The sequence below is a fragment of the Cetorhinus maximus genome, chromosome 9 (assembly GCF_964194155.1).
Source record: "Cetorhinus maximus chromosome 9, sCetMax3.hap1.1, whole genome shotgun sequence".
Lineage (NCBI taxonomy): Eukaryota > Metazoa > Chordata > Chondrichthyes > Lamniformes > Cetorhinidae > Cetorhinus > Cetorhinus maximus.
The window spans coordinates 131,455,780-131,527,868 of NC_135887.1; positions in this window are offsets into that span (position 1 = coordinate 131,455,780).

Below are 72,089 nucleotides of genomic sequence, written 5' to 3' on the forward strand. Positions count from 1 at the left end.
AATTTAACCCACCATGACAGTTTTTTAAACTGCCCCTGCAAAGGGCATTCTGCCCCTCAAATAGTGAATGCTGTTATTCATGGCAGCAACTCAATGCGATCATTTAAATTGGTCTGAACCTCAAAAGCTGCAGTCCAGTAGGTAAAAACCCTAACACTATCCAAACACACCGACTCTACAAACACTATGGAGGAGTCACCCTTACAAACTAGGATTCACTGAAAATGTTATCGCATAGCTTAATGTGTTTGCATTACATTTATTTGTGTTATTTAACAGCCTTTAACTTATCTATATTAGATGAGCACCTGCACATTAGAGTACAGAACAAGGACATTTTAGAGTAATGCATTAAGCAGTGTAGTATAGCAGGAATGAAACTCCCTCAAGGCATAAGATGAGCACCATTGAGATCTAAGCTAAGCTATATTGTATATTTCAGTGTCTTCCTTACAGCATATGTCACATTTATACATCAAAAATGATCCACCCTACTTTTAGGATTGGCTTAAATGATATTTCTTTGGGTTCATTCTGAGTTACTCCAATATCCAATGGTTATGAAAAGCTGCCACTACCAATCAAGAAGGAGAAGCTCCCACAACCCAAATATATCATTCGTTCCAAGTTTCTTTCAAAACTCCTAAACATGAACTAGCAAGGAACACAAAAATAAGCCAATAAAATATTTCACAAGACAATTTTTGAGGCTTATTTCGCCACCATTAACCCTGGCTCAACTCAGCAGACACAGCTAAAAATGACATCTATAATTTACATAGAATCACAGAGAATGTACAGCACAGAAATGGGACATTCGGCTCGAAGTGTCCATGCTGGTGTTTCTACTCCACACGAGCCACTTCCTATCCTTCCTTATCAAACTCTATTAGCCTCGCCCTTTATTCCCTTCTCCCTCATATGCTCATCTAGCCTCTCCTTAAATGCACTGATGAGATTTGCCTCAACCAGTCCATGTCGTAGTGAGTTCCACATTCTCGCCACTCTCTGGGTAAAAAGAATTCCTCTGAATTCTCTATTGGACTTCGTGGTAATTGTTTAACATTAATGGTCTTTAATTTTGCCCTTACCAAGATGGGGAAACATTAGTTCCATGTTCACTCTTTCAAAACCTTTCATAATTTTAAAGGCCTCTATTAGGTCCTCAACCTTCCTTCATCAAAAGAGAAGGGACCTAGCCTGTCCATCTTTTGCTGATAGGTATAATCTCAGATTTCTGGTATCATTCTTATGAACCTGTTTTGCACCCTCTCCAGTGCCTCTGTATCCTTTTAGTTTTATTGTGTCAGGGACTGCACAGAGTACTCCAGATGTAGCCTAAAGCAAGTTTAGCATAACTTCTGTACATTTCAAGCCTATTCCTCTAGAAGTGAACCCGACTAAGATCATAATATCATAAGAAGTAGGAGCAGGAGTACACCATTTTTCCCATCAAGCCTGCTACTAGCAACTACAGGAGATAAAGATGCTTTTCCTTTTTCTCCTGAAGTATAAATTGTGACTGTTTGAAATTTGGTCTCCTTGAATTTGGCCTAGTGAGTGCAAGGTGAAAAGCTTCGCCAACATGTCTCTTTTTTTCAGCAATACTCAAGTTCTGTGCGACCGAGTGACTAAATCTTGAATACACGGGTGTTGAAAACAATATTCGTTAAGTCGCACAATGGACTCTACTGACACAATATTAGAAATTCCCACAAGAAGTTTCACCAGCTCAGGTCTGTCCCTCTTCCACAGCCTGGGGGATTGAGTTCTGATACAGTGTCAGAGTTGGAAATCTCACCCGGGTCTCAGAAGGTGGGGATTTCAAACTGCTATCAACATGTTTTGTTTGTGTGCCTGTCTGTTTGTGAGACAGACAGAGAGATGAATAGATATCTGGGAGTAGCTATCCTCCGGAACGATAGCACCCGGAGAATACCTTGACAACCTTTTGTGCTGTAACATTCAAACTGAAAATGTGCAATAAGAACATGGAGGAGCAAGCGAACACCAGGGAAATATCAAAGCTATAGAGTGGGATAACCTGCAAAATGGGCATGTGGTTCGCGAATGGGAGGTTAACTCACTCCTTTTCCTTCTGATGCAACTTTGTGCTGCATATTCATTTATGATTGCTGTAGGCAGCCCAGTGCTAATGCACTGTTACGTGGCAACATACTTCAGCTGGGGGTGGGGAGGGGGGTCCAAGTTCCTGAGAGGCTGGCACCACTTAAAGGTGGCATGCATTATTTAAAGCCATTCTGCGCCACTCAAAGGGGAGGTGCCATCTGGCTGCAGCTGGTGCTGGAAGTGGCTGAGGAAGACTGGAAGAAGGGGCCCAGTGCCGACCGTTCACCATTGCCGCCAGCAAACCACCACTGGCTGCCACTTTGCCGACTACCCTGTCATCTCTGGCCTGGGTATTGAGACGAGCTTGGAGCCAGACGAGGTCTCGGAATTAAAAACTCTGCCAACAGTGCTCGCAGCCTGGGGACAGTGGCCTGCCGGCAGCAGATGTGGAGAGAGCAGCCTGGGAAGAGCTCGAACCCCAGCCTCGGCAATAGGTACAGGGACACGTGGAGGCAGAGCTAGATATGGGGCCTCAGGAATCCAGCAGCTGAAACAAGGTGAGGATTGGTTTGTGGTTTGGTTTTCCACTTTGAATAGTATTTGGATCTCTCTCCAGCTAACTCGTGGCCTGCTCTGGATTGGGAAGGTTTCCCTCTACCGATGAGTCATTAAGGTCTAACTCAGGTAGGTTCCTTCAAAGCTCCTTTATTTGATTTATAAAGCAAGGGAATACACAAAAAATGGGAGGATATTAGGAGGGGTTGAGGAAGTTAGAGGCCTTGGAGTGCATGTCCACAGGTCCCTGAAGGTGGCAGGACTGGTGGATAAGGTGGTAAAGAAAACATATGGGATGTTTTCCTTTATTGGATGAGGTGTAGAATACAAAAGCAGGGATGTAATGATGGAACTGCAAAAAATGCTGGTTAGGCCACAGCTGGAACTTTGTGTTCATTTCTGATCACCACATTACAGGAAGGACAACATTGCCCTGCAGAGAGTACAGAGGAGATTTACAAGAATGTTGCCAGGGCTTGAAAATTGCAGCTATAGGACAGAGTGGATAGGCTGGGGTTGGAATTGAGGAGGCTGAAGGGTGACATGATTGATGTGTACAAGATTATGAGGGGCCTAGTTAGGGTAGATGGGGATGTCCTGTTCCCCCTGGCAGAGAGGTCAATTACCAGGGGCACAGATTTAAGGTGATTGGTAGAAGGATTAGAGGAGACATGAGGAAAAACTTCTTCACCCAGAGGGTGGTGGGTGTTTGGGATTTGCTGCCTGGTTTGGTGGTGAGGGCAGAAACCCTCAACTCATTTAAAAGGCACCTGAAATGCTGTAACCTGCAAGGCTATGGACCCGGTGCTGGAAAGTGGGATTAAAATGGGCAACTAGTATTTTTTATTTTTTGGCCGTGTTGGGCGGAATGGCCTCTTTCTGTACCGTAACTTTGGTTCCATGGTTCTAAGTACATGTCCGGACTATTCTATCTTTCTTCTTAGTCTCTTGCACATGACTGCTGATGTCACTGTTACATTATGATATACATCTCCCACTCATTGCTACAACTATTAACCCATTATTCTACAATGATGACTGCTTGGAACAGGTTTGTTGGCTGCTCACCTCCTGAAGGGACCAGGGGAGGGGGAACCTCCCTGCTGGGCCAACCTGGAGCTTCAGCATCGAGTGTGAACCTGCCGTGTGTTCAAAATGGGGACCCGCCGTATGTTTAACGTCGTGAATCTGATGCATGTTTAACCTGGTGGATCTGCTGTACGTTTAACCTGTTTCTATGTCTTAAATGTAGACTTACGGCATGTTTAAAATGTCAACTTGCCGCACATCGAACGCTGTTTGATCAGGATGGTGCTGCACCGCGGTGACCCCAGGATTTTACATTGCTCATTGCTTCAGTTTACTTACTTCAGTTTTTTTCATCCGTTTTTAATGTTTCCTGTGTGAGATAGTGATATCAGCGCTTCCGTGAAGATGGTTGCGAAATGTGTGACTGTCATTTTGGTTTGTTTGGTGACGATGTAATTTTTCTTTATCATTGTCATTTGTTGATTTGTGTGTGATTTTTAGTTAATGGGTGAAGCACCTATAACGAATTTCCAAATGGACAATAAATTTGAATTGAATTGAATGCTCATAAATCACACAAAAAGGCAGAGAGTGGGTGTCAAGGTTCTAAGATGCAGCATTGGTGCAGGGAGTGGGCAGGGGGAGAGATGTCCTCTATCTCACACCCTCCTGACAAGCACACAGAAGACAATGAGAGCAGATAGCGTAGGCTGTGTAGACCCAAGGAGCTGGACGGTATGCCTCAAGAAGTTTACAGGCCTCACACGAGTGGTGACGGTCAATGAATTTATCTCCAAATGCCATATCCTCACAACCGAGCCACTAGCCTCACATACTGCTCATCTCACCACCCTGTCCTGTGAGGGACTCACCAACAATCTCTACCAATCACAGCTCAAAACTCACAGTCGTACCCCAGCTCATCCTCACACTCAGCCCTGCTGCTAGCCTCGCGCATACACACTCACACACACACACACACACACCTTGCACACACTGACAGCTGCACAAAATCCAAACAGATTGCACCACACACTTGCCTCTCGATCTCATACTGGAGAAGGTGACGCAGAACCGATGGCAGCAACAGCGAACTGATGGGGGGCAGTTCCAGCCACCTGTCTTCACTCTGAGAGGAGACAGTTCTCGCCATCATTTGAGTGGCCACAACTCAGTCAGTGGTGGGGCTTAAGCCGTAGAAGATGAAAGTATGTCCAGACCTAATCCTCTTTCTCATATCCCACCCCCTCCACCCTGCCCCTTATCAAACTCTCTCCTGATTGACAAGGTGCAGGTGGTGTAATCATGCTCCTCTTGCTTTCCCCCATCCTCTTAGCACAGGCCTAGCCTTATGCCTTTCTCCCTTCAGTTATCGATGAATTCCCACCTGGCCAGGCCATGGTGCAGCAACAGAAAGTGGTAGAGGAAGAAGGCATTAAGGATGAAGAACCACTCTGCCTCACTTTGATAACCACAGCCACCAGCTCAGGCACTGACACTGGGCATACTGTAGAGGATACATTAGACGTAGGATGGCACGTGGTGAGAGACTGGGGGGCAGTGGTCTGCAGCAGGATAAGGGGAATGGGTATCACAGGTGTCAGCTCGCCCGAGGCCAAGTTCACACACAAGTTCTGCTGCAGAGGACTCAGGTGAGGACTTTGATGACACAGTGTGTAGAAAAGGGCATTGGCAAAGCATAATAATGCTTAGTGCATTGGCAGACCTGCCAGAAAGATAGCAGCCACTGTCAATGAACATGGGGAAGACTGGCACAAACCTTGCACAGGTCTACGCACAGAGCTTGGTGCTCATCCTTTCCAACCTGGAAGTGGTGGATCCATGAGAACACTTGTGGTCCCCAGCACAGTGCATGTCTGATGGCTGATGTCTCAACTTCCATTGCAGCACAGGAGGAAAGCTCGCAATGTCTGAGTGCCGCAGTGGAGGCTCAGGGTGAAACTATACAAGCCCTGCTTACTGTCATTCACACCCAAACTACTATTGCGATCATGGCTGCAGATACCAGTGCTCAAAGGAGCTTCCAGGGTCTCTCAGCAGTTCAGCATTCTGTCCCCAGCAGATTGTTAGGATTACGGAACTGCTGCCTTGGGCTTGTGGCAGTAGCTCAATGGAGCATGAACCTCTGCTCTCCCTTAGGATGACAGCATTCGACCTCTGTTGGATCCTGTACTCTGGTTTGTTGGGACTTAAGGATCCAGGTTGCACACTTGTTTCAGGGTGACCGAGCTGCTACCAAAGACAGAGAAGACCAGTAGACCGTTCTTAGAAGAAACACATTTTGTTTATTTACAAAAGGAACCCAGCAGCTACACTTGTGTGCTCACAACTCAAAACTCTGTATTTACACTTCAGGTTCTAACTCTAGACTACTGGCTACAGAGGAAGCCCGCACTACTCTGCTGTTGGATACCAAGATCATGTGATCTTTCATTACACATTTGTCTTAAAGGTATATTACACATTGGATTACTACATCCCTCCCATTTATTCAGAAATACATTTACAATTTTTCAAAATGTCAAATTATTCACACAGATAAATAATTTACAAAGTCAGTCTTTCTGGGAGTTTCCTTATGCATGTAGAATGTATCAGGTCTACAGCTTCTGATGTTTGATCTGGAATCTCCTTCACTGTAGTCATCTGAACATCAGGCTCTTTGGTAGGTACCTGCAAATCTGTTTCCTCGACTCTTTCAGGTACAGTCGAACCTTCAGACACGTCTGTACTCGGCTGAGTTCTTTCAACAGGAGACGTTGACTCAGTTATGAACACTGGTGGAATCATTTCTGAGCATTTTGTTTCTCCTCTTCTTACGCGATCCACATGTCTTCTTATCATTCGATCTTCCACTTCCACATGGCAGGAAAGAGGTCCAGTTATTGCGCTTATTTCACCAAAAAACCATGTTGGCCCTTGTCTAAAATTCTTCACGTATACCTTCTCTGCTACATTAAACATCCTGTCACGACTGTGACAGTCATGTCCAGCTTCCTGATTTCCCCGACTCCTTTCCACCTTCACCCTCCCCCGCACCGAGTTTGGCATAATTAGGCTCAATCTTGATCGGAGACGGTGCTTCCACAACAGTTCCGCTGATGTGACACCTGTCATTGTATGGGGGGTGGTTCTATAATGGAAAAGAATATGTGCTAGTTTAGTTGCTATAGAATACCCAGGCAATTTCTTCATACCAGACTTGAAGGTCTGAACTGCACTCTTGGCCAGTCCATTTGAAGGATGGTGGTACGGTGAAGTTTTTACATGAGTAATGCCATTGAGGCCGACAAATCAGTGAAACTCAGCACTCGTAAATGCCCTTCCATTGTCTGATACGAGCACTTCTCGTAGATTGCAAAACTTTGTCATAGCTTGTCAATCATAGCAGAAGATGTCGGCAACTTCACTTCATATATGTCCATCCATTTTAAGTGAGGTTGATGATAAGTAGAAACATTGTTCCCGTAAAAAGCCCCACATAGCCGATGTGACTCGTACCCATGTCCTTCCTGGCCAATCCCAAGGGTGTAATGGAGCTGCTGAAGGTAACTTCTGCACTTGCTGACACTGCATACAACCTCACTAAGTTGTCTATTTCTCCATCTAGACCACCATGAGTGCTATTGCCAACATTCAGGAAATTCCTGGATGTGCACTGTGAAGTTCAGATAATAATGGCTGCTCCCCACAATAAGATACCTTCCTGGCTGGTTATTTTGTATTATCTCTGAAAATATGGTTTCATTTCGTCAGATTCCTGTTCTTGTGACCAACCATGAAGAATTTGTTCTTGTTTTTTGGAAAAAACTGGGTCTCGATTTGTCCAGGCTCTAATCTGTCTAGCGCATATCGGTGATGAATCCAGGAAGTTCAATAATAAAACAAATTCTTGAGGAATTGGAACACCCTCATTGTTTACTTGCATGGGCAAATGACTAAGTGCATCAGTGTTTGCAATTTGACTTCCGAGTCTATGAATTAAAGTGTACCCATACGCTGCCAAGATCAATGTCCATCTTTGTATTCTTGCTGAGGCTATAGGGGGTATAGCCTTGTCTTCGCTGAACAATCCCAACAAGGGCTTGTGGTCCGATATGATAGTAAAATGACAATCGTGTACATACTGGTGAAACTTCTTAACATCAAAGATGATCGACAGGCCCTCTTTTTCTATTTGTGAGTACCTTTTTTCTGCTGTGTTGAGTGTTCTCAATACATATTCTATAGGCCGTTCTGATCCATCGTCCAATTGATGGGAGGGCACTGCTTCCACTCCATAGGGAGATGCATCGCATGTCAACACCAACTATTTTTTTGGGTCAAAATGTACTAGTCGGGTAGATGATTGCAACAACTGTTTCACTTTTGTGAAAGCTTCTTCCTGTGGATCTTCTTGTGCAAGTAATACAGGGGTGCCAGTTCTGTCAACAAATTAGGCAAGAAACGTCCATAGTAATTGATCACCCCCAAGAATGATTCCAGTTCAGATGTATTCTTTGGCGCTGGTGCCCCTATAATGGCTTACACTTTTTCCTCAACTGGATGTAGGCCTTGTGAATCTACCTTGTCACCTAGGTAGGTTACCTCTTTCGCTTGGAATGTGCACTTTTCTTTCTTCAAACATACTCCCACCTGCGAAAAACGTTTCAAAACTTCTTCCAAGTTTACCAAATGTTCCTTTTCAGTGAGTCCACTCAGTGGAACATTATCTAAATAAACTACAACATGGGGCAGTCCCTGTAGTAAACTTTCCATGGTTGTTTGGAATATGGAGCAAGCTGAAGATGCACCCAAAGGTAAGTGGGTATTTTGGTACAAGCCTTTATGTGTATTAATGGTCTTCCGGGAGGCCTTCTCTAATTCTAATTGTTGATAACCATGGCTCATATCAAGCTTTGTGTAGGCGGTTCCACCAGACAGTTTAGCGTACAAGTGTCCAATTTTTGATATGAGGTGTCTGTCCAACTTGGCCACTTTATTATCTCCAAAAATTCAAACACTTTGGTAAAGTTTGAGAACAAGTACAATTGGTGCTGCCCATTCTGAAAACCACACTGGTTGTATCATTCCCAGTTTTTATAATCTGCCCAGTTCAGAATCTACCTTATCCCGCATTGCTTAAGGTACTGGTCTTGGCTTCCTGAGTCTGGGTGTTGCCTCTGGATCAACATGAGTTTTTGCTTGTAGCCCATCAATCTTTCCAAGCTCACCCTTGAAGGTCGAAGCATATTTTTGTAGTAGCTCTGATAGCCCATTAGCTCTCAGTTGGAATATTTCAGTCCATTACAATTTAATTTATTTCAGCCAGTTTTAGTAGGTCCCTGGCCTACTACCATCATTAAGGGTAATTTCACTGTTTGACCTCCATAGTGTACTGTGACTTTACACGTGCCCTTGACTTATATGTCTTCTCCCGTGTAAGTTTTCAATTTGGCATCTGTTTCTTCCAAATTTAGTTTACATTCCCCATGATTCAGTTATTTAAAAGTATGCTCACCTATCACTGTAGTGGCTGCTCCAGTATCCATCTCCATTCTAATAGGCCTCTCATTCACTCTCATGGTTACATAAATAGGTTCTGTTCTTCCTACCTTTAAATTATACAACAAATAAATATCTGAATCTATTACTTCAGGATTTTCAACACTCTATATCTCATTGGGTTTTTGCTTTTGTTTTAAAGTCTGCCTGATTCTGTCTTTACAATGTCTCATGAGGTGTCCATTCCGATGACAGAAAAAACATTCGATTTTTAAATTTTATTTATTTTGTGATTCATTACAAGGTTGTCTGCTTCCACCTCTGTTACCATTATGCCACGTTTTCACTGCTAAGTTATCCCTTTTAATTTATCTGCTAGTGGTGCCTGCTTCCCGCTTCTGAATTAAGCTTTGCACTTTCGCTCTCTGTTTGGCTGAGGCTCCCAGCCCAACTTGGAGGACAGCGCTATTTTGCGCTCCCTGTATGACTTTTGAGTCTCGCACTGCACCTTCCATTTCCGGAACGATTTCCAATACCTTCTGGAAATTTGAATTAGTTTCAGACAGTAATCTCTTCTGAATCGCACCTTCGTTTATACCGCACACCGAACGATCTCTCAGCATATCATTGATAGATGTACCAAACTCCCAATATTCTGTTAATTGTTTCAGACTCACCACATAACAAGCAACTGTCTCCCCCCCCGTGGCTCTGTTCCTTGAGTTAAATTTGAACCGTTGCATTGTCACCAGCTTTAGCTGGGAATGGTTCTTTACAAGGTCCACTAAGTCATCAAAACTTTTCGAATCTGGGGCACTGGGCACCAGCAAATTTTGAATTCATCCATAGGTCTTACTCCCACACTTTGATAAAAGGATCGCGCGCTTCTTCTCCTCCCCCACAATGTCACTCACCTGGAAGGAGAACATGAGGCGTTCAACATAATGAGACCAATCGGCCGAGTCTGGATCAAAAGGTTCAACTCTTCCAAATTGCGACATCCTCTGAGGGGATTGATTCGACGATCAGGAAGGAAATTTTTCTTTACTTACAATTACCGTACGGCCCGATTTTGCTTCTCTCAATTTCCTTCACTCTTTCCTGCTTTTTCTCGTCCTTTTGTGTCTTTTCTTGCTTTTCACTCTTGTCGCCAGTTTGTTGGATCCTGTACCCTGGTTTGTCGGGACTTAAGGATCTGGGCTGCATGCTTGTTTTGGAGTGACCGAGTTGGTACCAAGACAGAGAAGATCAGTAGACCGTTCTTAGAAGAAACACATTCTGTTTATTTACAAAAGAAACACAGTGTGCTCACAACTCAAAACTCTGTCTTTACACTTCGGACTCACTTCACATTGATCCATGTTACACTGCATCTGCCATTCATATGCCCACTCACTCAACCTGTCTAAATCGCCTTGAAGCCTCTTAACAGCCTCCTCATTGCTTGTATTCCCACTGAGCTTTGTGTCATCAGCAAACCTGGGAATATTACATTTGGTTCCCTCATCCAAATCATTGATATATACTGTGAATAGCTGGTGCCCAAGCACTGATCCCTGCGGTACCCCACTTGTCACTGCCTGCCACTCCGAAAAAGACCCATTTATTCCTACTCTTTGGGAGGATTTCTCCCTCGTCGGGCGGGCTCAGCAGGGGCGGCTGGGGGTGGTTGGGAGGCCAGTTACCACCCTTGATTGGGCCCGGACCGCGATTTCACGTTGGTGGGCCAATTAAGGCCCGCCAAGCGTGAGTCGCACGTGGTGTAGCTCAACGTTGCCTGTGTGGGGGCTGGGGGAGGAAGGCAAGTACATGTGCACGGGTGTGTGCTGGAAAAGCTCCCTGAGGCACAGAGCTGCCTCAGGGAGATGAACAGTTTAAAGCATTAAAAATAACGATTTTAAATATGTTATAAAACAAGTCCCCTCATGTGACTCTGTCACCTGAGCAGGAATATGTTACAAATGAAATGTTAAAATTTTTATTTTATAATGCCTGTGGATGAGGTTTCCTATAAAATGCAAAGGCCGCTTGGCCTTTTCACCTGCCCGCCAACCAAAAGGTTGGACGGGCAGCGAAAAATTTCCTTCAATTATAACTTTAATGGCCTTAATAGACCTTTTAATTGTCGGCGGGCGCGCAGCCAACTCTGGCACACGTCCGCCGAATGAAATATCATGCGTGTGCGCAATGGCATCGGGACACTCGCCCGATGTCAACGCGCCCCATTTTACACTTGGTCGGGTTGGGCACGTGCTCTACCGGAGAGCTAAAAATTCTGGCCTCCTGTTCCCTGTCTGCTAACCAATTCTCAATCCATGCCAATATATTATCCCCAATCCCATGTGCTTTAATTTTACACATATAACCTCTTATGTGGGTCTTTATCAAAAGCTTTCTGAAAATCCAAATACACCACATCCACAGGTTCTCCCTTATCTATTCTGATAGTTACTTTCTCAAAAAACTCCAGTAAGTTTATCAAACATGATCTCCCTTTCATAAATGCATGTTGACTTTGTCTAATCCTGTTGATATTTCTAAGTGTCCTGTTATCACATCCTTTATAACAGACTCTAGAATTTTCCCTACTGCTGATGTTAGGCTAACCGGCCTGTAATTCCTTGTTTTTTCCCTCCCTCATTTTTTAAATGGTAGGGTTACATTTGTCACCCTCCAGTCTGCTGGGACTGTTCCAAAATCCGCCGAATTTTGGAAGATGACAACCAACGTATCCGCCATTTCCATGGCCACATCCTTTAGTACCGTGGGATGTAAATTATAAGGCCCTGGGGATCTATCGACTTTCAGTCCCATTAGTCTCTCCAGCACTCTTGTAATACGCATTTCCTTCAATTCCTCTTTCTCGCTGGACCCGCAATCAAATGAGCCAATCATGGGCAGACTGATGGAAATGGAACGTGTTGGTTTTCTCCTCCCTTCCTTCCTCTCCCCAACCTTCCTTCTCCTCATCCTCAGCTACATACTGTATACCTGGTGACAAGAACTATGTCCTCATGATGGTGAGGTTTTGTAGGATGCAGCAGGCTATGCTAAGCACTCAGCAGAGTCTCCTCCAAAGGAGTGCAGGCAGTTGAAGCACTGCTTAAGCAGCCCAATGGTCTGTTCGATGACATTCCAAGTGGCAGCATGGCTCCTGTTATATGCATGCTGTCCGCATGGATAAGTTGCGCGCCAAATCATAAGCCTAAGATAGCCCTTGTCAGTAGCCTTCTTCCTTTATTCTTTCACGGACCATCACCGGCAAGGCCAGCATTTGTTCCTATCCCTAATTGCCCTAGAACTACTGTGTGGCTTGTTAGGCCATTTCAGAGGGCAGTTAGGAGTCAACCACATTGGTCTGGAATCACATGTGAGGATGGCAGTTTCCTTCCCTTTACCTTAATGAACCAGATAAGTTTTTACGACAATTAATGGATGTTTCACAGGCTAAATTTATAATTCCAGAAGTTAATTGAATTTTAAATTCCACCAGCTGCCATTTGAACCCATTTCCCCAGAGAATTAGCCTGGGCTTCTGGATTACTAGTCCAGTGACATTACCACTATGCCACCATCTCCCCCATGATATGGCATGGTACCTGGAACGCTGCAGAATGGAGTCATTATGACTACAGGCAGGGCACCAGGCAGTGACCTGCATGATGTGATGAGTATGGTCACACACCAGCTGCACATGGGTGTGGAATCTTCTGCAGTTTGCAGGATATCTCTCAAATTAAATGTGGCACTTGCAACGCAACATGTTTGCAGGCAATGGAATTAATGGAGAAGCCCACTATCCTGCAAATGTCAAGTGTACACCCCGCCTACTTCTCTCTGGAAAGTAAGAGAGAATGCAGTGTCTCTCTTTTAGCATACAGTGTCAGGCATCTCCTTTATACAGCAGTGGATGGCGGACTGCACATTGTTGGAGATAGCCCCAGCTTCAGCACAAAACAAGAAAGTTCAAGTCCATGGTCACCTTTACAGCCACTGGCAGTACCATCCCAGCCCTGCTGTGAGGCTGCTGGTCTGAACACCCACTTATTAAAAAGAAGACATTGTGATTTCTTTCCCTGGCTGAGGTTGAGGTAGGAGAAACGTTCCTTGAAGAGTCTAGGCGAGTATGACCTCTTGCTGTGAGTCTTTCTCCCATTCTTCCTCGTACTCTTCCCTCTTTAAGCATCTTGTCCTCCTCTGTGTTGCCTCTGCTCATTGTCCTGCTGCAGGAACCAACCAGAAGTGTCCATGCGCAGCACAGCACCATTTTGGACCCAAAATGGCACCCATAACGTCAAAGGTACAGACGCTATATACCTGAATTTTGAGGCCTAATTTCTTGCAGTGTCAGAAGGACATAAATGTACCACACAGATGCAATGTCTTTCTTTAAACAGTGTTATGGATACTTATTTTAGCCCTCAAATTTAAAGTCTCCATGTAACATTTAATATTTTTACTTTGTATCGGTCATGAGATTCATTGCTTCAGTAAATTTGATGTATGATAGTCCTGGCATGTTTTGGCTGCAACTGAGACCACAGTAAATGACAAAAAAAGCATTCTGGAGCCCTGGGATCCCATGAAGAGCACAGGAGAGTAATACTTAAAACTTTGGCAGCTGCCATGGTAAATAGTGTATTTGCAACATTTTCTAATACTTTCATGGCTCAAATATTGCCGTACTCGAAAATTTAGAGTGCAAATATTTATGCATTAATTTTGATACTTTGTGCTAATGTACCTGGCCAACCTTTCCTGTGTGCAGGCTGCTTTAATCTTCCCATTGATGTTATGTGAGCTGCCATCGAATTCCACCACCTATCCCCAATGAGGGAATTAAATATTAAATTCGTCAGATGCTTCAACCTCAAGTATCGCTTTTTCATTAAGAGGTTAGGCAGTTCCTGTGGATTCTGTGTGACCCCGCTATTTATTCAAGAATGCAGAGCAATTACATACACATTATATGGCATGCATTTCGTGGCATGATTTTCCTGTCCTTATAAAGTAGTGCAGCCTTTGACCTACCATGAACAGTGCTACAAGTCATGCACTAGATAAGCTTTAAAAAAAAAGGTCTAGAATTTCCTTGATAATTTTATTTGACTCAGTCTGCAGGTCGAACCCTGAAGAAAAAACTGAGCACTTGATTGCAATGGATTCCCATCAAGGTTGAGAGTTCCCAGTGAACTCTTTGTATAAAGCCTGGCTGGCTACACCCCAATTACCCCATGAACTGGGACCATTTATGTTGGGTGTTCAGACTTCCCGGACTCAGGAGTCACCTATCATGGTTCCCACCAGGAAGAGGTGGGGGTTGAGGGGAGGGGTGGGGTTACAGGGGTGGGGATGGGGGAGGCGAGATCCAAGTGTGACAGTGTTGGATCCTGGTCACCAGTTTGTTGGGACTTATGGATCCGGGTTGCCCACTTGTTTTGGGATGGCTGAGTTGGTACAATAGACAGAGTAGGTCAGTAGACACTTCTTGGGTGGAACACATTCCGTTTATTTACAAAGGTATTCAGCAGTTACACTTGTGTGCTTTCAACTCAAACCCTGTCTCTACACTACAGACTCTGGCTATAGACTACTGACTACTGAGGTAGCCTGCGCTACTCCTCTATTGGATACTAAGATCATGTGTTCTTCCATTATAACATTCTTCTTAAGGATATATTACACATCAGATTACTACATAACTCCCCCTTTACTCAGAACTACATTTACAGTTACAATTACAATTTTCTCAAAATATCAAATTATTTAAACAGCTTAAGTAATTTCTAAATCCAGTCTTTCTAGAGGTTTCCTTATGTGTCTAAAACATATCAGCTCTATAGCTTCAGATGCTTTGTCAGGAACCTCCTTTTCTGAAGTTGATTGATCAACAGGTTCTTCAGTGGTCACCTGCAAATCCATTTCCTCAACTCTTGAAGCTATAACTGACCCTTTGGACACATCTGTACTCAATTGGGTTCCCTCAACAGGAAATGTTGACTTGTTGTGAACACTGGTGGAATCATTCCTTGGTGAATGGCTTCTCTCCTCCTTATATGATCCACATGTCTCTGTATGACTTGGTCTTCCACCTTCACATGGTTAGATAGAGGTCTAGTCACTGCACGTATCTCACTCGGTAACCACTTTGTTCCTACTCCAAAATTCTCCTACAGTAAACCTCCTGTCATGACAATGTCAGTCATGTCTAGTTTTCTGACTTCCCTGACTCCTTTCCACCTCCCCCCCCTTAAATTTGGCGCTATTAAGCTCAATCTCATCCTGAGACAGCGTTTCATCAATAATTCCACAGGTGTGACAGCTGTTGTTGTGTGAGGGGTGGTCCTATAATGGAAAAGAAAGCGTGCTAGCTTGGTTGCTATGGAATCTCCAGTTAACTTCTTCATGCCAGACTTGAATGTTTGTACTACCCTTTCGGCCAGTCTATTTGAGGAAGGGTGGTATGGTGCTGTTTTCACATGAGTGATACCGTCGAGGCTGATAAACCGTTGAAGCTGTTTGCCGTGCCATTTTCAGATACAATCACTTCAGGTAGTCCGTGCTTGGCAAAACTTGGACATAGCTTCTCAATTGTAGCAGAAGATGTTGGTGACTTCATCTTATATATGTCCACCTATTTTGAGTGGGCATCAACAATAAGCAGAAGCATTGTTCCCATGAAACGTCCCACATACTCAATGTGTAATCGCACCCATCGCCTTCCTGCCCACTCCCAAGGATGTAACGGAGCTGTTGGAGGTAACTTTTGCACTTGCTGACACTGCACACAACTTTTTACTAAGTTCTCTATTTCTCCATCCATCACAGGCCACCATAGATAGCTGTGTGCTATGTTCTTCATTCGGGAAATTCCTGGGTGTGCGCTATGTAGTTCAATCAGCAACAGCTTTCTTCCTTTTGGAGGAACAATCACTCGTGCTCCCCACAATAAGATACCATCCTGGCTGGTTATTTCATGCCTCCTGTTAAAATACAGTTTCATTTTGTCAGATACCTGCTCTTGTGACCAACCATGAAGAACTTGTTCTCGTACTTTGGATCTCGACTTGTGCAATCTCCGATCTGTCTAGCTCATGCCAATGATGAATCTAAGAAGTTCAATAATAAAACGAGTTCTTGAGGGACTGAGACATCCTCTTCTTTTTCTTGTTGGGGCAACCGACTAAGTGCATCAGCGTTTGCAATTTAACTTCCAGGCCTGTGGATGAAAGTATATTCATACGCTGCCAGGATCAACACCCATCTTTGTATTCTTGCTGAGGCTATGGGTGGCATAGCCTTGTCCTCACTGAACAATCTTCGCAATGGCTTGTGGTCTGAAGCAATAGTAAAATGATGACATGTACGTACTGCTGAAATTCCTTGACACCAAGCCTTCTTTTTCTATCTGTGAGTATCCCTTTTCTGCTGTAGTGAGGGTTCTTGATACATATCCTATAGACCTTTCCGTGCCATAGTCCATTTGATGGGAGAGCACTGCTCTCACTCCATAGGGAGAGGCATCACATGTCAACACCAATTCTTTCTCTGGGCGTAGTGTACTAATAGATTGGATGAGCGCAACAATTTTTTAATCTTTATGAAATCTTCTTCCTGTGGTGTTTGCCAAGACCAACGTTGGCTTTACTTGATTGGTAATATAGAGGTGCCAGTTCTGTAGACAAATTGGATAAGAAACACCCATAGTAATTGATCATCCCTAAGAGTGATTTGAACTCGGAGGTGTTCTTCAGCACAGGTGCCTATTTTATGGTTGTCACTTTTTCCTCAACAGGGTGGAGGCCCTGTGAATCGACCCTGTGACTTAAATAAATCACCTCCTTCTGTTGGAACGTGTATTTTTCTTTTTTTTTAAACGCACTCCAATCTTCAAGAAATGTTTAAAACTTCTTCCAAGTTTGCCAAATGCTGCTTTTCGGTGAGTCCTGGCACCAGAACATCAACCAAATAAACAACAATGTGAGGCAGCCCCTGCAGAAAACTTTCCATTGCCCTCTGGAATATGGCACAAGCAGAGGAGGTGCCAAAAGGCAAATGGGTATGTTGGTACAACCTTTTGTGCGTATTCATTGTGACAAATTTCCTGGAGGCCTTCTCTAACTCTAATTGTTGATAAGCATGACTCATATCACATGATAGACACCCGATACCGAAGATTGACGAATTGTATTCGCAATTGGCAGTGGGCATCACATATTCAAAACTGGACATGAGCCACGCTTATCAGCAGGTAGAGCTGGAAGAAGGCTCTAGGGAATTCATGACCATCAATGCACATCGATACACTTCAGCCTTGTTTTTCGCACTGACATGCTGGGCTCCCTGATCTTGGCAACACAGTGGGACACATTTCTCGCGATTATCTTTGGAGCTGGGCCCAATTGGCTATTAGACGAAGTGAGTGCCCTGGCAGGACCTCTCTCCTATAATGTGTCGGTAAACTGCCGAATAATTAGATGACACGTGGATCTCTGGAGAGGAGAGACAGTCCCACAAGAAGGAATGCTGTCATCATTTGCGTTTGAGTCTGTACCGCACTAGGAAGAAATGTCACACGATTTGGAAGTACCGGTGGGGCCTATTGGAGGGTCGAAGACACAAACTCGCTCATTTCCACTTCCAGCCTGGTGGACAGTTGACCACTGAGAAGGGGGTCTCGGAAAAATCAGCCAAGGCCATTGAACTACGATGCTCGATACGTCTGAGGAAGCCTCCTGAGAGACTTGACTTGTAAATAGTTATTCATGTAAATAATTGGGATGTCGTGATGCTTGTCAATTGTACTTTCAAGTAAAGAGGGAGGGATGTGGTAAAGTGGAGTGCTATGTGCCTTTAAGAGAATGTAGTTAGTTAACCATGTGACTGTATTGACCAATCGCTACACAGCAGGGGTTTCTTGGGTAACTGTAAGTCTAGAGCTGGAGGTGATTGAAGGAGCACACATGGTGTCAGTGCTCTGTTCTTAGTTCCAATTAATTACCAGCATTTGTTCAGTTAATCGGTCCCTCTGCCTATATTGTTTCAAGCACAACTAATGTGTTAACATCAAGGGTGCAGCTAACATTCGCCAGACAAAGCGAACCTGATAACCAAAAACATAAAAGGGACTATTGGTGCTGCCCATTTGGAGAACTGAACAGGTTGCATAACTCCCAGTTTCTCTAATCTGTCCAGTTTGGTGTTAACCATTTTCCCGCGTTGCATAAGGTACTGGTCTTGCCTTCATGAATTGGGGGTCACCTCTGGGTCCACATGAGTTTTTTGCTTGCAGCCCCTAGACCTTCCCAAGTTCATCCTTGAAGACTGAGGTGTATTTTTGGAGTAGCTCTGGAAACCCACTTGCTCTCAGCTGGAAAATTTCAGTCCATTTTAATTTAATCTCCTTTAGCCAGTTTTGTCCAAGGGGACTCAGCCCCTTGCCTGCTACCACCATCAAGGGTTTTACCAATTGGCTTCCGCAATGAGCAGTAACTCTGCTTATGCCTTTGACTTGGATGTCTTCTCCCGTGTAAGTTTTTAACTTGGCACCTGTTTCTTCCAAATTTAATTCATGTTCACCATAATTCAGATATTTGAAGGCATGTTCACCAGTTACTGTAGTGGAAGCTCCTGTGCCCACTTCTATTCTAATAGGCCTATGGTTTACCTTCACTGTTACGTGTATTGCTTCTGTTTTCCCAACCTTCAAGTTATATAATGAATAAGTATCTGAATTTGTTGCTTCAGGCTCTTTTACATTGTAGATCTGATAGGGTTTTTTTCTATTGTTTGAAAGTCTACCTGACTTGCACTGTCTCAATAGGTGTCCAACTCGATGACAATAAAAACATTCAATTTTTTAAAACTGCCAATCATTATAAGGTTGTCTGTTTCGGCCTCTGTTGCCATTATTCCATGTTTTCGCCGCTAAGTCACTTATTTTTATTTTTATGTTAGTGGTGGCTATTTCCTTCTCAGCAGAACCTTGCATTTTTGTGCCCTTTTTGGCTGGGGCTTCTCATCCAATATGGAGGACGGCACCATCTTGCCCTCCCTGTATGGCATTTGAGTCCCTTACTGCACCTTCCATGACCAGTGCAATCTCTAGTGCCTTCTCAAAATCCAAATTTATTTCAGACAGTAATCTCTTCTGAATTGTGTCCTCATTTACACTGCACACTAAATGATCTCTGAGCATGTCATTTGAAGATATACCAAACTCGCAATGTTCTGACAATTGTTTCAAACTTGCCACATAACAAGCAACTCCCTCCCCTAGGCTCTATTTCTTGAGTTAAATTTGAACTGTTGCATCGTTACCGAGGGCTTTGGCTGGTAATGACCACCAGTCCCTCAAAACCTTTTGAATCGGGGCACCAGGTGCTGTCAGACTTTGAATTAATCCATAGGTTTTACTCCCACATGTGGATTAGAGGATCGCTCGCCTCTTCTCTTCCCCCACAATGTTGTTCGCTTGGAAAAAGAACGCGAGGCGTTCAATATAATGAGACCAATCATCCGTGATAGGATCAAAAGGATCAATTCTTCGGAACTGCGGCATTCTGTGAGGGGATTGCTTTGACGATTAGGCCAAAAATTCTATTTACAATTACCGTGTGAAATACAGCCCGATTTTGTTTCTCTTGATTTCTTCCATTAACTTGTTTTATTCTTGAAGCCAGTTTATTATATCATTGCCATTTTCCTCACTTTTTCTTGTTTTTTCCCCGTCACCAGTTTGTTGGACCCTGGTCACCAGTTTGTTGGGACTTATGGATCTGGGCTGCCTGCTTGTATTGGGATGGCCGAGTTGGTACAATCGACAGAGTAGGTCAGTAGACACTTCTTAACACATTCTGTTTATTTACAAAGGTATTCAGCAGCTACACTTGTGTGCTTTCAACTCAACCCTATCTCTACATTACAGACTACACTATAGACAATTGACTACTGAGGTAGCCCACGCTACTCCTCTATTGGATACTAATATCATGTGACTTTTCATTATAACATTCTTCTTAAGTGTATATTACACATCAGATTCTCTCCAAGGAAGAGGCTGCTAATTTGAAAGTGAGCATCTCCACAATTAGATCCATCAGTACATAGAAAAAAAACTGGTGCTTGTGTTACATAGAAACAAGAAACACAAAAAATAGAAGCAGTAGTAGGCCATTCGGCCCTTCGAGCTTGCTCAGCCATTCACTATGATCATGACTCACCCTCTATCTCAACACCATACTCCTGCTCTCTCCCCTTACCCCTTGAGATCTTTAGTGTTTAAAACTCTATCAATTTCCTTCTTAAATATATTCAGTGACTTGGCCTACTCAGCCTCTGTGTGGTAGAGAATTCCACAGGTTCACCACATTCTGAGTGAAGAAGTTTCTCCTCATCTCAGTCCTAAATGGCCTACCCTGCATCCTGAGTTTGTGACCCCTTGTTCTAGCCCACCCCCAGCTAGAGGAAACATCATCTCTGCATCCAGCCTGTCCAGCCCTTTCAGAATTTTATACGTTTCAATGAGAACCCCTCTCATTCTTCTAAACTCCAGTGAATACAGTCAAAGTCGGCTCAGTCTCTCCTCATACGACAATCCTGCCATCCCAGGAATCACTCTGGTTAACCTTTGCTGCACTCCCTCTATGGCAAGTATATCCTTTCTTAGATAAGGAGACCAAAAATGCACACAATACTCCAGGTGTGGTCTCACCAAGGCCCTATACAGCTGCAGTAAGACATTCTTGCTCCTGTACTCAAGTCCTCTCACAATGAAGGACAACATACATTTGTCTTCTTAACTGCTTGCTGCACCTGCATGCTTGCTTTCAGTGATTGCTCTGTGTTAGTATATGGCAAGTAACAAATGGCTTCCCATTTCACACTTGCGAGCAATGTGCTGCTTCTAATTTGCAAATTAACCTTGTATCTTTGGCTGCAGTGTCTATATATAAAGTATGAACATAAAATCCTGATTACTTGCATTAAGCTACTCACCAACACATTTGAAATGGCTGTACTGAGGGACAAGGCCAACGTCTTCCATCAATGCTGGACAGTCAACAAACCTTCCACCAATTGGCACAGGCAGGTGCAGGAGAGGTGGATCTCTGTGTGAAGAGGTGACCACCCCACACCCCCCCCACCCCCAGCCACCCCACCAACCCCCAGCTCCCCCACAAACCAACTCCCCAACAACCCACCTCCCTCCCACCTGCCCCTTCTGACCTTGCACCATTGTTCTGTGAATATTTGGGCTAGCTTTGTTGGCCTGCACGTACACATTCTACGATGTCAGCCTTTGTTACAACTACAAAGCAATCACGGGAAAATAATCGAACCTGTTCATTATTACCCCCATGTTCTGCAGCAGATGTTATGAATCTCAGAGGGTAAAGCCTGAGGTACATCCGACAGCATAGGCAGGATTTTCGTGGGCGGATGTGGGTGGGAAATGGAGGCAAGTCAGGGTGTAATTTTCATGCACCAGTCGGCGTGCTAACGCCATTTCGGACCTGAGCAATTTTGTGGAAGTCCCGGATCGGGGGGAGGGATGGAAACGGTTATCTGTCTGGAAGGTGGCTATTTAAAGTAATTAACAGGCCAATTATGGCCTTTGATCGGAGGCCGTCTGGAATTTCCTAGTCAGCTTGTTGGCCCCCTGTAGTGTTGGCAGATTAACAGCTGCCTGGAGATGGCCTTCTGGTGGCAGATTAGGGGGTGGGAAAGGGGGGGTGGGTGCGTAGTCCTCTGGGAAGACTTTGAGGTCCTCCCCTCCACTAGCTATGTGGCCACATTTATCTACAAGTGCTGAGAGGGTGCCTCATGATGAAGAGTGCCATCTGGCCACCAGTTGAGCAATCCATCCCTAAAACCCACGCCAGGTGATTCCTCCCAATAAGGTGCAGGGCCGGGATCTGCATTTGACCCCGAAATCGAAGTCCTGGCGCAAAATGCGAAATCCTGCACCACATTCGCCGCTGATGATTGTCAAGCATCTTAAATAGGTGTTAGGCCCCTTACCTGGGTTCATCAGCCCTGTTTAAGGAATCCTCAGCAACATTGTTCAGCGCTGAGGTCTGATCCACTCAGCTCTTGGTGCTATTGCTGTGGCCTAAGTAACAGTTGCCTCTGATAAAGACATGTTTTTATTTTGTATTTGACTTGCTGTGGATCCTGGAGGAGCAGAACTGCCATTGAGGCACGAGGCTTAAATTTAATCTCCGACTCTGGCCTGTAGCAGTTTAGCAGCAATCGCGCTCCAGCCTTGAGCAGTCCCACTGGTGGTTCTCATGTAATCTATTTGACCCCTGGCTCGATTCCAATGTTCCCCTGCATCCCGTTCTTTCTGAACCTGAAATGCTGACTTGGTAACAATACACAATCCTTCTAGATGACCTTTGCCACATGACTAAACGCAAGGATTGCTGTTAAATTACTAGAGCCATTTGCCTGCAATACTCACTTGGACCTCCAGGGGCAAATGAGCAGAACCCTCAATGCAATGGTGTAAGTGGCTAAGATCAGCCATTCATTTATCGCATTTCTCCAGGAGACCCAGCAATCTCCCCCTGTCCTAACCATCGGAAGAACTGTGTGGAATTCATGACAATAGTTGCCATTGAAGAAGCTGGAAGGCTAATAGGAAAATGCAAATTACATAAATGCGGAATAGTGTTCGCTTTGCAGAATCAGTATTGTTCAGTAATCATATGCATTGAAATGAATTAACCCTTCAACTGATTAATATTTAAGAGTCAGCGATAGTGGAGAGCATTTAAGATAATTGCTGATAAGATACCTGTTACTCAACATCCTGCATCTCAAGACACTCTCCTGAAGCTCTTTGCTGAGAGGATCTGTGATAGAATGAGCGCTCTCTCAAACTACAATGCCTTATTCAGCAGCATTGATATTACTTTATTGCCAAATATAGTTTAGCCCATTGGTCAGCATTTGTCTTCACTTTATTCTGGAATAAACATTTAAAATATGAAGGAAACTATGTTGCATGAAAAATTTAAGTATTCTCTCATTCTTTGACTATATACTTGAATCCAGCCAAACAGCTTTCCTTTATTAGTTGGAGCAGACATTTTCAAGCTAGTACCTGGAGAAAATAGGCCATAAAACTGTATATAAGTCTACAGTGATTGGACATTCTTATTCTAGACCTATGGACCAATTGGCACAGATTTCCCTATGCTTTATGGCACCAGTTGGGGACTGGAATTATGGACCCCGAAATCCTGATGGCTATTTATTCCTTTACACTTTGATTTCAAGTGCTCATATGAGGTTCTCCACGTGAATCTCCAGGCGATTTGTATTTCAGAAGAAAAGGAACAGCAAACGAAAGACGCCAGGGATGGGGAGGGAATCAAGGGATATGGGGTAAAGTGGGAAAATGGAGTTGAGGTGGAAGATCGACCTTAATCTTATTAAATAATGAAGCATTCATTCTAAGGCAGTCTACGAGTAGAAATAGGAATATAACTTTGGTACATTGCCTGAGGGGGAGAGGGATTAGGGGCTGGGGAGTGGGGAGGCGGGGGTGTGTTGGGGTGAAAGGAAACGTTGCTGTTCTTAAAGCTACAGTTAAGAGGGCAAATCGACAGAGCAGCTTTGAAGCAAAACTAAACCTGGGGGAGACGGTGGAGGCATCTTGGCAGAGGTCACCCCTGGGAGTGGAATCAAGGTTTGTCGGCATTCTGCCCAGTTAACCAGGGATGTGGGATGAGGGCAGCCAAGTGTACGCTATTCCTTTGAAAAGCCCAGATAAGACCACCTTTATGTTAATGGCCATTGGTGCAATCCTCCTCTGGAATAATCCGGTTAGTCTGATGTTTTTCCTCCTCCTCCTCCTCCCCTTCCTTCCAATAACATAAATAAAGAGCCATTTTTATGGGAACACCCAGGATAAAAGACCAAAAGGAAAAAAACCCAACAAAAACAATTGAAAATCAGGCAAGGCCATTACAACTGTCACTTTAAATGGAATCTTTATTCAAAAGGTACATGAGCAACCCTCAATGACATATTATCTGGGCAAAATTATACATTAGTCCACTTGTAATCTGAAGGTGGGAAAATAATAATAATAGCCCAAGAGGACATGAAAAAAAAATAGTTGACACTGGGAGTGGAATTGTCCCAGGTTTGCACTAAGTGCAGTTGTGGGCGGGAAAAAGGGTGTTTTACATGCCGGCCGCAGAGGCAGGTTTTTGTGCCGTATCATCCCAATCCCACCTCATTCATTATGCATTCCCGGGAAACATGCCAGGTCCTCTGATTAGCCCACATGGCTGTCACCTTAGGCCTTTGATAAACTGGGCACCATGTTTAAAAGGCAACCCTGCACAGAGCTAACACTTTTCAAGGGACAGGAAGCAGCTGGGAACTGACGGATGCCAAAGGGAGGAAACATGCTGCCCCCAGATTTTGTGATGCCTCCCTTGAGTGCCTATTGGACACAGAGGGGACCCACCGTGATACTCTCTATTCCACTGTGTGTGAAGGCCAGCTAGTAAGGTGACCAATTTTGTATAGGAAGTGGCAGCAGTGCTTAGCACCAACGCCCTACAAAAGAGGACAGCCACCCAGAGCAGGAAGACGATGAATGATCTCCTCCATTCCACCAGGGTAAGCCACTCTTCTCATCATTCTCAAATTGCACACTCACAAACCCATCAGACATCCACAGGGATCTCACTCACTGCCAGTTCAAGGGACATCACCATTCAATCTCTCACACCTTCATCTGCCCAGCCAGCAGTCGTGTCCTCGTCCTGTCCATGGCACCACTCACCACCCACACATGCCAGGCATCCTTCTCATCGCGCCTGGCGGGCGTCCTGCTTACACTTTCTCCAGCTGTCCTCATGTAAGACAAGCTGGCATTTAATAAAAGGGAGAGGTCGCAGACCGGTGGAGAAAAGCCTGAAATCAAGGTCCTCACAGATTTTGAAAGTAGAGTCATCCAGCTGACCGGCGATGATCTGGACCATTGCTGTGCTGATGGTGAGGTTGGCGATGCTCAACTAAGTGAGGATCCAGCAATGCAACACCCATCAGACAACCATGCTGTGAGTCAGTTCCCCTGTTCTGCAGTCCCCTGACATGCACTAATTATCTTTCCTTGCTTTTGCAGGCACATCTGGGAAGCAACCGAGGGGGTCCAGGCATAGGTCATCGACTCAAGCCCTGAGGAAGGCTCAGAAGAAGAATCTGATGACACCTTCACTGAAGACCCATCACAGCCCTCACCCACACCGTCCACCATCACAGAGACACAATTTGGTGGGACCTTGTTCTAGAGCAGCCTTGGGGTCAATCTGGTGAGCACATCGCACTGTCTGATCCACAGCAGGCTGCGTCAGGGACTTCTTAGGTTTTCGGCATTCGGAGTCTGAGTCTAATGAGGAGCTGCTGGACTCGGTCATACCTCAGTTACTGGAGTTCCAAAGGCAAGCTCGGGAACATCAGGAAGGGATGTCCGCTGCGCTCCTCAGATTGCAAGGCATGATGGGGGAGGCTGTCTGCCTTCAGGCCGAGGTGATAGGGCTGGCATGCCAAAGCATCGAGGTCAACACTGGCAGGATGACGGCCGCCATGGAGACCTCGGTCCAGAACAATTGTCCTGCATTGGTGTGTGGGCTGAACTACATTGCTGATGCCATAGTTGGCCTCCAACAGTGTCCATGTGAGAGGGATGTGGGGCAGTTCGATCTCACTCCAGATTCTGCTTCTCCTCAAGGAGTCAGCCAGGGGCCCTCGGGCAGGCTGAAGGGCCTATGTGGCCCACTCCAGCTTCTTTTTCTAATGCTCTTATGGACTGATAATGGGCCAATCGTGGCAAATAAAAGACACAGGATAAGTTAGTAAAGTGGGCTAGTATGAGTAGTATAACTGCTTACACCAAGCCATTCTGAGAATTGTTTGTCCAGAAGGGTTTATTGTGGATCTTTTCCCCCACAAATTATTTCCTATTTCTAACTGTTTTTTGGCAACAAAGGCAGTTCCAGGCCTCAGGCCTTTCTGGAAACTGGCCTCAATATGTGAGATCAGTGTCAGGACCTGCTCGGAGCAGTTGTGGCCTGTGCGATAAGCTGCTTGTTGGCAGGGTTTCACTATTTCCAGGGTGGGACATGACCTATTTAGCAGGAGGAGTTTCAGAGTCTTGTATCTAATTGAGAGCAGGCTGATGGGACGGTATCTGCCTGGGTGACCCAGTTGTTTCCTTGGCTTGGCAATGGCCACTATCTTGGATTCATAGCAGATGTTTGGAATGGTGCCTGTGATCTGATGTTCTTGAAGAGTTCTGGGTAAATCCCATTAGCTCCTGCTGCTTTGCCTTACTTAGTAGTCGTCAGGGCCAAAATATCTTGGCATCGCTCTTGACCGTACATTGGCCTATCAGCAACATCTCAAGAACATGGGAGGCAAGGTCAAGATGAGAGTGAGTCTCATATGGGAACTGGCAGGAACCACCTGGGGCAGCAGAGCCAACACATTACCCGCTGCTTCACTCACCCTGGTCTACCCAACAGCAGAGTATGGCTGCTCAGCCTGGCTCAGGAGCCACCATACAAATGTGGTAGCTATACACCTCTGGGAAGCCATGAGGACTATTTCTGGGGTGTGGAGACCAACACAGCTTGAATGCCTCCCTGTGCTGGCACACATTGAACCTCCTGATGTCCACAGGGAAAACATCTTCCTTAAAGAACGTCACCAGCTGACAGCTGATGAAACATCCTCACTGACGCACGACCTAAAAAAGAACATGCATCCATCTGAAATCCTGTAGATCTTACTGGAACATATCCCACATCCTACAAAGAGATGGGGGTTCCATCTCCTGGTTGACTGCAAAAAATCACCAACCGCAATCTGGTAACTGATACAAGTGATGAAGCCCCGGGTTTCAACCTTGCATGGAAAATCTGGACAAGCCTCAGCCGCTTGCGGAAGGACCAGGGAAGGCGTGACCACTCGCTCCACAAATGGAACAGGAGGACTAGCTCAAATTGTGACTGTGGCCACTCAAGTCCGAACATCGTCCATAAACTGAACTCTGACCCTGAGAGATCCACTCCTGATGGCAACTCAAACATTCACACTGCGCCAACTGAAGCTGTTGAATGGATTGTTAGCCTTGATATAACTGCTCCCCCAGGCAGAAGAAGTAGATATCTCTCGCTACAATGAGGATGTTGTGGTGGGTCTTCTTACTGATCTGCTGCAGTCCTTGCGATGGTGTTGCTTCTACAGTCGTGATAGACGAGAAATTGTAGATGCTTGTTCCAACAGTGATGAAAAAGCACTAAGGCTGGGTGTTATGTGACATGGAGGGAACTTGAAGGGTATTGGTGTTCCAATATCATCATTATCCATTTTATCCTCTGTGAGGAAGGTTATAGATCTGGGATGTATTATTGATCTATTTGAGCTATTGCAGAGATCCTGCAGACACACCAAATAGGCAATTGACCGGGTGAATATTGAGGCCAGTGACAGACATGCTGGACAGGACAATGGGCTGTCATGTCCAGGATAGATATTATTGAATATCCCCAACTGGTCAGGGGCTAGGAACCCTGTGATGAGTAACTCACCTCCTGTCTCCCCAAAGCCTGTCCACCATCTACAAGGCACAAGTCAGGAGTGTGATGGAATATTCTCCATTTGCCTGGATGAGTGCAGCTCCCACAACGCTCAAGAAGCTCAACAGCATCCTGGACAAAGCAGCCCCGCTTGATGGGCACCACATCCACAAACGTTCACTCCGTCCACCACCGACGCACAGTAGCAGCAGTGTGTACCATCTACAAGATGCACTGCAGCAATTCATGAAAGCTCCTCAGATAGCACCTTCCAAGCCCACAAACATTACCACCTAGAAGGGCAAGGGTAGCAGGTAGATGGGAACACTACCACCTGGAAGTTCCCCTCCAAGTCACTCACCATCCTGACTTGGAAATATATCGGCGTTCTTTCACTGGCGCTGGGTCAAAATCCTGGAACTCCGTTCCTAACAGCACTGTGGGTGTACCTACACTCCATGGGCTGCAGCGGTTCAAGAAGACAGCTCACCACCACCTTCTGAAGGGCAATTAGAGATGGGCAGTAAATGCTGGCCCAGCCAGCGAAGCCCACATTCTGTGAATAAAAAACAAATTTGTTATTATGACTATACCTCTCCAGTCAAGTCATAAGTATTCAATTGCACTTCTAACTTGGCCCTTGTAAATTATGTGTCTAATATTCAAACAATGCAAACAGCAATGGATGTAATTTCCTCATTGGAATCTTCTTTCCCTGTACGTCTGGGCACATTCTGTGCCTCCAGGCCCTGGCAACAGGAAACAGAGGGATATGGAGCAATGGCAGAGCACACATCTGAACACTTTTCCAGCCCTCTCTCCAAATCTACCAAAGTCAAGGCCAGTGGCTTTAAACACAGAAGAAAAATGCTTATTTTTCTCATTTTAGTAGGATAACTGTACAAGTGAAGATCAAGCTGAACCATATACTACTCAAATATGTCAGATCTCCGGGAATCCTTTCAACAACTTCTGTCAGGGAATTTTAAATAAGTGACAAATAGCTTTGTATGACTGAAATTTGCTATTAAACAATACTCCCACATGTTGGAAGATTCCTATATTTTACTCAAGTCATTACTGCTGTTCTGAAATGCTTTGGCACTTGAGAACGTGACAGAACATTCTAGGAATTGTTAATAATATGATAATTGCATTATCAAGGCTAAAGGCACAGGTGAAGGGCATTGATTGATTAAACATGTTGAGCACATATAAGGAAAGATTTCTGAGACACTGGGTGTTGCTTGGTAGGAGGCAGACATATGTTACGCTGCATTCTGTAAATATATTAACCATCAAGAAAAGGATTTGCATCTCGTTTCATGCCTCACCATCTGGCTTGAGATCCAATTATCAGGAATGAATGTTCAGTTCATGTGTGGTGCACCTGAAGATTGTATCATGGTTGATCAAATTTAGTTGCTCTCTCTCGGAATATGTAAACTTTCATAGCTGATGTGATCTTAGGGGGCAGTATCAGTTACTGCCAACAGTAATTTCGCACACTAGCCAGTTAATGCACCACCTGATTACATGCACCACCTGATTAAAATGTTGCTCTGTTCATGATACTGTGACAGTGTGTTCAGGAATGTGGACATCAATATCAGTGAGACCAATGTGGAGCGTATGCTGGAAGGTGATTAAGGAGTTGGCGACAAGCAGTGTTAATTTTTTCTTTTATCGTCTGCCTGTTTGTTCTCACATTGCTAACTGGAAAAGTCTAGCAATGTCTAAGAGCAGAGGAAGCTTTAAGGGAAACAGCACTGGGTTATTGCTGTTCACATTAAAAAAGATAACAGGTTATTACAATTAACTTATCATCCTCTTGAATTCCTTTGACAGTTGAGTATTACACTAGTGTAGATCACCATTGCAGCCAGATAATGGATGATAAACATTTGTAAGGTACTTACTATCAAAGTGAAATATTTAGCTCATCCTCAGTTACTGGATGAATTCTGGTCTTGTAGCCTAATTCTGACATTTCTAGTTACTTTTGCAATGAGGACCCACGTATTTTGCAATTTTAGCTGAAGTGGCTGCACGGTTTGTATGTCAAACACGAAAGCAAATGATAACCAACCATAAAACCCAGCAGAGAACTATCCTTATACAGTGCAGACAATATAGCTCAGCATTCATGCTGCATGAACTGCTTGTAGTGCCTGCCTCCCTCTGGCAATTTGTACCTAGTGCACGCAGGAATGGATCTTTTGCCTCTTTAGCAGCGTGTTGATTTTGGCACAGCAGGTGTTGGGATGTTTTTCCTACGCTCTAAAAGTCAGAAGGTCTGGGGGTGTTTTGCAAAAATTGTACGCTGTGCAGCAGCGTTCAAGTATTTTGAGTTTCTTGCCATACTACCCACATCTAATCGTTTGGATCAAATAGCTGAAATAGAATGGCTGCCAGCTGTCACTGCTTTTACGGTCTCTCACTATCGGTGGCATGGTTCCCATAGGTTCTCTACTGTTGCAATGACATATTTGGAACCTTAAAGTGCAACAGTGATTATCAGGAAGAATGAATCGCTATTACCCTGAAGGGTGATTTTAGCAGATTAGACACATTGTTGTCCTGATTTTGCTGTCATCAATAATTTCCAGTAGAAATTAATGAAAATTTCAGAAAATAAGAATGACAAATTCCAGCCTTTTGCGATAGAACTACCCACAAGAATTATGTGTAGCCGGGAAAATAACCATTAAGGCATTGGGCAAAAATAAAGACTGATTAGTCCACTATTAGCTTTGCAGCTTAATACATTAGATCAGTGAATTGCTGATCTGTTTATTTTTTTCTCCTTAAACAAAGTACAATGAAACAAAACGAGATATTGAAGATGCATCCTTATATATATGAACTATCTTGGCCAGAATAATGAATAATACAGCTAATGAATTACTGCTGACCGAATAGGCTAGGCTTCTGTTTAAAACATGGAGAAATATCGCTTACGACAGAGGGAGCTTATTATGTACATTTCAGCACCAAGAATAATTTTGCTAATTAAAGAAACTTCTTGCAGGCACTGCCTCAGTAGGGTTGGACTGCAGCCATCCGTTCAAAATGACACTCGTGGGAGGATCAGCAAGGCACACATTTCAACCCAGATCCTACCAACCACCGAGACAAAGCTTTGCCGCCTTCTTGTGACTGGCTGGTTGCCACGAAAACTGGGCTAGACACCGCGGGAACGCTACTGAGGAATGCTGAAGCAAGCAAGCTAACCAATCTGCTACCAGCAGAAGAGGAAACCATACAAAGGCGTGGAAAGGGCGACTTGTCACTAGCAACGACATAAAAAAAACCTTGGCCTCTGCCGCAGTCGGTGGTTGCTTTGGAAGTAAACAGCTGTATAAATCATATCAACTATTGGAAATGTTTTGCAATGACTTACTATGGCATTATAACTGCAGGTTCCTTCCCCTACACCTTTCGTTAAAATAAATCAGCAACCCAGTTCTGCTTACTCGCAGACTTTCAACTGGGAAAATAATCACAATGAATATATTTGTTTCTATAATTCAAGAAAATCTATTGGCATCACTTTGTATGGTAGTGTAGCATCATAATAGTGGAAAGGCATTTTCATTTCTTGGATACAACTGTACGCAGGCACCAGTCATGTTACATTAATGGCAACGAATAACAAATGGTATGTGAAATATGGAATTCATCCTTATATTCAACTATCCTGGGCAGAATTATTTTCTTGTGAGTCACCAACAATTTAAAAATAAGTCATAAAGCTGCGAACATGTTCCTATTATCAGCTGTAACCATGGCAACAGCTTCACTGACTGCCCTAAACATTCTGGGACATAAACACCAACAATAAAATAAAACTCGTTGCTACTGCATGGCTGACACACAAAAATACCCAGAATAAAAGAGTGTAAGCTCCAACTAAATCAACCCAAAACAAAGTAAACGTCAAATAAGAAACGCATGACAACTTGCTATTTAAATAGCGTCCTTACCATAGTAGAATGTCCCAAGACAGTTCACTGGGACGATTATCAAACACAATTTGACACCGAGCCACATTAAGGGATATTAGAGCAGATAACCAAAAGCTTGGTCAAAGAGACAGGTTTTAAGGAGTGCCTTAAAGGAAGAGAGAAAGGCTTAGTGAGGGAATTCCAGAGTTTTGTCTTGAGGCAGCTGAAGGCTTGACTGCCAATGGTGGGGGGATTAAAATTGGAAATGCACAAGAGACCAGGGTTTTTAAAAATTATTTCATGGGGCGACAGCATTGATGGCAAAGCCAGTATTTATTGTCAACCTTAAATGCCCTTGAGAGGGTGGTAGTGAGCTGCCCTCGAGAACTGCCACAGTCCATCTAGTGCAGGTGTGCTTACAGTGCTGTTAGGAAGGAAGCTCCAGGATTTTGAACCAGTTTCAGTGAGGAACTGATTTGGATGAGAGCAGGGATCTTGGAGGATTGTAGGGCAGGAGGACGTGACACAGACAGGGAAGGTTGGCCCAAGAAACAACACTTGAACACTATGAGGTGAACTTCACTGCCTGGGCATTAGGTAATGCCTGTATGGAGTACAGGGAGGAACATCTGACAAGAAGAATAGTGCTCTATTGACAAACCCTGCTGCATTGCTTCAATGGCAGTGAAACTAGGAATGGTGTGGCGTCGCTGTGCATTCTAAACATCCTGGTTTGCTACTATGGATCAGTTTAAGGCTATGGGGTGGAGGGAACAAAACATTTTTTTCCATTGTCGATCAAAAACAGTTAACTCATAGAAATTTTGATGCAATAACTGCTCAGTTATTGAATTACAATTTATTCCTCAGGCATAGTAAATCTTCATAAATCCCTTATGACATACTTTCTGACAATTGCATTGATTAAATATGGTATTTAAAAACATCATATGCAGTATTTTGGATTTTAACAATTCTCTATAGTGTATTGTGTGTGCAAAAGATTCTGCTCAAGTAACTTAAATGGTTGTTATGGACAGGGAGAGATGTGGGATCATTCTACCCTTTTCTCAGCTCTCAGTTGACCGCAACAAGATATGTTTTAGGGAAGGAGTGTTTTAATCCCTTGAGTGTGTAACTATTAAGGACACAAGCAAACAGGCTGTCTTGTAAGTTTAAAACAAAATAAAGGATAATCATTTATTTTTCACAACACCTAGGCTATAACACAACAAATACCCACTCCTCATTCACATCAAATACATACAATAAAGGATGACTGTTAAAGATGTAGCATGCACTTAGTTATCTCAAAGAGTTAAAAAAAAGTAACTTCTAATCAGTCCGCAGGCCACAAGGAATTTCTCTTGATGCACTGAAGAAGAATGAATGTCAGAGGTCGCTGGTGATGGATTCACATGGGTTCACCCAAAATAATAGCAAGCTTCTGGCTTTCCAGCTGAAGTTGTTGGAGCCCCTGTTGTAAAGAATGATAACCTTGCAAGTAATGTGAATAAGCCCTAATTCTCTGCCAAAGGTGATTTTTCAGGCAAGAGATGGTTCCCCTCTAGTCTTTGTATCCCAGGATGACCTACTGCACTGCCTTTGTGAATTAATAGGATATTGACTATTGCCAGCCAGTTTCAGTCCTGTGACAAGAATATTGATATATTCTATTGTCCACACAAATGATTCAATATCATAAACCATTGCCACATAGTGGGGAATGAGTGGCAGGTGTTCATACCCGCTTGTGATAAAATGGTTCCTTTCCACCACACATCATCAAATTTCAGGCTTGCAGATACCAAGTCTAGGATGATCATCATATTTGAGTTTTTGTAAATAATGAGACAATAGTACCTGTAAATTCTACAAGTGATCTTGTTGCATCCTGATTCTTTTTAATGGAAGGTCTTCTACAAGGACATTTACATTTTAGTAACTGTGCAGAGGCATTTTCAGACATGAGTTAATCCTTGTCTGTAGGTAAACCACAAAAAAGTCACCTGACTCCCGTGGAGTCCATTTTGTTAAGGTAAATTGTCCATTCAGGCTCATGAGCCTGCATCCTGCACTCCGATCTGGCCGGCTCCATTGTGGGGATAGACATGTCCTAATTCTCCGCAATTTTCATGGAGCCAGGCCAGCTTTTCAAACAGCCACGGTTCACAATACCTCAGAAATGTTGTGCACCATAGTCTGCATGAGGAAATCTTTTTAAATGTTCTCCTTACGCCCCTCCATACCAAAGTATGCCCCCAAACACCCCATATAGCCCGTCACACCCCCATGTCAAGGTATGGCCCCCAAACAACCCCTGTGGCCCCTCATTCCCCCATGCCAAGGTATGACCTCCACCCGCCCCCTATGACCCCTCATGCCCCCACGCAAAACGATGGCAATTCCATGCCCATTCACCCACTATGCACTGTATAGAAGCAATGAACCCTATAGTGACACTAGTATGTGTAAAAAATTACTCCAGGCATTCATTGCTAACTTACCGCTTTCTGGAAAGAAAGCTTTTTACGGTAGGCCAATAAAAGTGTCAATCCTCCAGACCCTTTGAAGCATCAATAGCAGAAACTTCAAGCACTTGAGGACACTTTATCTTGTGCAAATAAAAATAGTGCAATTGGCAGCATAGATCAAAGCGCTTGGGCCCATCAAACAAGCAATGTTTTTCCTGGGCTCAGAAATTTCAGCAGACTAATGAATTTCTGGGCTCTCAGCCATAGCTCATTATATATTCTTGGCTGAGTGCCCAGAAATCCATTAGGGGACTGAAACATCTAATACAGAGGTTTAAAGTGATTGGAGTTTCTACTGTTAATATTTTAGATAACCCGGATGATTAGCATTTTTACTGGCCTGCAGTAAAAAAGGAGTTATTTTAAGAAAGTGGAAAGTTATGAGTTAATTTTTGTCTTTTTTAAAAGTTTTTTTTTGACACATCTGACTGTCATTATAGGTTTTATTGGTTCGATGCAGTCTATAATGGGTGAATGAGCATGGAAGTGCTAGAGCTTGGCATGGGGATCATAAGGGGCCATGGGGGGTGGGGGGGGTGGGGTGGCATACCATGGGATAAGGGGCCATAGAGGTTGGTAGGCAGGACTTAGCTTGGAATGGGGGACATGAGAGACCATAAGAGGTGGGTAGGAGGCATATTTTGACATGGGAGCATAACGGGTCACAGGAGTGTGTAGGGGGCATGAGGTGGCATGGGTGGGGCATGGGTAGTGTGTATGGGGGGGTTGAGGGGGTGTGAGGGATATTTGCTGCAGGGCCTTTCTGTTTTTATTATAACTAGGTCGAAGTCCCACAACACCGAGCTGGGCCTTTTAAACAGCCCGCCTCCGCACCCGGCAACCGGCTCGACTGCATCATGCGCCACACCCCCACCCCCTCCCTCCCCCCCTCCCCTCCCTCCCTCCCTCCCCCACCCCACTGCTTAACCACTCAATGAAAATCCCGACTTTGCGGGCACTTTCTCCGGACTTTTCCTGACTCCTGCTACCCACCTTGAGGATGAAAGATCACCCCCGAAGAATCCTGAGCAAACGCACTATGGAGGGGCTTGTTTGAGCTCATGCTCTTGTCAGAAGAGCCATAAATTTCTTCCTGAGATAAATTCCCTCATTCCCAATTAACGGTGCTTCTGCTAAATGTTCTGCAAAGTTACACTTTTGAAATTGTTTCAGCATGTACATTCATTTGCACACTATACTGTAAATTGTGAACACTAAGAAGCCACATTCAGAAAATACCCAATATAACTCATAGAGTCATAGAGCCATAGAGGTCTATATATATATATATATAGAGCACAGAAAAAGGCCCTTCGGCCCATCGAGTCTGCACCAGTCAAACAAGTACCTAACTATTCTAATCCCATTTTCCAGCACTAGGCCCGTAGGCTTGTATGCCATGGCATCGCAAGTGCCTATCCAAATACTTCTTAAACATAATGTTTATGTTTGTGTAAGAGGGTATTTGCCTCTTAGATGTTAGTGATAGCAACAAGAGTTACAGTTTTCTGTTGAAAAGCTTAATCCTTGCCTGTTAGTTGAGATGGGGCAGATCTTAATCAGACAAAGCTGTAGACAAGCAGCCTGTTATCCCACTGGTTTTCATTGAACAAGTAGAAGCCCTGCAGGCTTTGATGCAAGCGATATTGAAGGTAACTGTTTGTTGTAACTGATAGAGGTTGACTCATTATTAATGAGTGTGCTGTGCACAACAGTAATTATTCATGACCGAACTATCTTGTGCAAAAATTAATTCAATGTCTCTCGAAACCCATCACATTGTATGCTAGCCATTGGGAAACCTTTTTAAGTGTATTGTGGAATAATGTTTTTTTAGACTTTATTCTTTTGCGCTTGCTGAGGAATATTCTCATTTACCCAAATGAAACTCTAATAACTAAAGTCAAATTATCTTTAATTATATACTGGTAGAAACCAAAATTAGGCTGCATTCAGAGTCTCATCGCATGCCATTACATTTTAGTCTTTGACCCTCAAATGCTCAGCCGAATGCACATTCTGCATAATGCTATGGTTCAGTCAAAGTGTACTGAGGTTCACCTTTCTGCCCGGCTCTGCTTTAGTGCTGTACAGAAACTCTGCAACCCATTCCATGACTGAGTTTAGTTTGGGGCATCAGAGCAGGGAACAACCTTCAACTATGCAGGACACAGATTTAAGGTAATTGGCAGAAAACCTGGAAAAGAAATGAGGGGTGATTATTTTAAACAGCGAGTTGTTCTGATCTGGAATGCACTACCCGAGAGGATGGTGCAAGCAGATTCAAGAGTGACTTTCGAAAGGGATTTGGATAAAATTTTGAAGGCTTGTGGCGATAGGAGGGTGAGACTAATTGGCTAATTCTTACAACGTTGGACAGGATGAGCTGAAAAGCCTCCTAAGATTTTCTATGATTTGATGTTTTCAAGGTTTTGATGCAGCGACAGGCCAGGTCTCGTGGCTAATTTACAAAGTTTTATCTTTTGAGGTTTTCTTCAACCACTTCTGAGATTCAGGCAAACAGATCTGAGGGGAACTCTGGGGCAAGCCCAATATCAGTTTTGAAGAAGACTTCTACACCTGGGCTACAGATAGCTGTGAGCCCAGGAGAAAGAGCCAGGAGGTCTGGAATTGCTCCGCTCCCAACTCATAAACATCTCAGCTAAATGGATAGCTGAGGAAAAGAAGATGCTGCATTCAGCTAACTACACTGATAGAATGTAGATCATGACAGGTGTATACCCTAGCATTTGTAACATATCTATCCTGTGCTCTGCTACTTAATTCACAGTTGCCTTTGTTTCAGTGTCACACTATTCCCAATTCAGCTGTTTGAAGATGTGTTCACTCGTAGACCTAACATGATCAGATTCCAGATGATCACAAGATAGTGGGCTATAATCTTCTGTGGCAGAACATCTAATGGCGGAGATCAGGCGCCAACATATGGATTTCCATATTTGACCATGCGTCTGTCCTTGTCTGAAGGTGCTGTGCATAAGTGACAAGGAGCGCCATTATACCTTGCTATGATCTTGACAGCAAACTATGGGCCAATGTGATGCCTCAAGAAAGATGCAGCCATTCTAAAAAAGAAGGGATTATTAAGCTTTATGTTAAGTTGGACCAAGTTATCTCTGTGTTTATTAGCAGGTATGCTTATAATAGATGGATTTTTTTTTCCCCTTGGACAAAATAACAGACTTTACCCCTACCTTTGGGCTGTTTAAATAGTGGAGTATGTGAACTAGTCGCTTGGTACTAGAGAACTTGAGTATTGCTGAAAAGGAGACATATTGTGAAAGATTTGTGTCTGTACTCAACAGGACAGACTCAAGAATGCCAAATTTCAAATGGAACAGCAATTTATACTGCATGAGAAAACAATTGCTGATTAATTGTCAAGTCGGCTCTGATTGATTGCGATGTTGCCAGGGCAAATGCATCAAGGAGCTATTGTCCACCATACCTTTGTTTATTCAAAAATAATGTGCAATGTCTGGACATATTCCTTTTTTCAGCAGAGGACCGGTCCCAGCATATGAATACACGTAGCTTCTAGCAAGCATAATTGAACTACATCCCGAGCCCCACTGATAATCTTAAATTGGTTGTTAGCGTAATGCTTAGCGCATTCGGGATTGTTCAGCAAGTGCTGTCCAATAGCGGAATCACATCTAATGTTAGACAGTAAGCTCTGAGCTTTGCAAGCACGGGTTGGCTGAGGATGGCCAGTACTCCGCCGATTGCAAATAGCCAGATGTATGCACTATTGATATGATTCGCTTGTCATTGTGCCATATGGGTCTTTGTAACTGGCATTACACTAGCACTGAAATTATTATATTACATTACTCATTTGTGTGGTAGACAGAACTTCTTTGTGGCTTGACTGCAGCTTCAACCGCTTGTCTCTTTTTTCAGCAATATTCAAGTATGCAAATTCCTACAATACTACAACATATCAAAACTTACTAAAATTAAATTGTCACTGCACTGACATTACTTAAACTCAGCTTAAAGATAATAGGGAGGTCTTGTGGTTGTAAAGGTAGTACCCCAGCCTCTGAGGCAGAAGCTCTGGGTTCAAGTCCCATTCCAGGACTTGCTGGCCATGGAAGGAGAGTTCACGACACAATTAAAAACGGTTCATAATCGGCCTGTGAATCCTTCCAATTATTCCACAAATGGCATAAAAAGTATGTGTGAAGATAGACTCTGAGCTCTAACTTCATATTGTTTCCATGCAGCATGCTATTGCACTTGAATAATGAAGCTGCAATTCAAAATTAATTAGTCTCAGCTGTCCTTTAATTGAACAATAAAGAGATCAGTGTGCCTCCCAAAACAATGAATGAAAGTGAGAGAATCTTGATTTGAATTTTTGAATGAGTGTTGGAATGTATTCAACAGGATTTATTTAGATGGAAATAGAGGACCGTGCAGTGTAGGAAAACACTGCTCTTGGCACAAGCTACATTGGGAGGACGAATAGCAAGCAAATACAGTGCAAAATAAATTGATAAGTGCAAGTCCTTTTTGTGACTAGCTAAATGTCTTTGAAATTTTGCCAGTTGTGACTTTTCTATGTTGCACAACGGGACTGAAGTGCTACAAATCTCTTGTTAGCATCTTTGGTCCAAAGGGCACTTATTCTCTGCTATTACTGCTTGTGTAATACAAACTCACTGCTTTCACTTTATAATTAGGGTATGAAATGATTCTTCCCGATGCAAGGAGCTTGTTTTACTAAACCAATGATGAACTATAGTCGTTCATGCTTCTGAAATGCTAACAGTCTGTGCTTTTCACAAAAGCATAATAGTGTTATTTTTAATGCTTTTGAACTCTGTGAATCATAACAAATATACATATAATTATTAATAATTTTGTAGTGTGCAGGTTGTAGCCGTGTATTTTTTGGCTTCTTTTGCAACTTGTCAAAAAGCAAGCCATTACGATCCCAGCTCCACCAATCTCAATAGATTTGATGCCTGAATCACCTTCTTACAAAGAATTTGTGGTCCTTCCATGATAGAATATCAAGGCCCGGGGTTTCCCATTATGGAACAAGTTCCAAAGACAGCCAATTATGAGGCCATTCCAGGCCAGCCACCCAATTGAAGATGGTGGGCTGGTTCTCCACACTGCTGGCCCAATCCTAACAGTACTCTGGGCGTTCCTACAACTCTGTAGTGTACTGTAGTGGTTCAAGAAGGCAGCTCACCACCACCTTCTCAAGGGCAAATAGGGATGGGCAATAAATTTTGGCCTGGCCAATGATGCCCATGTCCCCTTAAAGAATAAAGAAAAAATTAGAGGTGGCCACTGTTGAGGCTGCAAAGAGAATGAGAGGGCAGCTCCATTTTGAGGTCCTCATGCAGCGTAGCTAAAAAATTAGTTTCTGTGCCAGGACCTGATAGACGTGCCCCACCAATTGGAGGGGAAATCCCTCCAGCAGGGGCATTGGGGCTTTAAGGGCAGACTTGGCAAATGGCAGTCCCCTCCTTGGGCTATGGAGACCTTGAATATGATGGTCCCACCTCTCTAAACTCATGACCTTCCCATGAGGCAAAGCGGGGGTTGGGTGGGGCGGGGCAGTTCAAGGGAGAAAAACTCCGGCGGTCCAGGAAAATGGCCTTCAATTGGCCTTTTAATTATTTAAATAGGCTGTCCGCTTCTTGTCAGCCAATGCGTGAATGTTAAAGATTCAGGAAAACTACTAGTCATCCATGACCAGGCAACAAAGACTCACTAAGAGGAGGAAGGTGAATATCAACCAATCAAACCACCCAAAACCCATTGAAAAAGCTTCCCTCTCCCACATTTTCTCAGTAACTGATATTTCTGTTGTGGAAGTGAAATTTGTAACATGCAGAAATATTGCTGAAAAAAGAGACACGTCAAAGCTTTTTGTCTTGCACTCACCAGAACACTTCACAAGAATACCAATATAGGGGAAAACAACAATTTATACTGTATGAGAAGAGAGTGCTGATTGGTTGGCAAGTAGACTTTGCAGCTTCCAGACATGTGTGTACTGGAAGCTACATACATTATTACATAGGGCCCTGTTCTTTGCAGACCAAAAGACCATGTACACACATTGTGCCTGTTTCAGCTACATAAAATAATTGGCGACCATTCACTGACTCATTCCTCAGGGCAATGCCGTGACCAATCAGGGTCAAGCTGCCTGGTTTAAATTTCAACCAATGCTCGGCAGTTAACTGTCAGCCAACATCAATTGTTGCATTCTCCATGGTAATACTTCTACCAATCAGAGTCTGCTTACTAATCGATCAGCACCCTCTTCTCATACGGTATAAATTGTTGTTTTCCCCTTATATTGACATTCTTGCAAAGTCCTGATGGGTGCAAGACGAAAAGCTTTGGTATGTCTCTTTTTTTCAGCAATATTCAAGTTCTGTACGACCAAATGACTAATTGTTTACAGAAAGTACTCAAATCGGCATTGTGTACCAGTTGTGTAGCCTGGATTAAAATAATGTCAGGATCTGATCAATATCTTCAGGTTCTAATTTTGTAAGTCAATGAGACCTTAGCCTGCCTGGTTGAAGACCTTCCATACTGTTCAAAATGCCAGCTGTTAGAATGGGGCAAACTTGGCCTGGGCAGGGCGAATATCACACTACCAATATCTTAAAGCCCTCCGCACACTCTGCTCCCGTCAGCCATGGGAGGTTTAAAATTGTGTCTTGAATGTATCTCTGACTGTGCGTTTAAGCGAGGGTGAGAGGGAGGAACAGGTTGAAGTCCCCCTCGAAGATGAAAAGCTATATTGCTCACACACTTGTGTGTTAAATTTTATTTAACGATGAATTCCAAACTGTTTTGCCAGCGGAAAAATCAAATTGCGTTTTGTACATCGCGTTACAGTTTTTCAGTTTGTGTGATTTTGAACATGACTTGAATATAAACTGGACAACAGACTTGAGTAGGTTTTTAAATAAAGCTTGAAATAAGACTCATTCATTTTATTTTTTTCTGCAAAAAAGCAGCTCAGGCAGGGAGGCGAACACCTTGTTTACACGTACACGGGGTGAAATTCAACTTTGGCGAGGGTGAAAATCAAGCAGATGTGTTTGCCACAATTTGTTCCGCATGACGACACATTCCAGCACAAACCTTTAACATCCTGCCACAGACGGGCATGCGCCCGACCCGATTGGGCATGAAATCACGCGAGATGACGCTGGGCGGGCGTCCCGACCTCATCGCGCACCCGCACGATATTTTGCTCAGCGGGGCACATGTGAAAACCGTAAGAGCGCCAGCCGACGATTAAGAGGGCAATTAACCCCATTAACTGTCTTTGATTGTCTGCGATTTTTCGTGGCCCGTCCAACCTTACGGTTGGCGGACGGGCGAATCGGTCAGGGGGGCCTTTGCATTTTCCATGAAACCTCATCCAAGGGTGGGATGAAATCTCCATTGGGAAATAAAAATATCCGGGGACAGCATTTTTATGAGGTGTGCTTTCAGGTGATTGATTGTGAGGCCTGGGCATTTGCTTTGCAGATTTTTAACGCCTTTATTTCATCATTCGGAGATCTGCGGCTCCCTGAGGCAGCTGTCTGCTTTCAGGGAGCTCTCTCACAGCGCTCACCCGCGCCCACGTTGACGTTGTCGCCCGCCCTCTTTTTGGCTTCAAAAGTAACAAGTTACCATGATGGATGTTCCAATTGTCTCCCATAAGCAATTTAAGGGCTAAATCGATATATGGTTTCCTGTACTTGGCTACGGGCAAACACACAAATTTCTGGAACTATGAACAAATAACAAATGCTGGAAATCCACAGCACGTGGTTGTGCCTGATTAGAGATGTGGATAAGGGCAGGTGCAGAGTGGTCTGCAGTCTGCGTCTATAGAGAGCTGAATAGATGGACACTCTTGGCAAAATTTACGAAAACCATATGATGAAAGCAAGCGTTATGGTAACCCGTTCTCTGCCATGCAACGTTGTTTGTGGATATCAATAGGCTAGAGTTGAGTTGTGGGGATGCGGGAGGAGTGTCGGTGTTTATTTGAGTGCCTTTCTGCAGATCATTTACTCAGAAGATTGAATGGGTGTGGTAGCCTGTGATAGGTTTGACATGACCTGTGGGAGGAGTGCGTGTGATGAGCCAAATGTTTAATTTCTTTTCCCCTGCTCTTTTTCTGCATCTCATAGTGTGGTGTACTTAGACTGAAAAGGAAAGATCCATAGTTTTAATACTTGAGCACCGCCAAATGGATATAAGTGGATAGAAAATTAGGGTTCACTAAATTAACATGAGGCCCATTAGGGCACTGAAATCTGAGGTCTACTGGGTGCCTGCTGCATACCTCCTAATGTAATGTGCCAGGACTGGGCTGTGATTTTGCACACGTGGTCTACACTTGGCATATTACAGCTCTAAAAAAAAATGCGAGCATTAGAATTAGGTACAACAATGCCGATTCTGGAAAATCCTGGAACTCCCTTCCTAACAGCGCTGTGGATGTACCTACACCACAGGGACTGCAGCGGTTCAAGGAGGTGGCTCACCACCACCTTCTCAAGGGCAATTAGAGATGGGCAACAAATGAGCCAGTGACGCACACATTCCATGAAAAAAAAAATTCTACCACTCAGGGTTAGAAATTAGCCTGGGCCCATATTGAGAATGTTATCTGTGTTAAAAGTAGCTGTATCAATGCGGCTTGTTTTCACATCATCACAAAACCTCCCTTTGTGGCAGAAGCATCAATAGGCTCATAAACAAATGCTGGCCCCTGAAGGATAACAGCAGCTCACTGTCCCCCAGGGTGGTGCAAGACCGAAACAGCTGTACCAGGGCACTTATTGCTTGTTAAGTTTAAAAGGAAGACGTTGGGCGGGATTTTCCACGCTCGCCCACCGCCGTGATCTTCCGGTCTCACCGCAGGTCAATGGGCTTCTGGCTGGGGCACCGCCTCGTCCCGGCCAATGTCTCGTGAGGAAACGTTAGACAGGCTAGGCTTGTATCAGTTGGAGTTTAGAAGGGTAAGAGTTGACTTGATTGAAACGTGTAAGACCCTGAGGGGTCTTGACAGGGTCGACGTGGAGGGGATGAGTGGGATTTTCCCATCCGCACCCTAAGCGGGTGGGAAAAGCGACATTGGCGGGTTTTCACGCCGCATTGTCTGCTCCCCACCTCATTAATGGTGCAAAAACCGAAAGCACATCGGATCAAGGGCGGGAAGCCTCTGATTCGCTCGCCCCACCGTGACCTCAGTGGTTCTTTGCTCCAGGTGCCATATTTAAATTGCATCCGCACACAGCTTCCTCAATGTCTCCGTGCCAGGATAGCCTCACGGAAGAAATGGCTCCGAAAGGCAGGAAGACTTGGGCTCCCAAGTTCGGTGGCGCTTTGCCGGGCCTCCTGCTGGACATTGTCGAAGATGGCCGGGACGTCCTCTACCACAGTAATGGCCAGAGGAGGTCCACCAATGCCACCACCCTGGCTTAGGAGATGGTGTCCTTGGCGGTCAGCGCAAACGCGGCACAGAAAAGATCTGCAATCCAGTGCAGGAAGAGGATGAATGATCTCATCGATTCCAGGGTGTGTCAATCATTTCATCACCCTCAACTCACACATTCACAGGCCCATCAGGACTTAGCAGGATGACACTCCACAGGCATCTCACACACTGCCAGCTGAAGGCACATCACCACTCACTGTCTCACACACACCCTTGCGTCTCCATCTGGCCTCATGTCCTGTGTACACTGCATCCTTATCCCGTCCACTGCTCCACTCATCACCCACACAATGCAGGCATCCTTACCGTCTTCCTTGGCATGTGTGAGAATGGATATTTTTTTAAAAATATGTTTTTGGGGAATATTGTGTTAATCTGTTAAGAAGGCTTTGTGTGCATGTGTGTGTGCATGTGTTTGTGCGTGCGTGTGTGTATGTGTGTGTGTGTCTGTGTGTATGTGTGTGTGTGTATGTATGTGAGCGTGTGTGATTTAATAAAGCTGGGCAGAGTTGATAAGAGTCCAGTTCTGATGAAGTGTCATACAGACTTGAAACGTTAACTCTGTCTTCCGCTCCACAGTTGTTGTCAGACCTGCTGAGTTTTTCCAGCAATTTTTGCTTGTGATTGATAAGAGTCCATTTGTCTGGGGGGTTTGAAACATGAAAAGGATATAGGTATTAAGTTTGAGGCACAAGTAAATAGGTTAGATCTAACATTTAGATTTTTAGATAAATTGGGATGTTGTTTGAATATCAAAGGGGAGTCAGAGGTGAGAAGAAAAAGAGTTCCATAGGTAAATAGTAGTGGGGATATGCTATTATATTGACCCAAAAGTAAAGACAAGATGGAAACGCGAAAGATCTTATATTTGGAAGGGTTCGAGTTTCAAAGGAGTGTGAGAGCAATGGAACTGAGGTGAAAGGGGAAAAAAGGTATATTAGAGTTACTGTGGATAACTGGTTTTTAGCTATTGAGCTGGATAGCTATCAGGCCATTAAGCTGGAGATGGCTGGAGCTGTTTGAGCTGTTGAGAAGCCTTGGGCTGCAGCAAGCAGTTTTATTCTGAAGTGAATTCCACCACAAAGAGGAAGAGGGTGAAGGTCATCTGGTACACCTTTATCAAAGCTACAGCAGTTTGCTTTGTGTAATATTACTGGATTTCATATTTAATCATCTACAAGGGAGCATTGTCTGCAAAGTGTTTACTTGTGGGTTTGACAAAGGGAGTTTTGGGGGAATAAAAACAGAAAATGCTGGAAAAAACTCAGCAAGTCTAACAGTATCTGTGGAGAGAAAGACAGAGTTAACGTTTCGAGTCTGTATGACTCTTCTTCAGAGTTAAAGAGAAGTAAAGATGTGATGAAATTTACACTGTTTAAGGGGGGTGGAGCCGGTGAAGCTGGATAGAAGGCCAGCGATAGGTGGAGGCAAAGGAGAGATTAACAAAGATGTCATGAACAAAAGGACAAAGGGGGTGTTAATGGTAGTGGTACCGGCTAAAGGAGGTGCTGATGGTGGCATTAAGGTCAGAAAGCAGAATGTGATAATAGCAGGACAAGGGTAAGCACTCTGGAAAGAACAATATGAACAAGTGACAGATGCCCTTGTGGGGATGGGGTGGGGAGAAGGGACGGTGGTGGGGGAAAAAAGATCGAAAATAGGATAAAAGCTGGGGATAAAACAATGAATAAAAATGAAAATAAATAAAAATAAAAATAAGTGGATAAAAAAAAATAAAAATAATATTGAAAAAAGGGGATAAAACAGAGGTGAGGATGGAGGAGGGAGTTCATGGTCTGAAGTTGTTGAGCTTAAGGTTAACTTAACATTTTTACTTCTCTTTAGCTCTGAAGAAGAGTCAAGTGGACTCGAACCATTAACTGTGTCTTTCTCTCCACAGATGCTGTCAGACCTGCTGAGTTTTTCCAGCATTTTCCGTTTTTGTTTCAGATTTCCAACATCTGCAGTATTTTGCTTTTATCACAGTTTTGGGGGAATGTTTTGTAAGACTAACCTTAATTGTGTATCTGTAACCTTGTGTGCTTAAGGGCAGGGTTTTCGGGTCATTGGACGGGCGGGCCAGGGAGCGGCTGAGAAACGGTTCCCCACCCGCATTTGGCCCCTGACCGCAATTAACGGCCAGCCAGCGAGAAACAGGCGCTGAGAAGCTCAGCGCTGCCTGGGTGGGGGTGGGAGGAGGGAAAGCACTGAAGACTTCCCAGGCGCAGGGGAGCGCGCACTGAAAACTTCCTGAAGGCACAGAGCTGCCTCAGGGAGCTGAAGAATTATAAAAACAACAATAAAGATTTTTTTTTAATTCATGCACGGGATGTGGGCTTTGTTGGCTGGGCCAGCATTTATTGCCCTTGAGAAGGTGGTGGTGAGCTGCCTCCTTGAACCGCTGCAGTCCATGTGGCGCAGGTACACCCACAGTGCTGTTAGGAAGGGAGTTCCAGGATTTTGACCCAGTGACAGTGAAGGAATGACGATATATTTCCAAGTCAGGACGTGGAGGTGACTTGGAGGAGGGCTGCCATCTATTTACTGCCCTTGTCCTTCTGGATGGTTATGGTCGTGGGTTTGGAAGGTGCTTTCGAATTGGTGAATTCCTGAAGTGCGTGTTGTAGATGTAGATGAAAATGTGAAAAAAATATCCCCACCTAGGATTCACTCACATCAACATAAACATAATAAAAATCATGTCAACTTTAAAAAAAAATTAATGTTGGAAACCTTATCCTGCCCGGGAATGAAGTTCCCTAAAAAATGCAAAGGCCGGCTGGCCGATTTGCCCACCTGCCAACCATAAGGTTAGATGGGCAGCGAAAAAGAGCTTTTAATTAATGACCTTAATAGGCCATTTAATTGTTGACGGGTGTGCTGCCAACTCTTGCACGCGCCTGCGGACCGAAAGGTAACGACAGGAACACTCGCCCGACATCATCGCGCGCCATTTTACACCTCCGCCAGGGCGTAAATTCCTGCCCTAAATTGTTAATAAAACTTTGGCTTTTAATTTTCAAAGATGCAAAGTGGTACTGGACCTCTTAACTGCTGAAATCGGTACATCTTCTTCTCATTATCAGAATCCAAAAAAAAAAGGTTGTGGCCCATAAGCCGAGTTTCCCTCTGGGATTTGGTTTGCACAGCAGTTCACGCCGGCTGTGGTCATAACACATCTTTCCTACTCACAATCTCTCCATTTATCTTCATACAGGACAAGCTCGCACACAATAGGAGGGAGAGGTCCCAGACCACGCATGAAATGGTTGAAACTAAGGCCCTCATTCAATATGAGGAGCGTACCATCACCCTGGCCGGAGAGGACAGTGACCGTGCATGTGGTGACGCCAACTCAAGTGAGGACCCTGCACCAGCTCTTCTCTCAGACAACCATACTGTGAGTCCATGCTACGGCCTTCCAGTCACTTGCCATGTTTAAGTAATCTTTACTTTCTTTCATGGGCACCACTGGAAAGCCTCCAAGGGCATCATCCAGCCAAGCCCTTATCTCCAGCCTTGAAGACACTGTGGTGGTCGAAGAAGAGGCGAGCCCCACTCACAGCGCTCACCCACGCCCTCCACCAGCGCAGAAACACACACTTCGGTGAGACCTAGTTCTAGAGTAGCCTCAGGGTGACAATCTGGTGAGCACAGTGCACAGTCTGGTCCACAGCAGGCGGAGGCAGGGTCATCCGAGGTAGCCAGCACGCGGAGGACTGCAGGAGGTCAGGATTCTGCTGAGTCCAAGTCTGATGACGAGCCTCTGAACTCGGTCCTAACTCATTTGGTGAAGCTTCAGCGACAGTGAAGGAAACATCAGGAAAGGTTGTCAGCTGCTTTGTACAGATTGCAACACACAATGGAGGAGTCCATCCCCCTTCATAATGAGGTTATAGCGCCGGCAGGCCAACACACCGAGGTCAACGTGATAGGATGGCAGCGCCAATGGAGATCTCGGTCCAGGACATTAGTACTGTGCTGTGCCAGGAGCTGCACTTCACTGATCTAGGAACTGGTGGCATCCATCAGTGAGAGGAGGGTGGAGCAACTTGATCTCATTCCAGTTTATCCTTCTCCTCAAGACATGAGCCAGGGGCCTTCAGGCTCAGAGAGGGAGCCAGCATTTGGACACCCCGGGACCATCCATCCAGGTGACTCTGGGAGTGTCCAGCCAATCCCAATCCTCTCTTCCTGTGACCCAATCACCTCCAGCTTCACAGCCCGAGGAGGGTGCACCTTTTTTTGATTCATTCGTGGTGCGTGGGCATCTCTGGCTAGACTAGCAATTATTGCCCAACCATAATTGCCCTTGAATAGATGGTGATGAGCTGCTTGCTTGAATTGCTGCAGTCCATGTAGTGTAGGTACACCCACAGTGCTGCCAGGGAAGGAGTTTGACCCAGCGACTGAAGGAACGGTGATATATTTCCAAGTCAGGATGGTGAGAGGCTTGGAGAAGTACCAGGTGGTGGTGTTCCCACATATATGTTGCCCTTGTACTGCTAGATGGTAGTGGTCATGGGTTTGGAAGGTGCTGTTTAGGAGGGTTATTGTGCTCCTGCAGTGCATCTTGTAGATGGTGCACACCGCTTCCACTGTGCGTCACTGGTGGAGGGAGTGAATATTTGTGGTTGTGATGCCAATCATGTGGGCTGGTTTGCCCTGGATGGTGCCAAGCTTCTTGAATGTTGTGGGAGCTGCACTCATCCAGGCAAGTGGAGACTATTCCATCATATTCCTGACTTGTGCTTTGTAGGTGGTGGACAGACTTTGGGGAGTCAAGAGGTGAATTACTTGAATTACTCACCACAAGATCCCTAGCCTCTGACCTGCTCTTGTCACCTGCAATACTTATATGGCTAGTCCAGCTCAGCTTCTGGTCAATAGTAACCCCCAGGATGTTGATAGGGGGGATTCACAATGGTAATGCCATTGAATATCAAGGGGCGGTGGTTATATTCTCTCTTGTTGGAGATGGTCACTGCCTGGTGCTTGTGTGGTGCGAATGTTACTTGCCACTTGTCAACCCAACCTGCCACACAGCAGGAGACCAAAAGCAGGCTGGGCCCTCTAAGTCTTGGGCATCCAGAGGATGCCCACCAAAGTCATCACAGACAACAGGGCATAGCAGTCAGCAGGCTACCTCCACCTCTGGTGTGGATGTTGGGGATGCAGCAAGATGTAGTTGTTATGAAAATGAAGATATTTTAGGAGCACGACGGTAGCATTGGTGTTAACCATGGCTGGAATATTATGGCCTTGCCAGGGTGGGGGCAGGGCAGTAAAACATGGCGAGCCATTCTAAACTCATTGACTTCGGCAGGAACGTAAAATCCCACTGGCGGAGATTCAGCCCCAAGTCGTATACTTTACACCAACGTAAATAAAATGCCACCCATTTCATAACTTCTGTGTCTGCCTCCTCTTTATGGTCACCTGTGCTGTTGTCCATCAGATGTGACACAATAGTTCCTAGCACCACGCATTGCAGATGTTGAAAGCAGGTGCCTCAGGTTGATGTTGTCAGCTTCCATGTCCCCACAGTGTATGTGTGCACTCAGATTGTTCTGAACACCTTGTCCTTACTGTCAAGCCTGTTTATGTGAGGGACCTCATTCGCAGGATATGCTGGTTCATGTCAGCTTCAATTTGGCTATTTAAGAATGAGACTAAGGTGTTCACCTGTCTTGTCTGCATTATTGTAAGGTGAAGGTTTTATGTCCATCATGTGTACATGCATGGAGAAGGGCCACAGGTGCTCACGCTCCATTTACTCACTGTCACCTGGCAGGATTTCCTATCTATGAGACCTTACTCAGAGATCGTGTGTGATCCTGTCTGCCTCACGTGTCTCCGACTCTCACAGTGCTCAATTGCTAAGCTCAGCAAGAAGTGTCAGCACCTTTCCACGTCTCTGTGCCGGGGCTCTGACCCGTGAAGGCACTTCACTTTGTTGGCGCTCAAGCCTCCAACCTTCTGCCTTTCTAACCTTGTAGCTGTCTGCATTGCGGCCACAAGGCTCTCATCACAATGTAGGGATGCAGAGCTGAACCTCATGCTTTGAGTAGCCTTCCCTCACTGATACCCTCGCCGAGGTCATTGAAGATAAAACCAAATGGTTGTGCGATGAGATCAAAGGAACCTTGGAACATGCTCTGGAAGCGCATATGGTAGATTTTGACACTTTTGAGCGTGGCAAGGGGATGTAAACCAGGATGTAATGAATCTGATGAGTTATCTTTATTCTCAAACAAGTGCTACCTTCACTGGTTTATGGCATGTTTGCATTTTGCAGTCAGCAAGGGTCAGGGCTGACCATGAGGGCAGACTGACTATGTGAACTTTGTGATCCTAAGGTGCTCCGAATCCATGGAAAAGTCAGGATGAATGCACGCCTGCAACCCTAACTGAGGGTGACAGGTGTCAATGTGATGGAGGAGAAGGGGGCACAAAGGCTAGGTGGTGTCAAAATGGAGTTAGACCTGCATGACATACCCTGCTGCCTTGGCCCAAGTGTGACCTCCCAGTTACACCATTGAGATGACACAGAATGCATTGCCCTATTTTGGCAGATGAATCCCCTTGAGGAGCTTTGTCAAACTGAAGGCACACAGCTATGAGTACACGAAGGAGTGTAGAGCTGTTCCTGCCTCTACTAGTCTTCCATGGCAACTGCAATGTTGCAGAGACATTACAAGAGGCTGTGCCTTCTGATGTGTGATGCCGGAACGCCCTTGTCCAGGTTGGACCTCCTCTCAACAAGGGCAAATGATGCCGAATCTTCGTCATCCTTCAAAGGACCAGGATAATGGTTGGCAGAAGGTCCATGAGAGAGGACACTTGTCCAAGAGGTTGCAGACTACAACTCATCATTATACTCTTGGAAACCGGTGGCTATGAAGGCCTTACATGCACGCCTGCCTCCTTTGGCCCATGCTACAGCCCCTTCCCCTGCAGCCTCGGCTTCCTCAAACTGTTCACTCTCATCCCTTTCAACGTCCTCCCCATCAGAGGAGACGTGCAGCTCCTCCATGTCTGCATCTAAGTCCTCTCCCCTGTGCAGCACCAGGTCGTGCAAGTGCAGTAGGTAGCGCTGATTAGTGAGACCCTCTGGGGAGCGTACTCCAGTGCTCCACCAGATCTGTCAAGGCATCAGAACCACATCTTCAAGGCACCAATGCTCTGCTCTACCAGTGTCTGGCTAGTGATAAGGCTTTGTGGTCACTGCATGGGTGTCATCAGCCACGCTCTTTGTGGATACCCTTTTCACTGAGGTGCCAACCCTGGGTTCTGTCCAAAGATCCAATTTCTGTGTATTTCTAGTGTGTGACTGTGGGTTCAAGGGCTTGGATCCAGTGATGGCACCTATTCGACACTGAAATCCCGGCCAGTGAAAAGAACTTTTGATGGTACACCTTGCACCCACCTCCCCGCTTTGACATAACCGCCTGTTGTGCGATTGGTTTGGCCAGGCGCTGGAACCCTCAATGACTGGACTGGCCTACTACACTCCTTGTGATGTTCATGAGGTCTAATGTTCATTCAAGAGATGTGATTATTGGAGGTGACTCTGATATTTCTCATGTGTGTGTGAGCCTGTCAGCGCCATGACTCTGAGTTCCTGCTTTAAAGACGCATCTGCAGCTTGCCCAGTCACCTAAATAGTCTAGACCTCATTATCTCAGTGGGTAATTGGAACGCTAAGAGTAAGGGGTTAGAGCAAGTAGTTATATTACTGCCATGGCTGGTCATTAATCTCACATGAATGCACTTCATTGCTTCACTCTCCTGATTCCCTGCATTATCGTTGAAAGGCTCCTAACATGTCTCAGGTGTGCATCCATTCTCAGTAGGCAATACACAATTCAGCTGAGTGCCACTTTAAGCAGCCACCCAGTGCAGTGCACCAGACTCTAAATGGCCATCAGAGCCCTCACCAGCTGAGCTATTGCTCAGATTAATTTTGCGCTGCGCCATCCCTTCAGGTTGCAAAATGGTGCAGATGCTAAGGCCCCACTAACAGACCAGCTTGGGCCCTCCCGTGTGTGAATGCAGTGATCGCTGCCATCGTCCAGGGGCTGCATTATGTTCAGGTTTCCGACCCTCTGAGGATTCTCAAGTCTTGCCCTCTAAAGCTTTATGCCATTTTGATTATAGAGGATCCCCCTGTGTAACCCCCTGAATGCATTGAGGCAGATGTGCCCATGCCCCGTTGGCAGATTAGCCCATCCTATGTTGAGCTATATGCATATTGAGCTTCTGAGTGCAGTGCGCACCCCCTCCAACCTCCCATGAAACCTTTGAATGGCCCTACAATTCCTTTTAACCATCTACAGCCTACCCTGACTGTGAGTGTGCCAACCACAGCCTATTATTGAGCCAGAAACTCACCGGCTGAAGTGCCCATTACAACAACCACGCCCTATGCACAACATGCTGGGCACAAATGATAGTTTACTTACATGCCCTCCCTCTCCCTTGTCTAGGACTGGGACAGTCTTTGCATGGTCAGCACTGTAAAATTAAGCACCTCATCACTCTGCCATCTTCCAATTCTGGTCTCAACTCGCTTATGACCCTCGCTAAGACACTCTTCCCTATTCTGGCCCAGCGGTCACTTCCAACCAACAACCACCACCCTCTACCCCCGCCATGTATCAGAGTGCATCCTTTGCCACTTTTGCCCCCTTCCCACTGGAGGCCTTGCCCTGCGGCCCCTCCCACAGCACCCCCACCTTACTGCTGGTCTGGTAGGTAGAGCCTTGACCGTGATACACCCCCCCCACAACTGAGAGCGATGTGGTGCTGCCTGCGAAGCCTGGCGCTGAGTCGAGGTGCCACGAACACTGCGCGATGAAAGGTAGGTGAACAAACCTCGAAGTCACGGGTGAAGTGTAGGTCACCAGGTGCACGCCGCTTATATGTGGTTGTGAGAGACTTCAGCCTAACTAGACACCGACATTGCCTCTTGATCCAGCGCCAGGTTGATACCGACAAGAAGGCTTCATAATGAGTATTCATTAGGTTTAAATGTATTCAAATGGCCTTCCCGATATTGCGCATTGGGGAATGTGCCCCGCCATTGACGTCCGGAGCGGCCGATAGGACCCTGTTTTCCTGCCAACGTATAAGTGATTTTTCTGCGCTTGTGATATTTCCCGCTCCTGCCCACCATGACACCTGCCGAGAGTCGGAGCAGAAAATCCCAGCTGATGTTTCCTCTTGTGGGAGAATCTAGAACTAGGGGTCACTGCTTAAAAATAAGGGGTTGCCCATCGAAGACAGAGATGAGGAGAATTATTTTTTTCTCTCCGAGGGTAGTGAGTCTTTGGAAACTCTCTTCCTCAAAAGGCAGTGGAAGCAGAGTCTCCGAATATTTTTAAGGTGGAGGTGGATAGATTCTTGACGTGCAAGGGGATGAAAGGTTATTGGTGGTGGGTGGAAATGTGAAGTTGAAGTTACAGTCAGATCAGCCATTCTTATTGAATGGCAGAGCAGGCTCAAGGAGTGGAGTGGTCGACCCCTGCTCCTAATTCTGATGTATGTATGTGAGAGTGCATCCTAACACAGAACAATGAAATTCCCACTGCAGATTGAAGCCGGACTGTACAGCCTATTAGACCTAGTGCCCTGTTTAATATCTAATATTTTCTATTCATTCTGGATTCACTTTATATCCTTCCGTCAAGGAAGAGCCATAAAAATGCTGAAGTCATCTCGTAGCGATTTCCGGGGCAGTGACAAGACTCTTGTAGCCATTTGATGCAGCAAGTAGACAAAAGCGTCTCTCAGAATGAAATGAAGTGGTTAGGTGACTGATCACATGCAGACTTGCACTGCTGGAAATCATATGTGAACTTTGACCCTGAAAGAAGCCATCCAGTGGATTGTGGATATCGAGGCCAAGTATTGTGAACGTGGAACAAGGTTCTCTTGGCTGCTTTTTGTAAAGAAGCTCTGTGGCTTTTGTGCGGGACGGGTAGAGCCAAATCCATAAACTACTGTCAAAGTTAATTACAACAGGAATTCTCTCACGGTTCTCAAACTTTGGAAGCCAGTAATCTGGCAAAGCTCTTCATTACCTCCACTGGGTGAGCCGTCAGGAATATTTTCTCTCTGCTGCAAAGGGAAGCCAGATGCACATTGTCCATATCGAGTGGGTAATGTGGATGATTGAACCATTAAGAAAAAGGTGCATTTCCCACTATTGTGTCTTTCTTTGGTTGCCAGCTCTCTATCCAGGAACATGTGCCATTCTTCAAAGGAAGTGAGATAGGAACATGAGAACAGAAAGTAGGCCATTCATTTGGATCATAGCTGATCGGTATCAGGCATTCAATGTTTCTTCAGCTCACTTCTGTTAACTGCAATTCTACATTATCGTAGTGAGATTGAATTCTAAGGCACGCTTCAATTAAAATCTCATGGCAAATAACTTTTGAGGATGTGTTATTTTGCCTCTGGAAACAATGTAAAGTATTGATCTAAGCGAGACAATATATTATCTGTTTGTATATTTTGCTTCTGTGCATATTTAATTTTTGAATAAATTTCTCGTGATTTTAGCCTAAATGTATGGTCTGATGGTGTGATTTGCTTCCAGCTAGTGAAGAGATCATTACTATGTGGTGGATATTCCCATTTGGCTTCTGATACATAGCCCAGTAGAACAGGGAAGATTGTTACCACTAATACAATACGTGTTAACTTTTAAGTTGTGGGCTCGTAGACAATGTGGGCTCATCTACATAAACTGCAACCTGCCATAAATAGGGATAAAGGGAATTGGAGAGGGGCCAACTTACAACACTATGTTGTAGCAATAAAATACATTGTGATGGGAACAGATGCACCAGAAGAGATTTTACATGGAACTGAACTTAAAATGGCAAAGCCAGTTGACAGCTAATTTGTTACAACACATAAATGCATTTATTGATCTAAAAAACATATTAAATTACAAAATGATTTGTGTCATTCAATACTAATTCAGTAACAAACTGATATTGCTCCTGTGCTATGAAAAGTGTGAATGGTTTAGAGCACGTTGCATAGGATTTGACCCTGATGAAAACAGCAAAGCAGAATTTGCCAAATGTGGGAACTGTAATTTTGTAATTTGTGCCTGTTTCTGTTAGTTTTTTTTTTAGCGTTTTATATAAGACTCTGCTGGTGTAATCAACGTACAAGAGGTGTAGGAAATGAAAGAGTTGCATTTATATAGCGCCTTATCATATCATGAGGGAACCTCAATGCACTTCACGTTCACCAAATATAAGCATAAGAGCAAATGCTGTAAGAGACTTTAAAACATTGCAAGCTAAAGCCAGTTAGCCAGCATTATTCATCATGAGCAATGAATGTGAAGTAAATTTTAAATGTAGGTTTGTATTAAATGTCAAAATGCATGAACCCATAAGGACAGTTGGATCTTCAAATTAGGGATGTGCCATGATCAACCATGAAGAATAAAAAGCTGCCTGAGTTAAAATTCCATTTTTAACATCGGCCAGATTAGAAACTAGATGAAGTAGAACTTCATCAATCCCTGCGTCAAAGTACTCAGCATGGCCATATAAAATGTTCTGTGAATTAGGGAACACCTCCTCATGGAGGATGATGATTTAAACTTAGCAGTCCAAGTCGAATCTGCATGTTTGATTCTAAGAGATTACACAGTAATGCACCCTCAGACTCAGGGTCTCAGACACTGTTGGCCCAACCAGCTCACATACAAGGGTTACAGACAAAGAGACCTCAGAAGCCTCATCAACATGTGACCCATCACGGTCAGATACCCTCAAACATGTGCCCAGATTATGAAGGTACACATCAATTCACAGCGCCATGTCCAGCTCAAGAGAAATGTGTAACTTGTGCTTCAAGTAGAATCACTTTGCAAAGGCGTGCAGGTCGTTGAAGTACAGGACTTCATTGGTTCAACACAATGGGGAGTCTCTTCCTCTGAGTGAGGTACAGCATGTGTATGTGGCAAGGATGGCAAAATACCAGGTCATTTTGAGGAGTGTTCAGCTGAGATTGTGGGCATCTCAGTGCTGCTTCTTATCGATGTTGGCATGAAGTGTCCATATGGATTGATAAACTCTACCATCAGTATTTTTTTGAAGACACTATCGGAGCACACATTAAGGTGATCGATGGCACAGACTACATGCAATGGTATCCTTTCTTATTTATCAGATTTGGGGAGATTAAGGGCACTGTCATGCCCCTCGTGTTGACACATCAGTTCAGCCAGTTTGAGATGGTTGCCATTTCCAATCCATGCTGAAGTGTCAAAGGAGCTGAAACAACTTGAAGTAGATGATATCATTGAGTGAATTGACTCATCACCGTGGATATTGAACAGAGTCATTGTGCGACACAATAATGGTGAGTTTAGCCTGTGCATTAACCTTAAGATAGTCAACATGGCAATTATTTCAGATAAATATCGACTTCCTATGATCCAAGGACTATTGGCGTCATTTCATGATTCCACAGTCTTCACGAAGCTTGAGTGAGACAAAACCACTTCCAGGTGCCTCTAGCAAAGCAAAACCAATATCTTACAGCATTTGTTACTCATGAAGGTGTGGTACAGTACCTCAAAATGACCTATGGACTAAGTTCAGCACCTACTGAATTCCGCAAGGTCATTTCTTCAGTCTTGTCAGATGTCAGAAGCTTGTCAACTTAACCTACTTGACGATGTCGGTGTCCATGTGTCAGGGTATGATTCTTGGAATTTGCATCAGCCTTTGCTCCAGTGCACTGCCACTGCCAATACCCTTGCAGAATTGAAGAAAAGCTGGACATTTCCTCAGTGCATGCAGAAAGCCACACCTTCCAGATGTTTTGCTAGGTTTAGATGATCTAGTGAGTGTGTTAACAATTGGGTTAGGACCTGTAAACTTTGTTGACCTGCAAGGATAGCTTCCTACTTACATCAATCCTTGAGTAGCTCTTCAATGCTGTATGTTTTGGACTTGTCTAGCAGATCCTTCTGGAATGCTTCCATGGGAATGGATGAGATCACCGACTCAACAGTTCTGTCTGCTAGCTCAGTGTTTGAAAAATCACAGTACAGACCCTTTTCTCTGCAACTGCTGACAAAGTGGTCTATGGATTCTGTAGGATGTTGTCAAAATGAAATGAACTTTAGTCAATGAATATGGAAGTTTAACCTGATTCTGAGCCGGTTTTCCGATGTAGTCCAGATCTTTTGGGGATACTTTGGCTCTTCTTCTGTTAGTCCTGTTGTGTCCATTCTGTGTAGACCTTCATTCCCAATTGCTAGGTGAATTTTTTAAGGCTTGCTTGCCTGGTTCACACACACCTGAATCAAGAGACCATAGCTCTGTATACTGTTTAAAGGTTTTGAATTTGGATGGTAGATCAGCAGCATCCCAATTCACACTGGGGAATTCTGTGAACATTTTGACAATACCTTTTTGACCTTCCTTCTCAATAGCACCTGGGATGAGTGTCGCTGTAGCCACTTTCACACGCTTTTCTAAAGCTCCGCCCAGGACAATTGCAACTTTCTGCGGCCCGATTTTTATGACGGTTTTTAATTATTTTGATTCTCCCTCGCTCACTATTGATGTAGCCCACACCCCAGTCGCTCATCTGTCCTGGCTGAGCTAACCCAGTGCTGGCCCTTCGACGTGCTGCCCCACTCACTGAATTGACAGGCTATGAGCTGCAACCTCACCACCAGGGATCTGTCCGCTTACTCAGCTCTTTATTTGAGCACTATCTCCACACTGTGTCTTCTGAGCTTTTCCTGTGCAGTCTGCGTTTTCAACACCCACTGACTCTGTAACTTGTCACGATCCCAGCTGGTGTTAATAGTGGGCATGTTAGATCCCAGAATGAAACCTGGCTTGATAGATCCTAACTTTCTTTCAGAAACTGTGGAGGGCTGCAGCTGAACAGATTCACAGGAATCTGCTAGTGTGCATTTAACACAAAGAATAAAACATTTATTAAAGAAGAATAAATGAACTATATTACAATGGGCAAAAAGGTTGGGGAGATTTTAATACAAACACCAGCAAATGAATCAAATCAAGCTATTCCTTCATGCCAACTGTACCTTTACAGATAATTGATAAAGATAACACAATTTACAAAATCTGTCTTATACGCTAATATCCAGGGTAAGTGTACAGTACATGTGAAGTAATAGATGAACCGTGGTCAGGCACAGCACAGGCTGAAATGAATGACAGTTGCCACCAAAGCAGATTCCATGGATTGCTCATCAACACCCCCAGTGGTTGTTATACCATAAGCCAACCGATCTCACTGAAACTCTGTCTTTCTCACAAGGGCTTCCAATTTCCAAGCTTGAAGAACTCACCTTGGAATTATCTCCCAAATGTCACTTCCACTCAGACATCTTCAACAATCCAGGGCCAAACCTCACCTTCCGATATTCCTTTTCCCTGGATCTCCATATACTCTCAAGCTTCACCCTCCAGCACACTTTCAGATATTTGGCTATGTCAAGCACAACGCCACTGCTCCAAAGACCCACAGTAGAGAATCACCAATCTTCAGCTGACTCCTCAGATCTTTTTGGCTTTTCTCAAGCCCACTTTGCTTCAAGGCTGTTCCCGTAGCTTTCTCTATTCAACCCAGAGCCAATCCTTTCTCTCAACTTTACTTAACAGGACTTGTTTCAGATTCCTGTCCTTGCCCCTTAACTTGGGATTTCCTTCTGGGGCCTCTTTCTGTTCCACCCCCTGGTTTGGGACCTTCTCCCTGTTCCCCTTCCATGCCCGGCTCCTTGGGACACATTCTCTGGAATGGCTGACCTCTACTTTCACATTGTTTCACTTTTCCTTCTTCCTTTCTCCTGCGCTTCACAGTCATTGTCGGAAATTGAACTCTACTGGAGAGCAGGAAGCACCAGCCTGCATCTATGCTTGTGAACATTGGCACATGTGTCTCTGTGGTAGAAAGTTCACTCTCCACAATGATCACCAGCACTGATTGCGTTGATAGCTGCATCAGGGCCTGTTTGACCGCTATGCATCTACAGGTAGTCAGATCGCTTTCACCAGCACAACTTCAAGGTTGAGTAGCTCACGGGTTCACACAGCCGAGCAGCTGACGTGCTTAGCCGCATAAGTATCGCAGACAGCGTTAGCGATAGTGAAGCGACATGTGACATGGAAGACAACGTGATCGCTGCGATTTCACACGCGGCCGTGAACCTTGTTACCTGGGAGGAGTTGAAGGCAGACAGCGTACTGCAGAAAGTAGGCCAGAGCCTAAAAACCGAGTAGCCTCACGGGATAGAGGAAAAACTGGTCCCGCGCTGCAGGATACACAACGACCGCGCATCGTTTGATGACAACTGTGTCACGCGTGGAATTTGAGTGGTTATCCCAAAGCACTACGCCAACGTGTATTGCATCTCGCCCATGAAGGGCATTCAGCACAAGGAGGCCACAGCCGGGCACCCTTTGGGACAACCCCCGGCAAGCGTGAATGGGGGAAGGTTAGCTTTCTGGTGCTTGGGGGTGAGGATGGCCACGATCGAGGCTTATCCATCAAGGCCTGAGGGGAGAGGCGGGGCATGGAGGGAGGTCACGATTGACAGACGATAAGTTGAAAGCTCCCAGGTAGGGTGAGGGGTAGCATGTCTGCTCCTCCTGGCTGATAAGGTGCTTCCGTAAAAAGGCATTTAAGCTTGTTAAGATGGCAGCTCTTGCAACCCTTTCACCAGGGGGTGAGGAAGCCCATGCAGCAACTGTACAACTTAAATTATCTCCCAATTATGCTGATCAGGGAGTCTGCTTTAAATATGCTAATGGTTTCCCATCTCTCCATGGGGGCAAACTCGCTCGCTACGAGACCCATCACAGCAAACATTACAACAGGCACATGTGTGAAAGGTTGGGGCTGCATTCCCGATCTTTTTTGAGATTTACTGACCCCCCCCGACTCTGTCCCATCCATCAAGGATGTATTTGTATTGAGGCTATTATTTTAATTGCTTGCAGTTAAATCACAATCGTCTGGAAGGCTTGTTATTGTAGAAGAGTATGAAGAAGCTGGATTTGTGATGCTGTCCAGAACTGTTTTGTTTTAATATATCGCTCTATTGTGCTCTGCCACCCAGTGTAATTGTTAGGGAACTGTATGCTCCAACAGATGCTGATGCTCCTGAGCAAAAATACATTAACAGTATTAGATTTTGAGTTAGCAGGATGTGACAGGACTTTGCCATTATATATCTTCGAATCTTAGACTCATCTAGAGGCATAACATGTTCATTCATTCACGTGTGCTCTGCCCGAAGGAAGATCCTTGGCTCGCTGTCTGCTAACGCTTCATCATGAGCCATTTCTCTTCACAGCTTTTGTCAGTGGTGGTTTATCATTGCCTTCCACTCTCAGGCGCACGGTGAAGAAACAGGTCCTAAGCCGACCTCAGCCAGAACGGGAATTGAACTCACACTGTTGGCATTTGAATCTTGCTGAAATGAGAGACATTTTGCCGAAGCTTTTCGTCTTGCACTCATCAGGACAAATTCAAGAATGCCAAATTTCGAATGATCACAACAATTTATACTTCAAGAGAAAAGGGTGTTGACTGGTTGGCAAGACAACCCTGATTGGCCAAGGCATTTCCATAGAGGAATGGGTCTTTTACTGCTTGTCAGGATGTAATGAGCCGTGTGCCCTAGGGATCAGTGCTGGGGCCTCAATTTTTTTACAAATTATATAAATTTATATAAATGACTTTGATGAAGGAGCTGATGGAACGGTTGCTAAATTTGCTGAAAACACAAAGATAGGTAGGAAAATAAATTGTGAAGAGGATGTAAGGAGGCTACATAGGGACATAGATAGGTTAAGTGAGTGGGCAAAGATCTGGCAAATGGAGTATAATGTGGGCAAATGTGAAATCGTTCATTTTGGCAGGAAGAGTAAAAAAGAAGCTTATTATCCAAATGGTGAGATTGCAGAGCTCTGAGATTCCAAGGGATCTGGGTATCCTAGTGCATGAATCACAAAAGGTACAGCAGTAATTAGGAAAGCTAATAGAATGCTATTGATTATTGTGAGGGGAATTGATTACAAAAGTAGGGAGGCTATGCTTCAGTTGTACAGGGCATTGGTGAGGCCACACCGGGTTTATCCTGTATAGTACTGGTCTCCTTACTTAAGGAAAGATGTAAATGCATTAAAAGCAGTTCAGAGAAGGTTTACTAGATTAATAGCTACAAAGGGCGGGTTGTCTTATGAGAAAAGTAAGAGGCGACTTGATTGAAACCTTTAAGATCCCGAGGGGTCTTGAGAGGGTGGATGTGGAGAGGATGTCCTCTCTTGTGGGAGAATCTAGAACTAGGGGTCACTGTTTAAAAATAAGGGGTCGCTCATTTAAGACAAAGATGAGGAGAATTTTTTTCTCTCAGAGCATTGTGAGCCTTGGAACTCTCTTCCTCAAAAGGCAGTGGAAGCTGAGTTTTTGAATATTTTGAAGGCAGAGCTAGATAGATTCTTGATAAATAAGGGGTGAAATGTTATCGGGGGCTGGCAGGAATGTGAGGTTGAGGTTACATTCAGATTAGCCATGATCTGAATGAATGGCGGAGCAGGCTCGAGGGGCCGAGTGGCCTACTCCTGCTCCTAATTCATATGCATGTTCATCTGTATGTAAAGCAATGGTGAACTAGAGGCTCACCAAGTTCTCTGGCAATTCAAAAAAGGTGCAAGGATTGAACATATCCCTTTTGTTTACAGAGAACAGGTCCCTGCATATGAATGTATGTCACTTCTAGCAAGTGTAAATGAGTCACATTGCAAGCTTGACTGATTATCTTAAATTGGTTGTTAGTGTAGCTATTCACGCACTCAGGATTGTTCAGCAAGTGCTGCCCAATCGCAAAATCACATCTAATAGTGAACATTTTATTTTGGGTTTTGCAAGCGTGGGCTGGTTGAGTGCAGTCTGAACTCTGCCTATTATGAACAATTGAAGGATCATACTATTTGATTTGTTTAGTCAATCGCTGGGATGTATGGCTATTGTACCTGGCATTGCACCAGCAATGTTGGTATTGTTCTAAGTAACATGGTAACCTTCTAAGGTAACCAGCCCCCGCATAACATGTATGACAGACAAATATTGACACTTTTAAAATGGCGTCTCCCATTGACAAGCCTGACAAAAGAATTTTTAATGCATTTTGAAAGTCAATGTTTTAACCCATTCAGCATGTTTACATATGATAGGTAGAACATACAATAAAAATACAAGGTTATTTATAAGTTTTCATCAACAACTAACTGATTCAGGAGTTGAATAATTAGCAATAACTGACAAGGGAGAGAAGTCAGTAACAGTTTACGGCTATATTTATTTATTAATATCAATTTTATTAGTTCAATATTACATCATAAAATGTAATAATAATGGGTTCTGATTCTCAATAATGACTTCAGTATAAAACCTATGTTCAGTGCAGTGCTAAGGGTGTGCCGTGCTGTCAGAGGTGCTGTCTTTTAGATCCCCTTTGCACAGATGTAACAGATCCCATAGCATTATTTTTAAAAAAGCAGGGATTCTCCCTGGTCTCTGTACCAGCATTAAAGAGATTAGCTAGTCATTATCACAGGTCACTTTGTGCGACCTTGCTGTGGCCAAATTGGCTTCTGCGTTTCATACGTTGCAACAGTGATGACAATTCAAAAGTACTTATAAGTGCTGTAAAGTGCCTTTGGGATGTCCTAAGGCTGTGAATGATGTTTTGTAAATCAATATTCTTTCTTTCTTTAAACTGTCCTGTGTTACAAAGCAAAAGTGCAGAGCAGAGACTCATCAACTCAATTAATTTCTTATGAGACCTTCAACCATGGAGCCCTTATAAAAATGTCCACCAGGGTGTGATTTGTGTTATTGGGTTTGTCGGCAAGGACGTGGTCACAAAATCAGAATCATGTTTTCACCTTGAGGCAAAAGACAAATACATTGTCCATGGCTCTCTCCGCCTCTCAAGTTAGTTAATCATTCTATAGGAGGTGTCTTATAATGTCAAGCTTTAAAAAGAATTGTACCAGGTTGGATATTTCATGTTTTGTATAATGGGCCTTTCTAGCCTTATGGGATATTTTGTGCGTTTTTTTTACAGCAAATCAGGTTTAGGTCGGCCTGGAGCTTCATTCCAATTTATTACAGCCGCATAATCGTTTTCTGTAATGCAAAAAAATACTGCAGATCTGAAATAAAAAGGGAAAATGCTGGAAAAACTCAGCCGGTCTGGCAGCATCTGTGGAGAGAGAGACAGAGTTAACGCTCCAAGTCCAATATGACTCTTCTTTGGCACCCAGAACTTTGGAACTATATTTCTGTAATGTGCCATGTGTCATACTATCCCTGGCCATGTCCGTTTGGCCCCTGATAATAACCCCACTGCCTTACTTCATTCTACTTTTTCTTTCAGCTTCCCATATTTTGCTTGTGGTCTTCACAATCTGGTTGGTCACCTGTCTCCTCTTGTCAGTCACTTCTTCTTGTCCCAATCCCAGAGCATTTAAGAAACTCACCATTGCATTCTGCCAGTCTTCCCCTCCATCTTTCTGGTAATTCCATTTCCATCACTCGCCTGACCACATGCATTCTTTCTCTCTCCACAACAGATGACTGTACCACTTTGATCTTTTCTCAGCTACTCTCTTCAATGCTTCCACAATCCTCACTGACCCCCTGATTCACTGCTTCCTGATGTTGTCCTTCTCGTCACTCCACACATCCATCTCAGCATCTGCATCTCACTAGTATAGAGTCATTGTTCCTCTCATCTTGATGCTGTCCAAGTTTCTGCACTATATAACAAGACCGGTCTCACAGTAGCTTAGCTTTGTGGTAAAGAAGATGTCTAATTATACCAGGTTATAGAGTAAATGAGCTGGATGGTAACACTTCAGGGAATAGTGTTTCTGCTTTGAGTGAATTAGGAAGCTATCCCCAAATTAGGCTCAAAATTGGGTTAGTTGCATTGCATTTCAAGATGGTGCTAAAATTCATTTGCATAATCACACATTTTAAAAATGTATTTATATAGCACCTTTCACAACCACCAGATGCACCTTTACAGGCAATGATGGGCTTTTGAAGTGTAGTCACTGTTGTAACGTAGGAATCATAACAGTTACTTTGCGTGCAGTAAACGCCCACGAGCAGCAATGTGATAATGGCCAGATGATCTGTTTTTGTGATGTTTATTGAGGGTTAAATATTGGTCAAAATGAAGGGGATAACTCTCCTGCTTCTCTTTGAAATGATGCCATGAAATCTCCTAAATCCACCCGAGAAGGCAGATGGGGCCTCGATATAACATCTCATCCTTGAGACAGAATATCTGAGCAGGGTATTCCTGTATGCCTGGCAGTCGTTCTGTGCCCCAGGCTGTCTGCACCTGGGAAGCTATTTCTCCCATAAATGCTAGATTCCAGCTTCCTACACATGCGGTATGCATCTGTGCATGTGCATGGTACGATGCTCCCTGATCTCCACTTCTGTGACTGGAACAACTCAGGAATGCACCTCCAACCATCACCCCCCCACCCCCCCCCCTCCCCCGCCACCCCCTACTCCCAAGTCCCACAACTGCAGCAGCAACACCATTCCCCTCACTCTCATCCTTTACAACTCCAGAAGCACCCTCACCTGCCTCCCCCACATCCCCCTCTCCCCCAATTAGAACTCTATAAACCCCTCCTTACCCCACTCTAACACCTCTGGCAGCGACTCCTACTCTCACAGCTCTGGCAGCATCTGTCCACCCCACCCCACCCAAAGCCCCCGCTTTTTTCAGGTCCACCCCCATGCCAAAGTGTCCCGTAAATTTTTGGCTGGGAGTTAGTCACCCTGTCTCCAGATTTAACAGCTCATCGCAAAAGATAATACCTCCAAAGGTGCAGCACACCCTTAGTGGTACATTGGCCTGTCAGCCTAGATTTTTGTGCTTTTTTTTTGCTTCAAAAACAGACATGTCAAAACTTTTCATCTTTCACTCATCAGGACACTCCCATGGAGAATGCATTGTCAGTCACTATCACTGGTGAATTCTCCGTGGAAATGCCTTGACCAATCAGAGCCCACTTGGCAACTAATCAGCACTCTCTTCTCATATGGTATAAATTGTTGTTTTCCCCTTATACTGGCGTTCTTGCAAAGCGTCCTGATGAATGCAAGATGAAAAACTTTGACATGCCTCTTTTTTCAGCACAACTCAAGTTGTGTCCCACCAAATGACTTTTTTTTTTATTTATTCAAGGGATGTGGACGTCGCTAGCTGCCCATCCCTAATTGCCCTTGAGAAGGTGGTGATGAGCTGCCTTCTTGAATCGCTGCAGTCCAAGCCATGGGGTGTGACTTGAACCCAGAACGTTAAGACTCAGAGATGACACCGTGCCACAGCTAACACTAACATTTTCCATGAACTGGGCAATATAGTTGAACGTATTTAGGCGCTTTTCTGTTAAACATTATTCCTTGATATATTTAAGATTGATAAACTGGACAAGCTTTATTAATATAGTTGAGACTAGGTTTATCACTAAAAATAAACATTATTAGTAAGTGTCCAGTTCTCTACCTGTGAATTACCTGTACACAGTTTATTACAAAGTTAAATATATTTTGATAGGAGAAAACGTTTAAAACATGCCTACTAGTGCATCTAAAACAGGTGCAATTTGAAGAGCCTTAACAAGCCAACACAATTGATTAATTTTGAAATGTCGACATGGGAGTGTGGCCAGTTTTGAGGGTAAGGCCTGATCCAGGTGAAATGCATCCTAAACCAGCATAAAAAGGGAAAGCAAACGCAGAAAACAAAATTGTAAATGGTTTTAGACATCGAGATGCTAGTCTCTCAAAACAAGCTCCACTGGGCAGGACATCTTGTTAGTATGCCTGACACCAGACTCCCAAAGTATTGAGTACTTGGTCATTGCAGGAGACTCCCAGGAGGACAAAAGAAACACTTTAGGGATGTCCTAAAAGCATCGCTGAAGAGGTCAAGCATCACTGCCAACTCATTGGGGTCCCTGGCTTGTGACCGACCCAAGTGGAGAAGGTTCACTTGGGAAGGCACCAAACACATTGAGAGACTTTGTTGGGAACATGCAGAGATGAATTTGAAGCATCAGAGGCAGCGCACAAACCTCCAAGTAACCCAAACTTCAAGCAGCATCTGCCCCGTATGCGGCAGAGTCAGCAGGTCACACGTTGGACTGATCAGCCATCTCAGAACCCATCGAACCGGAGTAGAAGCAAGTCATCCTCGATCCTGAGGCACTGGCTAAGAAAAATTCTATTACATTTTTTAAAATCCTCGATCTTTTGCTTTGACTGATTTCACCTGGACTGGACAGATGTCACTAACTGAAATGAGTGGAAACTCTACCCACAGTTGTTGTGAGGGCATGTTTGCTCTGGGGGCTGATTAACAGACTCTCATGTAACTCGCCCAGGTAATTGCACCTTAATGAGGTGTGAAGAGCTGACTAAAATCTGCTGGAAAACCTGACTTTGCCTGAAATGACTAGAGCTTTTTGTAATTAACATCAATGGGAATGGCACATTGGGACCACCAGTTACCTAATATAAATGATTACTTACAATTCCATCGGTGGATTAAGTGGTGAGGATTTTATTTATGTACTGGTTTAAATGGAAATATTGAATTATACTAGTCACAAGTGCAAAAATGTTATCCACTTAAGTGTGTGTGTATTTTTGTATTAAACATTATGATGAGTTAACCAGAAAATGGATGATACATTCTGAAGGGTATGAGAAAGGATTAGAGAATAAAGATGATTTATTTTATGAAAAATGTGACCACGATTAAATATTTTGTAATCAGGTGCCAAGCCTATAGTTAAATTATCCTTTGGATGTATTGTTATAACAGTCTCATTAACTTGAATTGAAATATCTTCATTGTCACTGCAAAAGGACTATTAATACACCATAATTGTTCCGTCTCATCTGAATAAATAGGCAAATGGCCTTGGAACAGCTTCAGTAGCATATTTGTAGTCAGAGTTCATATCATGCCAGTCTTCTGTCTGATTTTGGTTTGATAACTTGATTGCTTTGATAAGGTACCGCACATAAGTCTACTTAATAGGATAAGAGCCCATGGTGCTGGGGGTAGCATATTAGCATGGATAGAGGATTGGCTAATTAATGGAAGACAGAGAGTTGGGCTATGGGGGTATTTTCAGGCCTGTAATGAGTGGACTGCCACAGGGACCAGTGTTGGGGCCACAATTATTTACAATATGTTAATGACTTGGATGAGGGAAGTGAATGTACTATCGCCAAGTTTGCAGATGACACAAAAATAGGCAAGTGGTGAGGATGACACAAGAAGTCTACAGAGGGATATAGACAGGTTAAGAGAATGGGCAAAAACTTGGCAGATGGAATATGATGTGGTAAAATGTGAGGTTATGCACTTTGACAGCAAGAATAGAGGAGCTTATTATTATTTAAACGGAGAAAGACTGTAGCCCAGAGGGATTTGGTGGTCCTCGTGCATGAATCACAAAAAACCAGCATACAAGTTCAGTAGGTAATAAGGAAGTCAAATGGAATGTTGGCCTTTATTTCAAGTGTAAAGTAAGTGTAAAGGAGTGTAAAAAAAGGGGAAGTCTTGCTAAAACTATACAAGGCACTAGTTATCCCACACCTAGAACACTGTGAACAGTTTTGGTCCCCTTCTCTAAGGAAAGGGGAAAAGGCAGGAAAGTGGAGTTGAGCCATGATCTGATTGAATGGCGGAGCAGACTCGATGGGCCGAATGGCCTATTTCTGCTCCTATGTCTTATGGTCTTACTTGATTTTTGCATTAGTGCCATGAGACAGAATTGTTTTGCTCTTTGATTTGTGCTCTTGGTGTCAAAGGGAAATTGAACTTGATGTGAGCGTGGATCATTCCCAACCTGAAGAAGAAAGCTTTATCACGAGCTGGGTTTTGTACACCAGAGAAGAGCTCAAGATTTTTGAGATCGTTGGATTATTTATACTGAAAAGAAAATTGAGAGTTAAGGGCTCTATGAGAGAACTTTTCTATGCTGTAGGTGTTAGGCATTATTGCTGTACATTCAAAGAATAGTTCTTAACCTTTCACATAATCCTTAATGCTTTTAACTCCTCCTCACCTGATTGTAACAAAATTGTAGGCTTGTGTCCAGAATTGTTCCCAAAGACTGATGAAAGAATTGGAGTGGGGCGAGTAAATTGTTCCTTCCAAAGCAATTTAAAAGCTGTAAAACGCTTTCTTGGATCTGTAGTACTAAGGTGCCAAAATGTCCGGGTTCAATGTCAATACTTTCATGTAGCAGGATGAGATAACTGGCGAGAAGCTAAGGGCACTTGTCCTTGGAAGAGTTAAAAGGTGTAGCTCGGCACTCAGAGGAGTTCCGCCGGAAGCCAGAAAACTGGAAATTTTAAAACGGGTGGCGAATATTCTGGAGGTGGAAATTGAGGACCTTGAAACAGATAAATTAGTGGCAGAGAAATTAAGAGTGGAGCAGTGGAATTTGGAACTAGAATTTGAGGAAAGGGAAAAAGAGAGAGAGGGAGGCAGGAACTGAAGGAGGAGAGAGAATTCTAGGAAAGGGAAAGGGAAGAGGAAAGGGAGTTTAAATTAAAACAGCTCGAGCTGAGAAGGAAGGGTTCTACACTGTGCCCAGTGAAGGCACCCCTGGTGAGGGAACCACCTCTAGCTCAGACTTAAGGGCTGCGGTATTCAGGTTTGCCCATTTAATCCCTAAGTTTGATGAAGAAGGGGTGGATGCCTTCCTTATCTCTTCTGAAAAGTTAGCCCTGCAGTTAAAGTGGCCAGCCCAACACTGGTCCCTGCTGTTGCAGAGTTAGATGACAGGAAAAGCTTACGAGGTTCACCCCTTCTTGCCTGAGGAGAGTGCAACAAGCTATGAGGCAGCAAAAAGGGTTATTTTAAGTGTGTAAGAGTTATTGCCGGAGGTGTACCATCAGAAATTCTGTACCCTTACCAAAAACCCTGACCGGATGTAACTGAAGTTTGAATAACTTAAGCAGCTCGCTTTGGCAAGGGTGCATCAAATTGAGGCCACCTACGAAAACCTTGGTGAAATATCTTGAGGTGTTCAAAAACTTCATACCCTTCCTGATAAGAGCTCTCATAGAGGAACAGAGAGTAACAACTAGGGGGCCTGACAGGCAGTAACGTTGACTGATAATTATGCGCTTGTCCACTAACCCTCACACCAAAGGAAACCCTTCCCTAGTCACCCCCTAACTAACTGAGAAGGATAGAAGGTTGGGAGAGTAATAGGAAACTGAGCACCCATGGGAGACAAGAGACACCTGGAAACAAAGGGGACCCTCCTCAAGACAGAAAGGGTGGTGCTGAGAAGAGGATGAGGCCAAGAAGCCTGTGTGTTTTAAGTGCCACAAGTCTGGACACCTTTCTTCTGATTGATAGAAGTTATGGGAAAAACCTATGGGATTTGTTGGGGCAAACAAACCCAGTACAGAAATGGGAGTCAGACAGAGAGCATTGCAGACCAGGCTATGGCGCTGACTGTGGCAGGAAATCCCTGTAAACTCACTACTGAGAGTGCAGGCAAGTTTTAAAAAAAACCCTTGGGAGTTACAAGGATTTTGTATCAGAAGAAAGATTGGCCACATTTCCCCAGAGGGAGGCGAGTAACCTATAGTGATACTAAGGGATACAGGTTGCACGTGGAGTGCAACCTTGCGTTAGGACCAGTGACTGTGGGAGTCGTCCCCAATTTGCCTGCTCCTTGGCAATGGCCTGGTGGGGTCAGAACTGATAGTATCCCCAGTATTCTCAGAGACGTTGACCGAGGCCAGGGAGACAGAACAGCAGCAGGAGAAACACTGTGTGATAACGCAGTCCACGGCCAGACAAACTCTGTCAAAGGAGGCCGAAGTGGCACTGCAGACAGATGACCCTACTGTCTAGTTATCTGAGACCTTTTTCTGGATCTAGGTCTTCCTTAGTTGTGGCCCAGCAAGCCGGCCCATTATTTGAAAAAGTTAGCTCAGGCTGCCCAAACTGAAGCTGAGGCAGAAGCAGAGGCAACCCCTGACGTTAAAAATGAGGTGCTGAAGAGGATGAAGACCTCCTCACAGACCTGCAGCAAAGGAGTGGACAGTGAAAAGGAGTGGACAGTGATTCACCAGGTAGAGGTGCCGCCGAGGTACCATGGGCAAATATTAAGGCTAGCACACAAAATCCCGATGGCAGGATATGTTGGTATATAAAAAAACCCAAGCCCGCATCAATCAAAGTTTTCACTGGCCACACCTCTACAAGGAGGTAGTAAGGTTTTGCCAGGTTATGGGAAAACCCCAGCCTGCAATAAGACCTGCAGCTATGATTCCCATGCTGGCTTTTGGAGAACCATTCGGTAAGTTGTTAGTTGACCATGTAGGGCCTCTGTCCAAAACAATAAGGGGCTACCAGTATATCCTCACCATCACGGATGTGGCTACCTGCTTCTCAGAGGCTGTTCCCCTGAGAACCATATCTGCCAAAGCAGTGGTGAGGGAATTAACACACTTCTTTACCTGGCAAGGACTGCCTCCCGAGATTCAGTCGGATCAGGGCTCAGGTTTAACGTCCCGAATATCCCAGGGAGTCATGGGTAACCTGGGTGCGTTCCAGCTAAAGTCCTTAGCACATCATCCACAGTCACAAGGGGGTGCTGCAATGGTACCACCAGACCCTAAACAATGATCAGGGCATACTGCCACAAATACCCCCTTGACTGGGATAAAGGACTAGGTTTTCTGCTGTTCGCTACCAGAGACTCACCTAATGGGTGCACCAGTTTTACTCCATTTGAATTGGTTTAAGGACACCAAGTGAGAGATCCTCTGAAACTGATCGAGGATAGATTTTTAGAGCATAAGTCTCCATGTTAGTCTACATAACCTTGTTCCTGTGAGAGACTCACAGGAGCCTGTATTGTGGCTCGAAGACACTTAAAAATCTCCAAAAACATGCCATGGCCTGAGAATCTTTCAGCCAAGAGATGACGTGCTAGTGCTCCTACAGTTATTGGATGAACCCCCTAAAAGCATTGTTCAGTAGCTAATACAGCATAGCAAAGAAACTTGGGGAGGTAAACAACATAACTGACAGCCCAGACCACAGGAGGACGAAAAGGCTGAGTCATGTCAACATGATAAAACAATATCACAGCTGAGAAGGGGACAAGCAGGGAACGGTCTGTCCAATAACAACAGACCTGGAGAACGAAAGGGACAGTGAGGATGACTTGGAGGGAGACGTGGATGAGGCCCACATTGAACCCTCTACTGTCTGGCTGGCAAACGCAGAAACTTTAGTGAGTTTAGTCACCATATTCACCCACCTAAATGTAGAACAGCAAGAAGACCTGACCAGGCTGCTCATTGCATTTAAAAGCATCTGTAGAGACAAGCCAGGCTGCGCCACTTTGGCTCCGCATGATGTGGATGTGGGAGAGGCCCCTTCCACTAAGCAACATCCCTACAACCCAGGTCCAGAGAAAGCTGGCCCAGGTTTGGGAGGAGATTAACTACACGCTGGAGCACCAACTCATAGAGCCTAGCAGCAGTAGCTGGAGCTCCCCAGTTGTGCTTGTCCCCAAGACGGATTGCTCTGCATTGACTACCTCCAGGTTAATGCAGTGACCAGAGCTGGCTCCTACCTGATCCCCCTGCCTGGAAGACTGCATTGATAGGGGTGGGTAATGCAACCAAAGGTAGATTTACTCAAGGGATACTGTCAGGTTCCCTTGACCACCCTTGTGAAGGAAATCTCTGCCTTTGTGACTCTGGGTGCGTTTTACCAGTGTCGGGTCATGCCATCTGGACTCAGAAATTCCCCGGCCACCTTTCAAGGGCTGATGAACCAGGTAGTGATGTGTAGGGTACCTAGGCGACCTCCCTAGTGTACAGCGATACCTGGGAACTCACTTAGAGCAACTGGAAGCCTTCTTCCAGAAATTACAGTCAGCTGACCTAGTGGTCCATCTCACAAACAGTGAGTTTGCTAATGCTCAGGAGACCACAGTCTATACCAACCGTAACCCTTTGACCTTTGTGGACAAATTCAAAACTCAGAATTCCATGTTATTCCATTGGAGTTTGTTTCTCCAACCATATCACCTAAAGATCACCCATGTTACAGGGAAATAAAGTGTGATTGTGGGTGCCTTGTCAGGAGCCTAGAGAGATCCACTTAAAACTGATGCGATAATCCAGACCAAGGCTAAGAGAGTGAATGGAAGTGAAT